The sequence below is a fragment of the Mauremys mutica genome, chromosome 3 (genome assembly GCF_020497125.1).
Source record: "Mauremys mutica isolate MM-2020 ecotype Southern chromosome 3, ASM2049712v1, whole genome shotgun sequence".
NCBI classification, from domain to species: domain Eukaryota; kingdom Metazoa; phylum Chordata; order Testudines; family Geoemydidae; genus Mauremys; species Mauremys mutica.
The window spans coordinates 208961559-209033647 of record NC_059074.1 but is presented as its reverse complement, the minus strand read 5'-3'; the positions used below and the strand labels follow the sequence as shown (position 1 = coordinate 209033647).

At 47.2% G+C, this 72089-nt stretch overlaps 1 long non-coding RNA gene across 1 annotated transcript; it reads left to right on the top strand.

The window, feature by feature from the left end:
- Positions 1-40097: 40097 nt before the first annotated feature.
- On the top strand, positions 40098-71714 carry LOC123366905. Its single transcript, XR_006578224.1, has 4 exons — positions 40098-40150; positions 48602-48799; positions 49471-49529; positions 71399-71714. It is a non-coding gene; the product is annotated as an uncharacterized LOC123366905 (long non-coding RNA).
- The last annotated feature ends 375 nt before the right edge of the window (positions 71715-72089 follow it).

The window sequence follows — 72089 nt, the reverse complement described above, 5'->3', positions numbered from 1 at the left end:
GGCACCGAAAGCCATTTCCTAGTGCCAACGTTACAAGGGCCGTCACACGAGCACCTGGTTAAAGAGCAATCTTTGGGGCTATTAAGCTGTAGGAAGATGAGAAACTCCTATGGGTCTTTCATCATTTTTTCATTTAGAACAGGCATTGAGTTTGACTTGAACACATAAGCACAATGAGCTTTTAAACCTGGGGAAAGGGTAAAATTTATGTTTCCTGTAAGGCACTTTTAACAAAGCATTTGTTTTAGATTGACACAGAGATGGGCTTGAGCCACAAGCTTGGATCTAGATCGGGGTGGGCAAACTAGGGCCCACGGGCCCGTCCTGCCCAGCCCCCAGGCTCCTGGCCCAGGAGGCTAGCCCAGGCCCCTCCCCCGCAGCCTCAGCTCGCTCGCTCCGCTGCCGGCGCAATGCTCTGGGCGGTGGGGCTGTGAGCTCCTGGGGCAGCACAGCTGCAGAGCAGCTCTGACCCGGGCTCTGAGCTGCACGGTGGCGGCAGCGGCATGGCCCGGCTCCAGCGCCACCAGCCACCGGGCAGAGGAGTTCGGGGTGGTGGTCAGGGGGCGGGGGTGTGGACAGGGGTCAGGGTGGAACGGGGTTGAATGGGGGCAGGAGTCCCAGGGGGCAGTCAGGAAGGAGGGGGGTTGGGTGGGGCGGTAGGGGAGCGGGGGCAGTCAGGGGACAGGGAGCAGAGGGGTGTAGATGGGGCAGGGGTCCCAGAGGGGCTGTCAGGGAACAGGGGGTGTTGGATGGGACAGGAGTCCCGGGGGGGGGCAGATAGGAGGTGGGGGCCGGGCCACGGCCCCCTCCCCTAACCGGCCCTCCATACAATTTACAAACCCCATGCGGCCCTCAGGCCAAAAAGTTTGCCCACCCCTGATCTAGATCCAAACTCCCCAACAGTTCAGGGCTGTTTGGCTCTGCATTTGGGGATCTGGCCCATTTCTGTTTTTCGTATGTTAGAGGATTATCTCTGTCCTCATCCAGCAACACGCCCCCGACCCCCAGTAGCTTTCTGGCTTCTCCTTCTGTGACTCTGCTAGAAATATGGGAGCTCTCTTCCCCTCGCTCTCTGGAGAGGGACACTTTACCTGTTTCAGAGTTTTCCCTTTTCCCCTGCACTTCACCTCTGACTCGGCTCTACAAGCCAACGACCAGAGGCGGAGGATGGCACATGATAGCAACCAGCGCAGTCGCCAGAGCTCATTTGGGTTTGAGGGTGAGAGAGAAAGAATGAGGTGAGCGTGGGGGAAGGACAGGAGCATGGGGAGAGGCAGAAGGTTCTGGAACAGGTGAGACGGGGGCCTGGGGAAGGAAGAGAGAGACTGGGCTGGAGGGGGAAGGAGGAGACATTGGAGTAGTTCATGGGAGGTAGAAGAGCCTAGGATAGTTAATCTGAAATCTGCTGCAGCACAGAAGTCAGTGAAAACAGCACCATACGTGAGAGACAGGAAAAGGCCAAATACGGTAGGGGGAGAAAGGAACTTGTATTGTAGCCTTTTAGGGGTCGGAGTGAGGGGTGGTCTCATGGTGTTGCAGAGACCACTCTGTCTCATTTACAGGTGAAATTTCTCTACAGGTTAGAGCAGCCTTCGAACTGCTCTAACTTACTCTCACCGTCCCCTGCGGGCCCTGGGAAGCAGAAGATAGACACAGGGCAGTCACCTCTGGCCACACTTACTCTGTCCCTGGCCCACTCCCAACACACGCCCTACACTAGGGGCTGGGAACAGGGCTGGCATGGAGCCTTCATCCTCATATTACACTGGCCTGGGGATGCTTTATCAGGGGGCAGTTTTTTCTCTCCATACAGCGCCCTTACTGTGCCAAAGCAGCGTGAAGGGGCCTTGGTGTAGCTGAGAATCAGGGTCGGTGAGTCTCACTGGAAATAGTTTCCAGCACGTGGCAGCAATGGGCAGAAATCTTGCTTTGACCCAGTTATTAACATTCTCTGCCTGTTCAGACACAAAAGTACCAGCATTTTGTTATAATTTTTGCAGTGTTCAGATTTTCCTGGGGCGCACACGAGCCATTAAAATGTGCTTCTGCTAAGGCGACATTCTAATCCTTTTTTCCTGCAAGCTGCTAAAACACTTATGGCCTTTATTCGTTCTGGTTTTGAAATTAACATTGGGCACTAAGACAGCTTTATCCCAAGCGATGGCAGGTCATGGGTGTGATGACAAATGTTTACAGATCCCTGCATGTGATGTTTGTCTAGCATGATGGTAAATCTCAAGAACTGTACAACACCATGGGGCTAACACAAAAGGAAGGGAGAAAAGTTGGAAATATTTCATTGTGATTTTCAGCTGTGAAAGCACAATAAATCTCACCGAATGAAAGGAAATAAAAGTACCAGGCCTTAATTTCGTTTCTAAACCTTTAACATGGCTCCATAAATATTGTATCCACAGCTGGAGAGAGACAGGGATGCTTCTCATCCCCGCTCTCTTCCCTGTTCAATGCTCAGGCGGCACAGATGGAGTGGAGATTCACTCAACATAACTACCCTGCTGTGGGTTCACCGGGCGGGGGAAGAGCTCACGGCTAACGGAGCTGGTGCCTATGCTACCTACATATCAGGGTAGGGAAGGAGAGTGGCTGGATATACTCTGGATGTCCATATGGGATCCTAGCCAGTTGCCATAGGTTAGAGCAGCCTCAAGTCTGCTCTAACCTGGGGCCAGAGCTAGACAGAAAGTCAGGAGACTGTAACCGGCTCCTTGGCAGTGCCCTCTCTCTGCTGCACCCAGCAGATGCCAGATACTACACGCAGTCTATTATAGATCACCAGATCCTCAAAATTAAAGTGTAGCTAATCTATACGCCACTGACTATTGTAGATACACAAAAGCCCTACACAGTTACATACATTTAGACAGCATTCCCTTTGCTAAAGGATATTAAAGATTCATACCCACACTCTCTTCACTAGTATGTAAAACAACCCAAAAACCTGGCATTGCAGATGTTGAGCACCCAAAACTCCCAATGACTTCAGGGAGAGTTGTGGGTGCTGAGCACTGCCCACGGTCAGCCAGGACTGAGAAAATCCAAAACATAACAGGCCAGATCGCCATCTGGTGCAAATACGCATAGCCCCATTGGAGTCAAAAGGACCAACTCCCTTGTGGTGTAAATATGCAGTTACTCAAGTTAGACATTTTTAAATCAGCAGGTCCAGATAACCTGCATCCAAGAGCTTTAGAAGAGCTGGCTGACGAGCGCACTGGACCATTACTGTTGATATTCAACTAGTCTTGGAACACTGGGGAAGTTCCAGAAGACAGCGAATGCTGTGCCAATTTTTAAAAAGGGTAAAGAGGATGACCCGGGAATTATTGGCCTGTCAGTCTGACATCAGTCCCAGGCAAGATAATGGAGAGGCTGATGTGGGACTCGACTAATAAAATATTAAAGGAGGGTAATATAATTAATGCCAGTCAAAATGGGTTTATGGAAAATAGATCCTGTCAAACCAACCTGATATCTTTTTTTTTTTTGTATGAGATTACAAGTTTGGCCGATAAAGGTAACAGTGTTGATGTAATATACTCTGACTTGGTACTGCATGACATTTTAATTAAAAAAAACTATATAAAATGAACGTGACACACATTAGGTGGATTAAAAACTGGCTAACTGATAGGTCTCAAAATGTAATTGCAATCTAGGAATCATTGAGTAGGTGTGTTTCCAGTGGGCTCTCACAGGGATTATTTTTTGGTCCTATGCTATTTAACATTTTTATCAATCTTCTGGAAGAAGGCATAAAATCATCACAGATAAAGTTTGCAGATGATGCAAGAATTGGGGGAGTGGTAAATAATGAAGAGGACAGGTCACTGAATTTCTTTGTTAGCTGGGCACAGGCAAACAATATGCATTTTAATATGGCTAAATATAAATGTATATGTGACGCCGGCAGACCAGGTGCCAGCTCATGCCAAGGCCCCCATGTCTCAGCTGAACACTGACAAAGGAACTAGATCAGTATTAGTGTTATTAAAACAGATATTACAAGTATAAGAATGTGTTTAGTGTCTAGACTTTATTGAAGGATTGTAAGTTGCTGCCGACATTAGTCTCACTTGTAACATTTGGATCCCATAGTGTAAGGGAATATTTGAGTGGTTGTCCTGTGTGCTTCTATGATTGTGTAAATCACCAGGCAGGAGAGAGACATTAATTAGTGTGAGGGTCTGATCTTCAACAGAAGGTGTTACCCCTCACCCCTGCCCAACAGGAAAGATCCATCGATACCGCGCAGACTACTGTGGGACGTTGCAACTGCAATTTCCCTGCATACCACCAGCTAGAGGACAAAAGATTTCTCTTGTTCTGCCTCCTGCCCATGAAAATGAGTCATTCAAGGGACTCCTCCCGTCAGCTGAGCTTTGCAGCCAAAAGCATGGGATACAAGAGAACAACAAAAAGGTACTGATTATCTCTATGCTGCTTTGATGCTGAGGGGGGCAGGACAAAGTATTTCTAAGCATAAGCAAGAGATCCCCAACTGCTTAGCCTGGGTGAGCCCTAAAGGACTATTACTATTCTATTATCTTTTGAAACTATTGCTTGCAACCCATTTGTGTATCTATCTGTTTTAACCTTGTAAATACCTCTTTGGGTTCCTTTCCCTATTTAATAAATATGTATATAGTTTATTATAGGATTGGCTACAAGCGTTGTCTTTGGCATAAAATCTAAGGTGCAATTGACCTGGGGTTGGTGACTGGTCCTTTGGGACTGGGAGTAATCTGAACATTGCTGTGATTCTTGGTGTAAGGGACCATCTGTCACATAGGTGGTAAAATAGATTGGAGTACCCAAGGGGACTATCTGTGACTACATGTTATAGCGCCTGAAGAGTTTACACTTGGTAATTGGTTCATGAACTAAGTATAAAGCACGCAGCCAGTTTGGGGTTTGTTCCCTGGTTCCTACCAGTCTGCCCTGAGGTTGGTACCCACGTTGCAGGCAGCATCAGAGTAGATATCTAGGAACAAAGACCAAAGGCCATACTTTCAGGATGCAGGCTCTTTCCTGGGAAGCAGTGACTCTGACAGAGACTTGGGGATCATGGTGGAGAATCAGCTGAACATTAGCTCCCAGTGGGATGTTGTGGCCAAAAGGACTAATGCCAGCCTGGGATGCATTAACAGGGACTCTTGAGGAGGAGGAGGAGATGATATTTTACCTCTGTGTTTGGCACTGCTGTGACTGCTGCTGGAATCCCATGTCCAGTTCTGGTGTCCACAATACAAGAAGGATGTTGGTGAACTGGAGAGATTCAGAGGAGAGCCACATGAATAACTAAGGGAGGAGAAAACATGCCGCTTAGTGATTGAGTTCCTTGAGTCTGTCTATTTAGCTTAAGAAAAAGAAAGTTAAGGGATGACTTGATGACAGTCTATAAGTACCTACACGGGGGACAAATATTTGATAATGGGCTCTTCAATCTAGCAGAGACAGGTGTGACACAATCCAATGGCTGGAATTTGAAGCTAGACAAAAATCCAACTTGAAATAAGGCGTCAATTGTTAACAGTGAAGGTAATTAACCCTTGGAACAATTTACCAAGGGTGATGATGGAATCTCCATCGCTGGCAATTTTTAAACCAAACTTGGATGTTTTCCTAACAGAACTGCTGTAGGGATCATTTGGGGGAGTTCTACAGCCAGTCAGACTAGATGATTATAACAGCTCCTCCTGGCCTTGGACTCTGAGTCAGTGGGCCAGATCCCCACCTGACCTATATCTGCGCAGCCCCATGGGAGTCAATTTAAACCAGCTAAGGATTTGGCCCAACAGATTCATTTAAACTAGGTGCGCGTGCACATTGTGAGGAGAAGCAAACCTTGGGTAAGCTGTTGCCTTTCCCTGTCCATTCTCAGGCCCTTTCATTGAAGGTGATGTAGCACCAGGACAGAGCAAAAGCTCAGTTCAGTTCACACTGTGAACTAAAGCTTAATGGCAACAAATGGATCAGGAACCACCACCAAACCGATCGTTCAGAATCTACCGACCCCACGGAATCCAACAACATCCCCACAAATACCTTGCACGTATGCGCTCAAGAAAGTTAAAATATAAAAAACTTAAAAATGAAAATGTGTCTGAAGATTTGCAGCTGCTTCGTACAGGCCTTTGCTCTGATAAAAACATTTCTCACATTGTTAAATGATGGGAGCTGCATGTGCATCAATCACATTTCAGCTTTGCATGCACTGCCCAGTACAGGGCCGCCCAGAGGATTCAGGGGGCCTTGGGCAAAGCAATTTTGGGGGCCCCTTCCATAAAAAAAAGTTGTAATACTATAGAATACTGTATTCTTGTGGGGGCCCCTGTGGGGCCCCTGTGGGGCCCACTTGCCCCCCATCCCCTCCCAAGCGCCCCTGGGTAAAAGAAACATTTAAAAACCTTCCGCATCTCGGCACAAACCCAGTTTTTAGAAAGCTTCTTTTCAAGTCACCTTTACAAGGTATCACTGGTTCTCAGCATCAGCTAGTGCTAAAAGGCACTAAAGCTCATTAAAAGGGTTGGACAAATATTTTCCATCAAAACTTTTTTTGGATCGAAAACTAGGAGTTTTTAAAAAGCAGAAAAAATCATGGACAATGTCTGCTTTCCTTCAAAATTTGTTGTGGTTTTTTTAATTGAAAAGCTGAAATTAGTCTGCCAAAACCTGAACATGGTTTGGGGTTTCAGAAGTGTGTGGCCAAATATTTGCTGCTTCCTGTGTTTGACTGTTTAAAGAAACAATAAAAAAATTCTGCTTAAAAAAAATCCAAAACTTTTGAACCACCTCAAATGCCTGAGCCCATCCAATCAGAGATTTTTCCAGGTTTCTGATACTCTGCTGGCTTCCTTGACTCATATCTGTCTCCATAACTTTGAGTTCATTTAGGTTAGAACATAAGAACATAAGAATGGCTGTACTGGGTCAGACCAAAGGTCCATCCAGCCCAATATCCTGTCTACCGACAGTGGCCAATGCCAAGTGCCCCAGAGGGAGTGAACCTAACAGGTAATGATCAAGTGATCTCTCTCCTGCCATCCATCTCTGACAAACAGAGGCTAGGGACACCATTCCTTACCCATCCTGGCTAATAGCTATTAATGGAATTAACCTCCATGAATTTATGTGTTTCCTAGAGACTGGCTCCATGGGGTCCCTCACAAACTGGAGACGGTTACTGTGGGTTAGTCTTTAGTATAACTTATGTACATACGCCATGAACTGAGCATTTGAGCTTGTTCCAAAATCTGGGATGAGCCTATGTTGTGAAAACTGAAATGCTCAAAATAGCACATGCATGTGAATGGACACAGGGTGCTAAAATTAAATTAACCCAGGGGTTCTCAAACTAGGGGTCGAGACCCCTCATGGCATCACGAGGTTATTACTGGGGGTCGCGAGCTGTCAGCCTCCACCTCAAACCCCGCTTTGCCTCCAGCATTTATAATAGTGTTAAATATATTAAAAAATGTTTTTAATTTATAAGGGGGGGTCGCACTCAGAGGTTGGCTATGTGAAAGGGGTCACCAGTACAAAAGTTTGAGAGCCACTGAATTAACCCCTCTGGAGCCTCAGGGAATGCAGCGTGGGGTCTCCCTTGGTAGGGTTGGGAAGGAGGTAGGAGGTGTAGGATATTGCTGTTCTCATGTGATCCCTCCCCCATGGTTCTCTTGGCTCTATCACTATTAATCTAAAGTGGCTAATTTTAATGAAGCTACCTTCCCCTGACATGACTCTCCCTATGGCACTGAAATTAAATGTAGACTATAATTTGGCATTTGAGAAGTGAAAGAGATGGTAGCCCTAAGGGAAAAGATAACAGCTTGGCTCTTTGTGTTAAATAGCTGTCCGCAAGCCTCAAACTGCTGAATGAGCTTTAGGGTAAGGAAGGCTGTGCCTCCCCAAACAGCCTGGGCCTGCCCTCTATCCTATCCCCACCCACTTCCTCCCTCCCAGCTGCCCCCCTCAGAATCCCCAACCCATCCTGCTCCTTGTCCACTCACCACCACCCCCGAGATGCCCCCCAACCACCACCCCGGGACCCCACCCCCCACCAATCCCCCCTGCTCCCTGTCCCCTGACTGCCCCAACCCCTATCCCCCCGTCTCCCGCCCCAAGTCCTGACAGACCCCCGGAATGCCCACAATCCAACCCCCTGTTCCCCACCCCCTGACCCCCCCCAGTACCTCTGCCCCCTCCCTGTCCCCGGGACTCCCTGCCCCTTATCCAACACCCCCAGCCCCAGCCCCCTTACCATGCCGCTTACCCCCACTTCCCCCCTCTCCCGGAGCCTCAGTGTGCCATGTCCAGGAGTGGCCCTGGACAGCGCTGCAGCGGTGTGGCTCCAGCGGGACCTGAGCTCCCGCCGCTCGGCCACAGCTCGCAGCCCCGCCCCCTTACCACACGGCTCTGAGCGGGAGGAGCTCAGGCCCCGCCCCCTTACCACGCGGCTCGGAGCGGGAGGAGCTCAGGCCCCGCCCCCTTACCACGCGGCTCAGAGCGGGAGGAGCTCAGGCCCCGCCCCCTTACCACGCGGCTCGGAGCGGGAGGAGCTCAGGCCCCGCCCCCTTACCACGCGGCTCTGAGCGGGAGGAGCTCAGGCCCCGCCCCCTTACCACGCGGCTCTGAGCGGGAGGAGCTCAGGCCCCACCCCCTTACCACGCGGCTCGGAGCGGGAGGAGCTCAGGCCCCACCCCCTTACCACGCGGCTCGGAGCGGGAGGAGCTCAGGCCCCACCCCCTTACCACACGGCTCGGAGTGGGAGGAGCTCAGGCCCCGGCCCCTTACCACGCGGCTCTGAGCGGGAGGAGCCGCTTTAGCTCTGTCCAGGGCCACTCCTGGACATGGCACACTGAGGCGCCGGGGGATGGGGGAAGGCAGGGGCAGGGCATGGGGGAGCCTCTGACATTCTCGTGGGGGCCTCTGTGGGGCCCAAGGCCCGGGGCAAATTGCCCCACTTGCCCCCCCCCGGGCAGCCCTGGCCCAGTATGATTGATCAGCTGCACATTTGAAGCCTTCTGATTTTCTTACTCATCTGATCTGATACCACCTCCGTATTCAGATTTACTCAATCAGATGTGTAGATAAGGGCAGACAGGGAGGTTCACAGTGTCACTGATAATTTTACCTTCTAATCTGCTGCACAAGCCATAAATGAAATTTTAAAAAACAGTTAAAGGTCACAAGTGAAGTGAGCACCGGGTGTGTGGGCTTAAGTCCCAGTGTTGAACAACGCAAATGATAAAAACACTCCCTGCTGGCACACACTCAACTCTTAACATCTCATAACAAAAGCTACATTGTCTGCGTTTGGGTGATTCTTCTCCATGCAGCTCCAGCGCGTGGTAGGTTATCTGCGCCTGCATTTTTTTGTTTCTCAAAAGTTCAAATAGCTGCTTGAAAGGTTACGAAAATACAAACCTGACAAATAAAAGCATGATGCCCCCTGGGTGGAATGTGTTTTCCTTTGTCTATGAGAGCCTGTGACACACTGTTCTACGTCAGGCGAGAGGGATCGCTGACATTATTATTGTTGTTTACACGGCCCTTGCACGTACAAGACGCTGGACAAAACATGGGCCATGCCCCCAAAAAGCTGACAGCCTCACCCAACCCGGTACAAGGCAGGAGGAAAGAAGACTGTGGACAACACTGATGAGAGACATGCCACAGAAGTCTTCAGGAAAACAGTGGATTTTGCTGTGCACTCAGGGAGGAGAGGGCACACGGCAGACCAGCCATGGCTCTGCCGCCAGGGTAATGGGCAGCATGAAAGAAGGCACGAGTGAGAAAAGGAGAAGAGGGAAGAGGCAGAGATTGGAGGACACAGGGAGGAAATGGGAGTGTGTGGAAAGACTGAGGGAGGATGTGTAGAGTGAGATGAGATGACGCCTAGCCTCAGGTGGGGGCAGGAAGCCACTTAAGGGGGATGTGACTACAGCAAGGAAACGGCAAGATCACTTTGGCGGTGGTATTTTGGAGAGAGATGAGGAGGAAGCCTGAGAGCAGGTCGTTAATGCAATCAAGGCCAGGGATCTCCAAGTACGGGGAAAGACCCTGGTTGTAGGGATGGATTTTCATGATATCTGTTGGATTGATTGAGTGGATATCTGTACTCAGCAGATGGGTCTAAAATACTTATTAAGGCAAAACACTCAGTGTAATGATCAGTTACTCACAAGTGGGAAACTTATCAGGACAATCACATCTGTCACCTCCAGAACCAAACAATACAACTTCAACTTCTCTTTGTTAAACAGCCTTATTGATAACTTTTTGTTATCTTTCCTTATATGTATGAATTAGTCTCATTTCCAGGTTAACTCTCCACCAGTACAGGCTTAGTACTAGTCTAATCTGGTCTTTTCTAGCTTTTCAGTTACTTTATCTTTCTTTGTTTTCACAAACCCGATTACTCTGCAATTTTCTGATGTGCACAACACTCAACGGGATTATTCTGCAATTTCTTACCATATGCAGTTCTACTTGCACTTATGCTGTCAAAAATTATCAGAACAGACTCTTAAAATCCATAGCAGGCTTCTGTTAGGCCTAAATATGCAATTGCTCCAAACAATATCCCGGAGTATAAAGGGACTGGATGTAACCAGAGCCACGGCATATAGCGGAGAGAAGGAGGAAAATGAGAGGCTAACGCAGCACTCAGCTGGTGAGCCGGGGCTGATAGGTGATCTGACGATGACAGAGAAAGAAGGAAGTAGAGAGGGGTAAGGAAGAAAGATGAGAAGTCCGGAGAGCCAGCCGGAGACGTGAGGCTGAATACAGGGGTGGAGGTCGGGGTATATTTGGGAGCCGTCAGCTCAGACGTGGCAGCTGAAACCATGAGAGCTGATGAAGTTGTGTAATGAGAAAGCAGAAGGATAAGATGTGGGGCATATGGCGAGAACACTGAGAGGAGAGGAGGGATGAAGAAAGGCCATCAGCACAGGAGGAAAGCCAGAGAGCACAATCACAATGTCTACACACTCTACATACTGAGCCAAGTTATCGTCCTGGCACTCCATGGCCTGGGCCAGGCAGGATACCTAAAAGAGCCTTAAGCTCCAGGCTGACAGCTCCACTCCTCTGGTGCAAGTGAGCTCGCTACAGTAAAGGCAAAAGCCGCATGTGCAGGAGCCAGCGCTTTCTCCGGGGCCAGTCCCAGGCTGCAGAACGAACTCCAGCCAGAACTCAGGGCCAGGCCAGCCCTCCCCACCTGCCAGGTGCACTTGGCCAGTGTGCCTTCTCGAACGGAAACACCCAGCAAGCCGTAGCTGAGCAGGAGGAGGGGAACCCAACCCAAACAAAGTACTCCATTGCTCACCCAAGTCTCCGCAAAGGAAAGCGCGACCCACATGTCACAGGTGTTAGTCTGCTCACTTCAGGCGGTTGTGGAAGCGGCTCGGGTACAACAGTGTTGAGCACAGTAAAATGAGCTACAGAGAACAGAATAGTCTCCGTAACAGAATTTTGGAAGGCCGTCTTCTCTCATTTTTGCAGAACAACGAGTGGTCCATGCACAAAAACCTGGCCTTGGATTTAAAAATTCTACTGACTCCATTATCAGGGCCTTCGTTGCCTCTAGATGGAGGGCACATCCCCTGGAGAGTAGTTCCACAGCACAACAAGCACACTTAGGCCCTTGGGGGACAATGCTATATGGAGCATTGAAGGGGTTAAGCAATGGCTGCCGGCTCTCTGTCAATGCTGGCAGGAGACCCTCGCTCTCCGTCCCCACTGTAAAACCTTTCAGCACTATCCCTCATTAGAAGTGACCCCACCACACTGAAGCCTCCACAAATCCCTCTAGTGCCGTTCTTAGCTCCGGCAGGCCAGCCGATGAGAACAGACGGAGCTCTGCAGTAGAAGTATGGAGAGCAGTTGACATAGCTTATGTTACTGTCTTAATATAATGTGAGGTGCTTAAGAGATCACAGTGTACAATGCTATTAATCCTAGGGTGCCTATGATCTGAGGCAGCATTCCTAACATGCTAAAAGCTTCAGCCTTCACATCCTGGCTAAGGGGTAGCAGGGCACATGGTTAAGTGAGTGTGTACGGGGGCCAGGTAACAGTCTGGGTCTTTGCATGCTAAGGTGAGGAAAATCAATCTGAAAATCCACAATTTATCCCCAGACAGAAGTACTGCTACACTCGCTCACGAAGTACAACAGTGACTCCCAGACACCGGAGTTTGCAAGAGAAATCTTAAGGAAAGAGACCGGGATGGAACCAGGATGGTTTGGAACAAGATCCTGGACTTCATCACTGTTCTGCTGTGAAAGTGACACAGAGAACTCCAGTGCAATAGAAAATGGGATTGGGTTGAACTGGCCACAATAAACATATTTCCACAGTTTAGAAAGACGTGGAAAAAAGCAGCCTTGCTTAGGTACTACTGACAGAAAGCACGTTTGTTCCTGTTGTCCAAGGACGATGGTTTTTGAAGGACAGACCCTAGTAAAAAATGTGACACTCCTAGCAGTGCCAGGTGGCAGTGGCAGCTTAAGGTGTCTGCCATGCCTGTGCCACTGACACAAGCCTGACAAGCAACAAACTCGTTTAACTTCTGGCCCAGACTTTCTAATTTTATTCACGGATCACCCTTTCTTCCAGGAGGTCCTTTCTAGAGCTGGGTGAACAAGTGGCCTTTCAGTCCACTGGCCAGTTCTGAAAAGTTGGAAGAAAACGTGGGCTGGGCCAAACCTATACCGAGAACTCCGAAAAATGTCAGCACATCATAAAAGGTCGATAAAATTTTCATTTGGGGGCAACGAAACATTTTCTTTGACCCAAAAAGAAATATTTTGTTTAGTTTCCAGGCATTTTTAAAATGGAAAGCAAAAATGCCTCCCGATAGCCTTTAGCTCATTGGCTATGGCACTGAGCCAGGTTCAAGTCCCTGTTCCAATGGCTATTTAATTATTTCTGCAAAGTGGAACAGCTTCCACAGGAGAAAGTCCTGCCCCAGAATAGCTAGTGGCCCACTGAATAGGCAGGGTGTGCTCCTGCAATGGGAGAGACTCAGGTTCAGTTCTCTTCTCCACATCAGTTAGAGGGAGAAACTGAACCCAGCTCTCCCATATCTAACCATTGGGATAACAGGTTACTTTGTGAATGGTACCTAACTTCCCTCGAGAATCTAGCTTGAAAAACATTTGGGCTGAAAATATTTAGCAAATTCAGGTTAAATTCACAGCTAGTTTCAAGTTGACCAGAACTGCATTTTTCAATGAACAAACTATTCACAAGAAAAATTTTGCCCAACTCGAGTCATGGCAACCAATTTTCCATGATTTTCATCTAGCTATTTTGAATGAGAAGGCTCTTGAAATACACTGGGCCTGGTCCACTCACTGTTTTTGTACCAGCATCATTATTTCAGTTAAGGGTGTGATTTTTGTACTGAAATAATTATAGTGGAACAACCCTAGTTTGGAGACAGCTATATCAGTATTAAGTTCCCTTGTACCAGTATTGTTATTCCACTAATATAAAGTACCTTTATACTGATGTAGCTGAATCCACGAGAGGGGGGTTGTACCGCTTTGAACCAGGATAATTAAAGCAGGACAGCTTGCGCTGTCCCCCTGCACAGGTGTGAATTTCACCACGACTGGATGATTCAGAAGCACCAGGAAGAATGGAAAAAATACTTCAAGCCAGGCAACCACACCAGTGCCCTGCTCCTAGCATGCGTCCTGGCTTGCAGTCTTGCTGGTAGAGTGTGTCGCAATGTTAAGTTTCATGTGCTTTAACTTCAAACCTATAGTTTGTCAGGAGCTTGTCCATTCACTGTGAAAACAGCTCATAATAGAAGCATGAATGAAAATAATAGAGGAAGGGTTATATGTACACACCTCTTCTTTACCGTTTTCAATAGCTTGAACTATTACATTTTTAAGAAATTGCTATTTAATACTGTCAAATGACATTTACTGAACAAGAAGCCATCAATACTTACCAATAAGAGATCAGTATTGAATAAAAAAGAGCAATTGCAGCTGAGCAGCAGGCAATCATTGCTAATTAGCAAGTTATCCCTGATTATTAACAATCTGATAATGAGTGATTGATACTTCACAATAAGTGATCAATAGATGCTAATGAGGAAATCCTATTTAATTATGACCAAACACAAGTTAATAATGAGCAATCAGTACTTAATGAGTAATTACCATAATGAATTCACAACTAATTAGTCCTGGTTGCTAGTTTTAGTTGTTATCACTAGATGAGCAACTGCTACCAATCAGTGCACGGCTACTAGCTAAGGGCTTGTTGCGGGTCAGTCAGTTGAAACAACCACCTTTGTATTGTAAAATTTAAAGGATGGATTCTGCTCCCAGTGGCATAGATGTGGACCAAAGAGTTGAATTAAGGAATTTGGGGTAATAGGGTGAGTTTCAGAAATGCCTGGAGAGTGAAAATGGTTGTTGGGAGGCCATGGCAAAGTGGGGAGGTACCAGGGATTTGAAGAGGAACAATGTAGCTTTGAATTTCAGACAAAGAAAGAAGGAAAACTGAGTGTAGGGTGAGCAGGCAGCAAATGTGAAAAATCAGGATGGGGGGGGGGGGGGGTAATAGGAGCCTATATAAGAAAAAGACCCAAAAATCGGGACTGTCCCTATAAAATTGGGACACATGGTCACCCTAACTGAGTGTGGCAATTACCATCCCCAAAGCCTAACCGCCATTCCAGCAGCAAATAAGGCAAGAACAGCAAATCACCCAGCCTATAAACTATAACCGAGCCAAGAGCAGTAAGTAGCAACCTCTGCTCAGTGCCTTCTCCCTCTGCAGCTTGCAGCCTGTGTGCCGCAGGGATTACAGGGGCTGAAGCAGTAGGGATCATGTGCAGAGAGTCCTGTGCTCTGCTAGCCCCCACCAAAACCTGGACTCCCCGTCCTGTGCCTCCTCCCACCACCATCTGCAGTGTATGTGCTGCAATGACTGTACTGCAGCAGCTGGGGCAACTCTAGCCCCGCCCTGAGGCCCCCAGTGGCAGTAGGTGGTACTGCACCATGCAGGACATCATCACACGACACACATGTGGCGTTTTTGTTGAGCCTCCCCGTTACTCCTCACGATCAGATCCCTGCTTCTCAGAAGCCTCTTGGAATTTCATAGCTCCCTGAAGATCACCCGGACACATAGTCATTGTTGTGTGATGTGACAAGGTGCCGGATTTTTTGTTACAATGTGCTGAAATCGGGTTATGCAAAACTTTGTTCTTCACAGGGGTGAAAGAGAGGACCCACACAAACCCTGTGCACCACTGAAGTCCCAGGGAAGCCCAATTAAAGTGCTATACAGGCCTTGTATAGATCCTCTCAACTGGGGTGAATTTCACGCTCAGTGCACATGCTTCATTCCCAGCAAGAAGGACAGCTCCATCGCTTTCTAGCTGCGCCTGTCTGAGCAAGCCGTCCACTTGGCCAACACGCCAGGGATTGAACCGGGGACCTCCAGAGCTTAAAACATGAGCTACTACAGCTTGAGCTAAAGCTTGTAAGTAAGAGCTGTAACAAACTAATATCCTCTGTGGATTGGCCCAGAAGGAGCCCGATAACCCACGCTCACCAGTGGGTTACACAAATGTTCTGAAAGACTCTTCGTACTCTGCTCTCGCTAACCAGTATGCTAAAATGCATTCCTTCAGCTCCATACAAAGTCAAAGTTACATTTATTACTTTAACAGGCACAGTTACTTTGCTCAACTTGCGGTTCATACTTTCTGTAACCTTTTTCCTGGTGACATGAAAGATTTATTGCCTTGATGGTTTGCACCACAAACTATACTGTAAATTTTTACAATATATTTTAAGCTTCATTAGTACTGAAAAGTAAGCAGTGTTCACATTTATGCAACCACATTTGAAGCCTAACACACACATTTTTTCTACCCAATAATCCCCCTTTTGAATCTAGCCCATAAGTATTCACAGCTTTACTGATCATTATATTCATAAACCCAATACCACTATTAAAAAGAAAACTGTGAACATGACATAAAACTATATCCAGCTGGAGAATATAAGGTTGTAACTCTATTGAGAATTTCTATCAACATCATCATCTATATGAATAAAGTTCAAATAGTTTGGATGTAGGCAGCCTCATGAACCTCTGGTTAATGCTACACACTCCAACACGACACAATCACAGTTGAACCCAAAGCCCTGTCTCTTGATCCGTTGCACCAAAAGGGGCTAGGAAAGTCTCATATAATTATTCTTCATAAGCGCCACCAATGCAGGAGCAGCATTAATGGGCTCCGAGTAGAACTGGGCAAATAAATGATTTTTCAGTGTGGCTACCAAACTGCAAAATCCATTGAAATGAAATAGTTTAGGTTTTTATTGCCAAAACAAACAAAAAAAATAATTTAGGGGTTGAAACATTTTGTTTGCTCTAAAATTTGACTTTTTGGGGTGTGTTTTTATGATTTTGTATTTTTATGCTAAATTGAGTGAAATTTTGAAACAAAATGCCATTTAAAAATGACAAGTAAAAATATTTCATTTAGAAAATGTCAAAACAAAACATTTAGACTTTCTTGGAAATCTGCCCATCTGCCTTTTTCTTCCAGCTGAAACTGTTTGCCAAATCATCCCGAATTGACAATCAGTTTTGGTCAATCCAAAATTGCATTTTTCAGGGAACAAATTATTTCCTAAACATTTTTTTGCCCAGCTCTACTCCAGGGATAGTCCCAAGCTGTCCATGGTGAGAAGCCATGTACACAGAAATGAGGATAATCTTTGACCCTTACTGGTGTCTCCACTAAGGGAAAAATAGACCACAATAATATGTCCATTCTGGATATTTTGTATTTTACATACAATTGGTTTCCACAAAACCAGGCAGCTAACATCAACATTTTACTCAAGAAATCATGTAACTTTCTACCTTTCTCAGAAAGCAGGCCAGACCTGCCTGTCCGTTCCTGTTGCTTTATGACACAAAGCATCAGCGGCCTTCTCAAGGCCAGGTTGTCACCAATCTAACTTCCCCAAACAGGATGTGGGAACCACTACAGAGAACCACCGCGCCTACCCCCATGAAGGTGGGCAGAGATCATGCAGAAAGGGGTGAGGAATGTACAACTGGCTCAGGGTATGTCCTTCCCGGAGCAGGGGAGAACAGCATGCAGGTTGTGACTGCGTCCCACCACGCTTCCTGGGCATTACACCAACACGCTTCTCCGTGCGCTGGTTGGATTGTGAAATGATACGCCCAACCTTCTGAATATCCCCTCGGTGTCCAGGAATCGCTGGCTGTAACAGCAGAGGGGCCCCACAGGGGTGGGAGCCTCGAGCCCGGAGAGGGATAAACGATACTCGAGTAGTGCTTTGCCTGTAGTTCTGAGTCCTATTGAGAGGCCAAGGGTGAAGCCCTAGGACCAGCTACCCTGGAAAGAAGAGTGTGATTTCATTATTCTGTGGTGACTTGGGCTTGCCTAAAGGATCTGGCCCACTCTGTTTATCTGCTCTCCCATTGAATCTGCTCCCCAGACAAAACAGCCAGGGTGGGTTCATTCTGAGACATTCCAGTTTTGTGTATTTTATTCAGCTGTGAATCCCAAAGGCCCATAGTGCTGGTGTACATGAAAGCATGCTCCTAGGTCGATGGTGGCCCCTAGACGACGTACTGCTATGCTTATGTACAGTGACGTTTTTATGTTTAGTTGTAGAACTCCATTCCCAGTAGAAGTGGTTTTGCTTTCTGATCGTCATTTCCCCACAGCGATACTGCATCAGAAGCAGCAACTTGTCGAAAATGGAATGGGACATGTGTTTTCTCGGGAAAAGGTTTTGTGGTCTGTTCTCTTGTCAATGGGCACCAGCCACAACAATAGCAATACCTGTGGATATGTGCATGCGTCTGTGGGAGATCACGAACTCTTTATCTACCAAGGGAAAAATCCCTTCAAACGCAGCTTGGAAGTGAGTCTCTTTCGGAGGAGAAGTCACTTTCAGTGCCTAGGGTAGGGCTTTCCAAAGTGCTGCTCCCAGCGAGGTCTGGTAAAACTCGCGTTATGGTTACAATAACGCCACGGGCCCCCGCCTGAGACTGGGCCCCCACTGGGCTAGATGCTGAACAATCCCAGAGCAGAAACCAGTCCTTGCTCTGAACAGCTTACGACGTAGACAGCCAAGAGTGGCAGGGTGGGAGGGGGGAAGCAAGGCATGAATGGGAGAGGTGGAAAACAGCATGTTAGTGCCACCCATCCTTTTGCTGATTTGTTTCTTTAATTGACGGGGGGGGGGGGGAGAATTGGCTGAACAGAGAACCGGAAAGAGAGGGGAACATCAGACAATCAGCACAGGAGAGAAAGCACCTGAAAAAGACATTGGATACTGATGACATGATCAGCAGCCAAAGACCCCTGCTGCAGCTGCTTCTCCCTGCTCTCTGGGGCCCTTCCTGCAACTTTCTTACCCAATCTTAGCTGGCTGGGGGTGCTACATGGACCCTGGCAGCACTGAGATGGGAAGGTTTCCCCTGCTTAGTTCCCTGAACCCCAGCTGTAAGACAACCTCTGCCATGGAGTGATGACCAGTGCCATAACACGGAGACACTTACGGTGTTTAGATTAGACTTATGCTCGTGAGGATGGTTTGGGTTAGGAATAGAATTTATTGCAAGCACTGTTAGATCATTGGCTTTATCTCTGTTATCTTGGTGAGAATATCTGTTTTGCATAATTTCAGCCTGGGTAGGAATACAGTTCTTATTTGTTTCAAGAAAATAAAACCACCTGAAAATTGCTTGCTGGCATGGAGTGTGGTTTTACTGTCTGATTAGGACAAAGATGAGAAATTAGTCACTTAACGGTGAATCAACACAAAGGGAGTCGTAAGCAGTGACTGTGACACTGGTGGACTATGTGCTAGCTCTTGCCAAGGCTGTAGGTGTCAGATGAGCACTGACAAACTCATAACTGGAAGCCAGGCCAGCTAACCTGTATGTTAGTATTGTTCAAGATGGGTGTTAGACTTGTAAGGATGTGTTTAGACTCTGTAAAATGCTTGTAAGTTGCTGCATGCATTAATCTTACCTGTGATGTCTATATCCCATGCTCTAAGTATAAGGTAATATGTACATTTTTCTTTAAAACCGTACAAATGCCTGCTCTGAACTTGTGAACCCAGGCAAGAGGAGTGGCTCCCACGCCTATCGAGAAAGACTATCAAAACTGAGCGAGCCATTGTGAAACAGCACAATACAAAGACTTGTCTAATGGCCCTCTCATGCCTGTGAAGGTGCTACGTGGAAGGAAGCTCATCCCATCAGCTTGAATCCTGGAAGAAGGAAATAAAGATAGCTGACATGACAATTCTTCATCTCTTTCACTGTTTGGACTCCCTCGGGGCTGGCGCTAGGAAACAAAAGCAGAGATACCCAGGGGCAGCCTGGGTTCTCCCTACAAAACATGCAGTGCTGACAAATTGCTACATCTCTGTCACCTTTTGGAACCATTGACTGTATATATGTTGCCTGCTTTAACCTGTCAATAACTCTCTCACTTCTTTTCCCCTAGGTAATCAATCCTTCGTCAGTTTACTATAGGATTGGCTAAAAGCATTGTCTTTGGTGTGAGATCTGATGTACAAATTGACCTGGGGTAAGTGACTGGTCTCTTGGGACTGGAAGCAACTTGAATATTTTGGGAACTTAGTGATAGTCTGGAATGCCCAAGAGGATTGTCTGTGACTACATGGCAAGACTGTAACAATGCTTCAGGCACTGACACTTGTTACCGGCTTGGGGAAATCTAATTATAGAACATACCCCCAGTTTGGGGTCTCTGCCCTGCTTTCTGACAGTCTGCCCTGAGGTTGGCACTCACGGTCGTTAACCACTCCAGACAGTGTGACAAGTGACTATTTTAGCAGCTGAAACCAGTCTTCTACAAATCCACTGTCTAAAAAGTGTATTTTGAGACCTCAAGTGGAGGATAACAGACATATCAGCCAATAGCGCAGTTTGAAAAGACATGATGGTGTATATAGTGTGGGTTTTATTTGGATTTTTTTTTCATTTTAAATATCTGTTACATGGTCAGAAACAACAGAAAAAAGACACATGGAAAATCTATTGAGCCCATGGAATTAAGGTCTTTCCAGGGTTTCATGCAGTTTCCCAGAATATGTTATCACTTAAAAAAAATGAGTTGAGCAAATTTCTAAACATGCAACATTCACTATGTATATACTAATATACTACCTCCCTCAAGAATTGACCCAAGATTCTATCTGCCAGAAACAACTGAGAAAGAAGATATGATTTAAAAAAAAATCTAGTCATAGCTTAAGCTGGGTGTCTTCAGGCATCGCGGTAATAAAGCATATTTCTTACATTATGCATCACACGATTGTACCATGTGCTAAAATGTATATTTTGGTTGATTAAAGTTGTATATATTACATATCCATAATTGGGAACATATTCCAATGGATTTCAGGACAGCCACTTTTCATCTCCACTGGGTTAAGAACTTTCCTCAAAGACGCAGACCTTCCTGCAGCTTGTCCATGTCGTAGTTGCTTCCAGACAGGTCACTGCTCCCAGCTCTCCCTGCAGCTACTCCTGGAAAGCACTTGAAAACTTCAGATAATCCAGAATGCACTGCCTGTGTACTGGGCGGGATTTCTTGCAGAGATGCCATTGTAGTTCTAGCTGTAAGCTGTGAGTTGGTTTTAATCTGTAAAGCCTTCTTCCTGGCTGTCTGGGGGAATACCCATGGCCTTGCATTCTTCTCCAGCAGACGAAAGCAGCTGAGCTGGCAGACCTGAGGTTTAAATGCCCAGGGGCTACTGGGGCAGTATTCTCAGCTAAGGGTCCTCAGCTCTGGAATCCATCCCCTTCCCAATGGGTGTGCCCCCTCAGGCCCATCGCCCTCCAGCCGGGCACCCTACAAGGTCCATTTACTTCCTTGCTCCTTTCATGAGAGGGCAAAGCTGGAGACTTTGGGGGGCTTTTATGTGTGGGGGATTATTCAAGTGGGATTCAGGAGAGGGCATTAGCCCCCACTCCACTATCAGCTCATGTCTCTGTTCATAATGGGCTTGGTCTGTGTGCTTAGGAAAGGCAAGAAGCTTGCTTTGAACATTGCCGAGAGCGGACACCTTTAACCTGCTGTGCACAAATCATCCCAGCTTTCCACTCCACACTTCACCCCAGCATCACGGACTGACGGGAACTGGCCCATCGTTAACAGTAAAGCAGTTTTATAGGCCACTTAGTGAACTGTGTTACCTTTGTCCTTGATCTCACCCATAACTCAGACAACTCTCCGGGCTCTAGCTGTCCTTGTCGAGTACCTTTCCTGGATCAAAACACTGTGATATTGTTTATACAGTGAATGAGAAAGAGATTTCATCTTACAATATAAAGCCAGCTCGGATAGTTCAGATACGAGCCATCTCTCACCATCTGAAAAATCTCATCTGCCAGCATCCCTACTGAGTCAAATGAGGGCACTTTGTCATTGTATCTCAGAGGCTGTCTGTCAGAAACTCAGCAATTTTCTCATCATCACATCCAAATACACCGCACAGAGAGGTGTTCGGTAAACTGTACATTTTCATATTACATCCTGCTCTGAAACACGCCCACTGTTAACATGAATAAGAATGAAAAGCCAACATTCTCTTAGACCATAAAATTACCCCTCCCTAAAAGAGAGCAGAAAGCCACCTTCCATTCTTGTGAATGGGAGTTACTCCAAAATGTGCTCTTCTCATACACATCTAGAGCACCTGTCATTGATCACTGCATACAGAAATCATTTCACCCACAACCAAAATGCATTCTCCTCCGGGATGGAATGTGGCACCTGTTTCTTAGAGAACAAAACCACTACATAACAATTCAGTACCTTGGCAATCGTGATCGTGACAGGACCTCAGACTAAGCCCACTGAGGTCAAGGGGAGTCTTTTCAGTGACTTCAAAGGGCTTCTCTGTGTCCATGTGCTCTCAGTGTGCTTCACATCTGTGTCTTGACACTGAAGACCAAAACACACCCGTACTGGACCAGACCCTCAGCTGACTTGACTTTACAGTCAGGAAGTTCTTTTAACGTAGTTTAATGTGCAATTTCCTACGTTTTTTAAAAAGCAAGCTGAAAAAACCAAATTATATCATGTGGCATCAGATTACCTCCCACCCCTGGATCAACAGCCTTGGAACCTTTAGATCCACTGCACAGACTCTGCTGCTTGAGCTAATGCTCAAAGTAGTAGCTTAGTTTCGTCTACGTGGACCAACAACTCAAGGACCGAGACACGCACTTTGCCGGAGAGTTTCACATCTCTTTGCTGATGGCAGAGGAATGATGAGAATCAGCATCCTGGAGTCTATTTCCATTTCTGGGGAGCAGTGGAGCTATAGGACCCTGAGAGGTGGGAGGAGCTGCAGCCCAAGCCAAACATCTACACCCCAATTAAACAGCCCCTTAGCCCAAGCCCCATAATCCCGCGTCAGTTGGCACAGACCTGCTGGAGGTGTCTAATTGCAGTGTAGACGTATCCTTTGAGTCTATTACTATAAAGCAGGTTTTCTAATACTTTAATCTTTCTCATGGCTCTTCGCTGACCCCTCTCCAATTTAGCAACATCCTTCCTGAATTGTGGACACCAGAACTAGACACAGTATTCCCACAGCAGTCACACCAGTGCAAAATACAGAGGTCAGATAACTATACTTCTGCTCGAGTTTCCCTGTTTATGCCTCCCAGGACCACATTAGTCCTTTTGGCCACAGCATCACATTGGGAGCTCACGTTCAGCTGATTAGCCACCACAACCCTCAAGTCTTTTTCAGAGTCACTGCTTCCCAGGATCAAGTCCCCCATCCTGTAAATATGGCCTACATTCTTTGTTCCTAGATGCATACATTTACATTTAGCCCTATTAAATGCATATTGTTTGCTTGTGCCCAGTTTACCAAGCAAACCAGATTGCTCTGTATCAATGACCTTGTAGTAAGAGGAGGCCCTAAGATATAAACCTTGGTATCAGAGGCCTGGTATGAGACCTGAGGCCTAAACTAAAGTAATGGTCAAGACTTTGCTAACATAAAGCAAAGTTAAGCTGTGAGCCAGAGGCAGGCCCTGCTCACAGAAGCTGGCAAGGAAAGGGCTGATGCTGCAAGAAGATACGTACCTAAAAGGTACTGAACACTAGATATCAGAACATTCACATACTTGCACATTCCACACAGATAACAGAGAACAGGCCAGCCCATCCCAATGACAAGGGCAAAAGGGTAATATGATGGATAGAGTTGTTTTGTTCAAACCAACATGTACAAGGTGAGAGGCGGCACCTTACTACGTAGAGGGGTTGTACCTTGCTACGTAGAAAGGTTGCACCTCAATACGTCAGGTGTGAGGTGTAACTTGTTTGTACCTGTGTATAAGAATGCATCCCTGGGGCGGTGTCTCTGTCCGGCCGAGGGGGCAGTGGAAAGTCCCGCCACTGACTGAGCTGAGTCCATTGCCCAGAGGCACTTTCTCGTAGTATGCCCTGAGTTAGGCTAAGAAACCTACAGGGAACTGCCATGGTGTCCAAGGTCGCAATACACCTAGTCGACCTGACTTTGCATTTTACTAGATTCTGTGGTTATTGGGGGTTCTCGTTGGGTCTGCTGTGTCAGCGATCTGCGCAGAGCTGGGGCAGCACACAGAGGGAACACACGCACGCAGCCGAGTGATATCAACATTGGAGAAAGCAGAGCACCACACCGGTACCACTCTAACAACAGACCTGTCCTCTTCATTATTTACCACTTTACCAATTTTTGTGTCACCCATAAACTTTATCGGTGATGACTTTATGTTTTTGTCCAGATCATTGATAACAATGTTAAATAGCACAGGGCCAAGAACCAAGATCCCCGCAGGACCCCTCTGAAAACATCCAGTTAATGATAATTATCTATTTACAGTTAGAACATAAGAACAGCCATTCTGGGTCAGACCAAAAGTCCATCTAGCCCAGTATCCTGTCTTCCAACAGTGGCCAGTGCCAGGTGCCCCAGAGGGAATGAACAGAACAGGCAATCACCAAGTGGCTCATTCCCAGCTTCTGGCAAACAGAGGCTAGGGACACCAGTTACATTTTGAGATCTATCAGTTAGCCAGTTTTTAATCCATTTAATGTGTGTCATTTTAATTTTATATTGTTCTAGGTTTTTAAGCAAAATGTTCTTCGGTACCAAATCAAATGTCTTACAGAAGTCTAAGTATATTACATCAACACTATTATCTTTATCAACCAAAGTTGTAATCTCACAAAAAAAATCAAGTTAGTCTGACAGGATCTGTTTTCCATAAACCGATGTTGCTTTTCATTAATTACAGTACCCTCCTTTAATTCTTTTTTTACCTGAGGCCTATATAAGCCACTCCATTATCTTGCCTGTGATCAATGTCTGGCTGATAGGTCTATAAATCTCTGGGTCATCTCATCTACCCTTTTAAAAAATTGGCACAGCATTAGCTGCCTTCCAGAACTTTTCCATGCACCAAGACTTATTGAAAATCAACATTAATGGCCACTTGAACTCCTCAGCCAGTTCTTTAAAAACTGTTGGATACAAATTTTCTGGATTTGCTAATATAAAAATGTCTAACTTTAGTGGCTTCTGTTTAACATCCTCCAGGATACTAGTGGAATGAAAAGAGTGTTATCCCCATATGATGAGATGACATCATCAGTTTTTCCCCAAATACCTAAAAATATTAATTGAACACTTCTGCTTCTTCTGCATTATTATTGATAATTCTACCATTTCCATCTAGTAATGGCCCAATACCATTGTCAGGATTCTTTTTGTTCCTAATATAGTTTTAAAACTCCTCTTAGTTTCCTTAACTCTGCTGACCATAGATTTCTCCTCATGTCACTTTGCTTCTCTTATCCATTTCCCACAATTCCCCACTTCTGATTTATATTAATTACTATCAACTTTCCCTTCCTTTCATTGCTTATATATATTTTATAGCTGCCTTCACTTTACCTCTAAACCAGGTAGGTTTTTAACCTGTACAGCCATCTTTCTTGAGCAGAGGATTGTTGCTTTTGGGGGGTATCAAGTAAGGTGTTCTTTAAAGATTCCCAATCATCATTTACATCTTAAAAGATCCCCAATTATCATGCTTTGTCACTCTGTGGGGATGGCACATGCACAGTCAGGTCAGTGCATCAGAATTGTGGCAGGAAGCAACATGCTCATTGGCTAAATTCTCCCAAGAGTTAGTCTGCAAACTCTAACAATCCTCAACTGACCTTGTGCAAACTGAGACTTTCAGAGGTTCATAACTCAGTCAAATTTGGGCAAATCTGATGTCCCAGATGGCAAAAGGCGCATCTCTGACGCCGGGTGATGCCCATGCCAAATGTCGAGTGCTTGCTCTAGCGCATAGAGGCACTAATGTTGCTCAAGGAAACAGATGTAAGAAAAAAATTTAACAAAGGCAAAGCAATGTATTTCCTCCTATCTTCATTCATGGAAATGGCTGAACCTTTTACCTGAAACTTAAAATCAGCCTGAAGTAAACACTCAGCATAGGACATTTCAGCCAGAATCCTTAAAGTCTGGCTAAGTTATGAGCAACTAAAACCAGCGTCTTATAATGGAGAGTGTCAAGCAACCTTAACTATATGCGCGGCTACCAACTCCTCCTACAATACTAAGGGTAAGTGTTAGGTTAGGGGGACCTGGGATACACTGGGCAAACCCTCGGGGATAGTTAGACACCTAACTCCCACTGATTGCAATAGGATTCCATTGTGTGGCAATCTAAATTCTTTTAGTACTTTTACTCTAATCTCACAGTTTTTGGAATTTCATTTACTTTCATGACGATAGCCCAGATTTTTAAAGGTATTGCTGCACTCAATGTTGCAACACCTAACTGATTTAAAGAGTCTAAAGATCATTTTCAAGGGGATTTTAGGCACGTAGGCATCATCGGATTTAGACTCCTAAGTGCCTAAACCCCTTTCGAAAATTAGATTTTGACTCCTAAATCAGTTAGGTGTCATGATGCAGCTCCTAAATACCTTTAAAAGTCTGGCCAGAGTGCTTAGCCACAAGACAAACCAGCTGCTAGCCACTAACTGTATTATCTGTTAAGCAGTGACAACACACTCTGACAAAACAGAAACAGATCCCAGCCTACTTGCAATACACAGCTAGACAAAGAAAGGGCAGGACACAATGGGAGACCCAGAGGTGTTAACTTAAATTGATGAGGTTTCTTCCTGGTGCTGTGTTTTACTCTCTCAGTGACTGTGAGCTCGGCAGAAGAACTGAGTCTGGTGGTATTATCATTTCTGACTTTCAAATACTCATATTAAAAAAAGCAACTTAGCCCACAAGGCTTTATCTGCTACTTGATCACACAGTAAAAATTGACAAAAGGATCCTGACTGTAACACCAATATTTCTCTGCTAGCGGAGCAGTGTCTCTAGAGTCAATTTACCCTATAATATAGTTCCCCCGTTGAGCTGGTTTTGTTGCTGCTTTGCTCTTCCCTTAGCACTGCATCCTTGCCATGTACAGCGGAGACAGAGCTAGCTGAACTGGGCACATTTGTTTTTCCAAAGAACAAAGGGAAGTTATTAATTCTTATCTGCTAGCATCCAGCCTCAAAAATCCTTACTCACTGATGCTGTTTGAAATTCCTGTCTTTAGCGCTCACGAATGAATATCTTCACTGCACTTCTGAGTAGATGAGCACCGGTCCAATTCACCCAAGACATCTCGGGTACAGGCAAACTCTTGTTTGCAGCTTTAACTGCAGAGAGACGCTCCCGGGTTTTATTTTAATTAAAAACATCATTTCTCTCTTTGCACACTTTGCAGGCTGTCATTTCCAGTTGTTACTAGCATCTTTTATTAGTTACGAGCCAAATGAGTGACCCAACCCTGCACAAGACAAGTCAATTGAAGCTTGGCCATTGATTTTAATGAGTTCAGGATCAGCCTCCAAGCAATAAATAATAAAGCAAGAACTTTGCAAAGAGCCCGTGACATCACACCCACATGGTGACTCAGTCTAGTTCCTAACTTTAAAGGAATGATCACTAGTATTTTGATTGAGGGGGAGGGAAGTAAATGTTCATTTATATTTTAACACTGTTTGTTTGTAGTCCCAAGTGCTGCTAACATAGGGTTACCCTATTTCAGGTTCCCAAAAGAAGACACTGCCAGAGGCAGGGTTGCTGGGGATGGGGGAGTACAGTTGGGGGTGCTGCAGGAGATACATGGGGGGTTCAGGAGGTGTGTGTGTGCACTGGGAGGGGTATTTGGGGGTACTTGAGGGGGTACCTGTGGTGAGGGTACTCACTGGAGGTGGGGGCAGTGTCGCTCCCTGTCATGGTGGCTGGACGACTGGTGCAAGTCCAAAATGCACGCCAGCCATCTGTCAGCACCTCTCCACAGGACCCCCTCCAGAGAGCTGGGAGCCGTGGCCTGGGTGGGTGGGATCCAGCAGCTGTGGCAGCAGGGAAATGGACCAATCAATTGTGGATGCAGGGGAGGGACCAATCAGGGCTCTTTCAGAGCGGCAACATCTGCTATGCAAAGTCCCGCACATTGCCTGTTATTTGAGAAATCCACCCAGACAGAAGGCGGAGGATCAAAATAGAGGTGATATCCATATACAGAGTAAGAAAACTAAATGCAGACGCTACGCTAATACCCTGAGCTCTGCGCAGCACGTGCACAAGGTAAAGGGCCAGATTCACAAAAGGGACCCAGACTCAGCATTGCAACAACTAACATGCGGTGCCCTGCCACCCACTGGAAGCCAGTTGGGTGCCCGGGCTCCCTACACAATGCATGGGGAGAGAGAGGTCCCTAAGAATGAGATTCACAAAAGCCAGCCAGCCAGCAGGGCGCCACCTGCACTTGCCAATAGGAGATGTCAAGGAGGGGAGTGTGGCCTAAGCCCCGCCCCTCAAAGGGAGTTCGATGCCTAAATCCAAGTCGAAGGGAGGGGCCTATCTCTGTTCAGGGCTCACAGCCTGAACCTTGTCCTGGAGCGAGGAGCCTAAGCCAGGTCAGGCCTTTCCCGCAGAAAAAACCCCAAGGCCATGGCAGTGCCTTCCTTATCCCCAATAGCCCAGTGGTTAGAGCACCCATTTGGGAGATGGGAGACCGGGGCTCTGATTCTCAATCTGCCTGATTCAGAGCAGGGCCTTAAGCCCAGATTTCCCACCTCCCAGAGAGTGCCCTAACCCCTGGGCTAGTGGGTGTTCTAGGGTGTCTCACTCTCTCTCTCTCCTATTAAACTTGCTTTACTTTTTAATAAAATCCTTAAGCACTCATTGGGCCAGAGAGAGCATGAGTTTGACTTGATAGCCTAGTGAGCAGGGCACTCACCTGGGAGACCCAGGTTTGAGTCCCTATCTGCTGGCTTTCTCCTCTGCTTTCTCCTGGCGTTGCGCCTCTCTCTCACACACACACAGCTGACAAACAATCCCCTAGTTCCCATGATTGCAACCAGGGAACCCCTCAGACCACACAGTTTATCTCTGATCAGGCTTTGCCATGCAGCCCAGTGCCTTGGGCAGTAGCCTCCTAAAGTTCCCAGCAATCACTACATAAAGGGGCATTTAATTGCCTGGTTTCACCCACGTAGCTGTTATTGGTGCATTGAGTGCACCGGATGAGGTACACCACATGTTGTGATAGGCATGGGTAGGATCCATCGGTGAAACCAGATGATCACCACGTTCTCAAATGAACTCACGCAAAAAAATGATAAAAGACATAAACACCACATCATCCGTGGGCGAACAACCTTTCACAAAACCATCGTCCTTATTGTTAAAGGAAACCTGCCCAACACCTTCAAAAGACAAGCCTGGAAACTTAAATTCATAGCTTTGCTAGATATTAGAAATCATGGTCTCAGTACAGACACTGGATTTATGGCTTATTACAACAATCTGTTACCAACTAACCCCCCTCCCCACCACCACTTTTTTGTTCTATGACTGCAGAGGTGTTAATTTTCCACTTCAACTTGAATGGTATTTCATAATATGTGTTAACTACTTATATACTAAACAATCAATTCCACCATGTAATTAGCTGCGTCACTCTGAATACCTTTCCCAGACCCAAATAAGAGCTTTGTGTAGCTCAAAAGCTTCTCTCTCTCACCAACAAAAGCAGGTCCAATAAAATATATTACCTCACCTACCTAGTGTCTCTAATATCCTGGGACCAATATGACTCCAACCACACTACAAACAACAGAATTATCAGACACATACGTGAACGTAATTTGTTGGGGAAGAGTCAACACAGCTTTTGTAAAGAGAAATCACGCCTCACCAATCTATTAGAATTCTTTGAGGGTGTCAACAAGCACAAGGACAAAGGTGATCCAGTGGATATAGTGGACTTGGACTTTCAGAAAGCCTTTGACAAGGTCCCTGACCAAAGGCTCTTAAGCAAAGTAAGGATTCACGGGATAAGAGAGAAAGGCCTCTCATGGATCAGTAACTGGTTAAAAGACAGGAAATAAAGGGTAGGAATAAATGGCCAGTTTTCAGAATAGAGAGAGGTAAATAGTGGTGTGTCCCAGGGTTCTGTAGTGGGACCAGTCCTATTCAACATATGCATAAATGATCTGGAAAAGGGGGTAAACGGTGAGGTAGAAAAGTTTACAGATGATACTAAATTACTCAAGATAGTTAAGTTGAAAGCTGACTGTGATGAGCTTAAGACTGCAAAGAGACTGTGAGATCCACATAACTGGGTGACAAAACAGCAGTTGAAATTTAATGTTGATAAATGCAAACTGCAGTTTTCCTTGCACATTGGGGGGAAAAAATCCTAAATATGCATATAAAATGATGGGGTCTAAATTGGTTGTTACCACTCAGGAAAGAGATCTTGGAGTCATTGTGTATAGTTCTCTGAAAACATCTGCTCAACGAGCAGTGGCAGTCAAGAAAGCGAACAGAATGTTAGGAACCATTGGGAAAGGGATAGAAAAGACAGAAAATATCATATTGCCACTATACAAATCTACGGTGTGCCCACACATTGAATGCTGCGTGCAGATTTGATCTCCCCATCTCAAATATATCTATATATTAGAATTGGAAAAGGTTCGGAGAAGGACAACAAAAACGATTACGGGTATGGAACAACTTCCATATGAGGAGAAGTTAAAAAGACTGGGACTGTTCAACTTGGAAAAGAGACGACTAAGGGGGAATAGGACAGAAGTCTATAAAATCATGACTGGTGTAAATAGGGAAGTGTTATTTATCCCTTCACATAACACAAGAACCAAGGGTCATCTAGTGCAATCAATAAGCAGCAGGTTTAAACAAACACAAGGAAGTATTTCATCACATAACGCACAGTCAACCGGTGGAACTCGTTGCCAGGGGATGTTGTGAAGGCCAAAACTATAACTGGGTTCAAAAAAGAATTAGATATGTTCTTGGAGGAGAGGTCCATCAATGGCTATTAGCCAAGTTGGTCAGGAACATGAGCCCCTGTTCTCAGTGTCCCTAAACCTCTGACTTTCAGAAGCTGGGAGTGGACAACAAGGGATGGATCACGGGATAATTGCCCTGTTCTATACATTCCCTCTGGGGCACCTGGCACGGGCTGCTGTCAGAAGACAGGACACTGGGCTAGATGGACCATTGGTCGAAGCCCCAGTATGGCAGTTCTTATGTTCTCTCCTAACCCACCATACATCAGCATGAGAGCCAGGCAGAATTGGACGCAGCATGTTTGCTGCCCTGAGGAATCCCAGCAGGGCTGGTAGTAAGTGGTCACAGAATGGAGTCACAAATGGATGACACCAAGGCCTGGTCTACACCTAAAACTTAGGTTGACCTGGCTACATTGTTCGTGGGTATGAAAGACATAGTTGAGCTGACCTAAGGGTATGTCTACACTTAAAACACTACAGTGTGTCACTGTAGCGCTTCAGTGTAGACACTACCTACACCAACAGGAGGGCTTCTCCTGCCTGCATAGGTAATCCCCCTCCCTGAGAGATGCTAGCTAAGTCAGTAGAACAATTCTTCCATCAACCTAGCACTGTCTACACCAGGGCTAGGTCAGTATAGCTACATCTCTCAGGGGTGTGGATTCTTCACACCCCTGAGAGATGTAGCTATACTACTGTAAATTCCTAGTGTAGACCAGGCCTGTGCTTTGGTATAGACACCGCTAGGCTGAGAGAAGAATTCTTCTGTCAACCTCGCTACTGCTTCTGACGGAGGTGGATTTACTACGGTGATGGAAACCCCCTTCTGTCTCTGTAGCCAAAGTCCATACTACAGCCTTACAATGGCAAAGCTAAAGTGCCGCAGCTGTAGCGCTCATAGTACGGATAGGGGCATCATCGGTGCAGGGGCAGGGCCTTGGGGAAGGGATGGTGCAGGGGTGGGACCAGGGTTCACGCACTGGTGGCCCCCTCCCCCACCTTTAGGGAGCATCCATCGCTCCTGAGTATGGACATACCCCAAGTAAAATGCTCTTCATGGCAGGTTCCTTAAACAAATGTCGGACGCAGAGCCCAGGGTAGCAAAGAGAAGCAGCAGAAGTCAATGCAAGCACAGGCTGGCTTCCCAGTCTATCAGTAAAGGACCAACATGTCCTCCTGAGACAGAGCCCAGAGGGAATCTGAACATTAACAGAAAGTGCCTCACCTTTCAGGTAAACTGGAGAAACACCCATAAGATCTGTGTTCAGGGTTGACAAAGGTAAGAGAATTATTACCGATGATATCCAAGTGTCTCCTTGTGTCCCACAGTCAGAGACAACCTAGAGACCTAGAATGGGAAGAGAAAAATACATGTTGGACACAGGATTGCAAAGCCCCTTGCAAACACACACATATAGTATTCATGGGAAAGTATAACAAGCAATGATGCATACGGCTCTTGTGTAACTACAACCAGGCAAAATTTTTGGACCACAACTTTTTTTCAGTCAAAAATATAGATTTGGATTGACAAAAACATTTCACAAATTGGCGTTGATTTTGCCAAATTGTTTCTGTCAGAAAAAAGCTAAAAAGAAAAATGCTTCAGTGGTGAATTAATCTCACCAATATAAAAGTTCATATTTAATACCAAAATGTTGACATTTACAGACAGATATAATTCCGTCCAACTAGTCATAGCTTAGCTGTTTAAAAAAATAGCTTCCTCCTCACCCCATGGAAAATTTTAACAAATAGGAAAAAATCTTTTTAGTCAACATTTTTTGGGGGGGAGGGAAAAAACTCAAAAACCAAAAAGTTTCAGCCAAAACCCAAGAACGTTTCCATTTTCAGGTGTTTGGTTTTTCAATGAAAACTCAAAATTTTCTGTGAAAAAAAGATATTTTTGTCAAAAAAATTCAATTTGTCAAAAACCCAATTTTCCTTTGAAAAATGGATTTTGCCAGTAACTTTTCAACCTGTCCTAATCATAAACAACAGTCAGTTAGCTGAGCCTTTGCCTAAGTCCAGAGACTATTTATAATGTAAGATGAGGACAGCTGTTCAAAGAAACAACGGACTCTGGCGAAGTTTAGAAACACTGTATTATTATTTGGTTTGAACTAAATTATACTCAAAAAGTACAAGGCAAAAATAAAAAACATATCTTCAGTTATGAAGTGTTTTTCACCATAATTTGGTGTCTAGTTTCATATTAAGATCAAAAGACCAGTTAAATGAGTCAAAAAGAAAAACACAGAAGACAGTAAACATCTCATAAATTTTAAAAAAATGACAAACTGCCAGAGAGTAATTTAGATCCTTTCTGAGCTGAACAAAACTGTGTAATACTCATGTAACACATTGGATGCTGGTAGTTTTTTGGAAGTGTCATTTTACATAATGTTAAGTTGTCAAAGCTATCATGATGCAAGCCTGCTCACTGTGCAGGAACCCTGTGCAAATGTAGAGTGACTCCTTGCCTTCCCTTGCCTGGCCAAAACAGGCTCTCTTATCAGTAGACAATTGCAACAATCGTCTACACATCTTGCAATTTGTTCCTGAGTGCACTTGCACTGCAAGCCTTTGCAAGAGACAGCTGGGTGAACACAACCATTGCAATGCCCATGTTATACTGTGTTATTCTTCTTTTGGTGTTCTTATAGTTGCAGGTTTTGTAACTGGAACTATACAGTATGCTGACACACTGATTTCTGGGCATAAAACAGATTTAAAATATAATGGCTCAGTGACTCATTCATGTGGGATGAACGATTAGATTGTGAGGGCAGAAACTCTTGTTTAAACACAACGCAGTAGCACATGAAGTGCTCAAACAAGTGCTTTCACGGCTGTGATGAGATTACACAGTTCAACTGTTGGATCAAACTCTTAAGAGAAAAGGAGTGTCTTTATGTGAGCACTGGGATCAGGTTTGGATTCCACCGTTTTGATAGGACAAGGCTGCCACACCCTTTGAGATGGGATGTACGGGGCTACTTACACATCTCCCATGGGACACCACTGGCATCATCACATCCTCCGACCAACAGACACTGAGATCTCTCACCTAACATTTCCCCCCAACCAGGACATTTGGTCTAGAGCTGGGCAAAGTTTTTCAACGAAAAATATTTTTTGGGTGTTGAAAAATGCAGATTTGGCAACTCCAAAACATGTAGCAAATTCATGTTGATTTCACCAAATTGCTTCTGTTGAAAAAAACCCCAAGCCCCCCAAAATATTTCATTTCTACATTTCTGAAGCAAGACTTTTCATTTGAAGTGACTTTTCATTTGGAAATTTCCTTTAATTTTTATTTTTAACATTTTGAAATGTTAAAAGAAATGTTCAAAATTAAAAAAAAGAAACCCAATAATGCAATTTTTTTGGAATTACCAACAATCCAAATAATGCGTTATTCACCCAGCTCTAATTTGGTTCCATCAGGGAGGGCAACAAACCAGGTCGATTTCCCTGGAAAGACTCTCTACAAAGAGGGAATGGGGGAAATCGTTCACGGTGAGAAGTGCCTGATTTTTGGATGACAAAATTTGCTGCGCTCTGGGTCCAATTCTGCAATTTTCAAGCAAAATTCTCAGTGATTTCAGAATCAGGCTTTAATTCTCTTTCCCTTACACAAAAACCCTCCCTGCACTCAGCAAAAATATCTTTTTTGAAACCCCACTATCTGTAGAAGAAACCCCGCAGCGTGAGGTGACACTGCATGGAACACCCTGTTTTACTGTTGCCCCAGTTCCTTCATGCTGGCCATCATAGTAAAAGGTGATGAGAAAACCATGGCTATAGGATCCACGCTGCCACCAAATACTTGCTGGGAGTCTAAACTCAAAGCCCCACATCCTTCCTCCCACATGACCCCAGCCTCCAGCTGGAGTAGGAGGAAGAATCTGTGCCCTCCCACCTGCAGATGCAGCAAATGTATTCAAGCAGTCGCCGCGCTCCATGGCCTTAGCATGCCCACTGCATAGGAGGCAGTGGCCAATTGCTCTGCACAGTTAGTAGATTCACCTGCCACTCTACACACACTGGCACATGCAGCTCCTGGCGAGCTGGGTTTCACAGCACACAGAAGTGGGAATGCCCTGCACTTTTTTTTCTCCTCCTCCTCCCCACAAGCCTGAACCAGAGAGATTTCACTGCATCTAGGGCACTGCACAGCTTGCAGGGGAGGGGACAGGATCTGCCCCCAAAGGAAGGATCGCGGACATGCCTCCATTTAACCATTAGGAGAAGAAGGCCTCATGCTTTACCATGAGATCCATTCGTTGACTGTAGTTTTCCTCTAAAAGTCCCAGGCTCTGATTCTCCATTGCCCTGCTGTGTGCAGTCAGCTGCACTAGTGCAAAGTGGGTGGCTCAGTCCAGAACCAGTGTAAAAGGCTACACCAGTCACAAGGCAATGGAGAACTGGGTGCTCAGTCTCTGATGTGGAGATCACAGGGACCTTGCACTTGCCGTAGCAGAAAACACCGGTTCTTAACCCTTGTGTCTGCTCAGATTATTGACACCCAAATCCGGCAGGCTCTCGAGTACTGTAGGTTCTCAGCTGGATTCATTGCTGTGCACTGTGTAACCGCTGCAATGGGTTGTTTGCAAAGGAAAGTCTGATTTTAATTTGCATTCTTCAAAGCAAAATGAAGGGCTCCATGCACCCTCACTCCTGCAGGGCCCGATTCAAGAGCCAGTAAAGTACGCGGGAATCTTACCATTGCTTTCAGTGGGAACCATCTCAGGACCACAGTCAGAGCCACTGGCTTATATCTACCAATCACCACTCCAAAGCCCTGTTCACACCTGGATACAAGGTTTACTTTGAGAACGTGTTAGCTGACACGTTCTAGTGAAGGTGATGTAAAAGCACTGTGTAAACAGGACAAGTTGTGTTGTGGCATGTGGTAGCTGGCTGGGCTGCAGCCTAGATCCCTTGCTAGCATTCCCGTGGCCCTGTCTACTGGCAGGGTTTTAAAACATCTTAGTTAAAATGTATTCACAAACAAGTCTGAAAAATGCATCTTTTATTCTGGTGTGAACAGGCCCCAAGGCACACACAGACCCCGATCCTGCAAACACTTGTGCATGTGCTTATGAGGAGTACTATTGGCCCTCAGTCTGGGCCTAAGTTAGTTTCAGCATTGACAGCAAATTCCAAATCTGAATGACCAAGTACTAACCTTACGCTGAGACAGAGAGTGCAACCAAACAAAACACTGGTGACATCAGTAAAGAAGGGAAAACTGAAGCGAAACAATCTTATTGGCCTCAAACTGTGACAGCTCACAAGCGATGGTTCGGCAGGAAGCACTGCGAAAAAGGAGAGCAATGTTTGCAATACCACCTGGTGAGGGGCACTCCTATAGTAAAGTCACTGTATTCGTGAGGCTTTATTATTGTTATTTATTTCACTGCATCTAGGGCACCCTGCAGAGCTTGAGGATCTGCCCCCACTGACATTCCTCCATTTAACCATTAGGAGAAGAGGGCCTCATGCTTTGGCATCTAGGAGCCCTAGCCACTGACTACGTCCTCACTGAATCGTAGATTATAAAGCCAGAAAGGACCATTGTGATCATCTAGCCCAGGGGTGGGCGAACTAGGGCCTGGGGGCCGCATCTTGCCCTTCAGATGTTTTAATCCAGCCCTTGAGCTCCTGCTGGGGAGCGTGGTTGGGAGCTTGCTCCGCATGGCTCCCAGAAGCAGCGGCACGTGCCCCCTCCAGCTCCTATGTGTAGGGGCAGCCAGGGGGTTCCACATGCCTCCCCCACCCCAGTGCCACCCCTGCAGCTCCCATTGGTCAGCAAACGGAGCCAATGGGAGCTGCAGAGGCGGCGCCTGCGGATAGGGCAGCACGCAGAGTTGCCTGGCAGCGCCTCCGCATAGGAGCTGGAGGGAAGACATACCACTGCTTCCAGGAGCTGCTTGAGGTAAGCACCGCCTGGAGCCTCCAACTCCTCAACCCCTCCCACGCCCCAACCCCCTGCCCCAGTCCTGATCCCCATCCCGCCCTCTGAACCCCTCTGTCCCTCCCTCCTGCACCCCAGAGCCCACATCCCCAGCCGGAGCCCTCACCCCCCCAGCACCCCTACCCCAGCCTGGAACCCCCTCCCGCACCCTGATTTGCTCCTCATTTATGGCCCTACCCCAGAACCCGCACCCCCAGCCAGAGCCCTTACCCCCACCCTAACCTCCAATATCATGAGCATTCATGGCCCACCATACAATTTCCATACCCAGATGTGGCCCTTGGGCCAAAAAGTTTGCCTGCCCCTGATCTAGCCTGACCTCTTGCATAACACAGGCCGTAGAACTTCCCTGAATAATTCCTGTTTGAACTAGGCTGTGCATTGGCACTGTGCAAACTCAGAATAAAAACCATTCCCCGCACCAAAGAGCTTACAATGTAAGCCTGAGACAACAGGTGGGTCTAAAGAGAAGGGGGAGAACAAGGAAACAATCAGACAGGAGTGGTCAGCACGGTCAGCAGTGAGATCAGCACACCAGCAGCCGACCCACTGTCAAGTTTTTCTAAGCATCAATCATTAATAATGTATTAATTGTTACATCTTCAAAAAGTAAAACAAAGAAAAGGTGGCAAGTGACTGTCTTCCCCGGCTAAGCTACTGTGACACTGAAACAGGTAAGTAAAAAGGCAGGTTTCCCAACATTGCGGGGTTGTGAAAATGTCAAGAAAGTCCAGTCAGTTCGAAAGAACATCTGGAAAACACATTTGTCTTGCTAATAAAAAGAAAGTGTTTCAGAATTCATGCCAATATACTTTGTTACTTTGGAGGGTTTTTTGTCTTTTCAGTTCCTGTTAAATGTGGGATCCCAGAGAGATGCATTTTCTCACTATTAGCAATCTCCGAAGGGACCCTGCCTGCCTTTTAGAGAGACCGCTGTCTGACAAGTACAGAAGACTGAAATGCAAAAATCAGTACAAATATAAACTAACTATGCCCCTGAGCACTGCGACCCAGAGACTTCGACTAGCCACACAGTATTGCCTTTCTTTGAGGTATGGTGCATTATTACACACATACCAGAAACACTTCCACATAATGAAGATTAAAACTGTTCTCAGGTCTTTTCAACTTAAATGAGAAACGTGATCTTTCAGAAGGCTCCCCGATTGCTTCATTGCATATTATTTTAAAATAACGCAGTTTTTCCACATTCTTCCACATTTGCAGCAGAAATCCTGACAACACTTTCATTGCCCCACCTTAACTTATGTCTGCTAGACAAAAGCAATAGGAGTTGTGCCCTGCTCAGTTTACCTTTCCCGTCACCTTGAGTTACTTATTACTTACTACTCTAGCTCTCAGGGCAGGGAGAGAGACTGACTAAGGCCACTCTTGAAAGAGATGTTAAATACCCCTCGTAAGAACATAAGAACGGCCACACTGGGTCAGACCAATGGTTCATCTAGCCCAGTATCCTGTCTTCTGACAGTGGCCAATGCCAGGTGCCCCAGAGGGAATGAACAGAACAGGGAATCAGCAAGTGATCCATCCCATCACCCATTCCCAGCTTCTGGCAAACAGAGGCTAGAGACACCATCCCTGCGCATCCTGGCTAATAGCCATTGATGGACCTATCCTCCATGAATTTATCTAGTTCTTTTTTAAACCCTGTTATAGTCTTGGCCTTCACAACATCCTCTGGCAAGGAGTTCCACAGGTTGACTGTGCGTTGTGTGAAGAAATACTTCCTTTTGTTTGTTTTAAACCTGCTGCCTATTAATTTCATTTGATGGCCCCTAGTTCTTGTGTTATGAGAAGGAGTAAATAACACTTCCTTATTTACTTTCTCCACACCCATCATGATTTTATAGACCTCTATCATATCCCCCCTTAGTCATCTCTTTTCCAAGATGAAAAGTCCCAGTCTTATTAATCTCTCCTCATACGGCAGCCATTCCACACCCATAATTTTTGTTGCCCTTTTCTGAACCTTTTCCAAGTCCAATATATCTTTTTTGAGATGGGGCGACCACATCTGCACACAGTATTCAAGATGTGGGTGTACCAGGGATTCAGATAGAGGCAATAGGATATTTTCTGTCTAATTATCTATCCCCTTCCTAATGGTGCCCAACATTCTGTTCACTTTTTAAACTGCTGTTGCACATTGAGCAGATGTTTTCAGAGAACTCTCCACAGTGACTCCAAGATCTTTCTTGAGTGGTAACAGCTAATTTAGACCCCCTCATTTTGTATGTATAGCTGGGATTATGTTTTCCAATGTGCATCACTTTGCATTTATCAACACTGAATTTCATCTGCCATTTTGTTGCCCAGTCACCCAGTTTTGAGAGATCCTTTTGTAGCTCTTCACCAGCTGCCTGGGACTTAACTATCTTGAGTAGTTTTGTATCATCTGAAAATTTTGCCACTTCACTGTTTACCCCTCTTTCAGACATTTATGAATACGTTATATAGGACTAGGCCCCGTCTAGACCCCTTCAGGCTGTACACCCTGTATTTAGCCACCAATCACATGCCGTGCCCTCTCCATAACAATAATAATTCATGTCTAGCACCAACATAGGCTCCAGTCCAGCAAAGCCCAAAGCCCATGCTTCAGCAGTCCCGTTGAAGTCAGAGCTTCAGAAGAGCTCTGAGTAGCTGGAAAGCTTGTCTTCTCTCACCCACAGAAGGTGGTCCAATAAAATATATTACTTCACCCACTGGGTCTCTCTAATATCCTGGGACTGACACAGCTACAGCTACCCTGCATACAAACTGCAAGAGAGACACTTTATCACTTCTGGATATGTCCCAAAACAACAGGCTTTGGAGACAGCTCTATGGTATTCCGGGAGTGCTGCTGGATAAACAAGCCCTCGGCTTCTTGGAATGGACACTGAAGGCCGCACTATGAAAAACAACCAACGTAAACAGAACACCCGTTTTCTTAGGGAAAGATCCTTTTCTGGATCAGTGACAATCTCCCAGCTCTGGCAGAACAGTTCTGGAGCTAAAAGCCTGATCCCAAACTCCCAGTGACTCCCTTGGGAGTCTTTCCATTGGACTCCATGGAAATCGGATCAGGCCCCATCTGAAGTTTAAGGCTGATGAAACGTACATCAGAACTGGACCACAGCAAAATGAATAAACAATCATAATAATCATGTGAAACTATGGGGACAGGACAGGTTTCTTTGGGGTGTCTTTCTCTGTGCTTGATGGAAGTGAAGTTACATGTGCTAATCAACAACTATAGACATCGCTGTAAGGTTGGTTCAAGTGTTAGTTGATTGTTAAGGTCAGTGATGATCTGTAACAGCAGGAGATATATGCTGACTTGTCTCATTAATCTGGGGAGTGACAACAAACGTATGACAGTTCGGTGAGACGCTGGATATCACCTAAACATACCAGGCACTGTTAAATTAAGGATCAGCCTGGTATGAAAACTGCATAGAAAGTGGCATGCTCAGAAGTTAGCATTCAACAGTTCTACACTCTAGAATCCTGGGCCCTTCAGAATGAGAACATTCCATGCAAATTAACTTAACAAAGAGAAGGTTAAGGGGTGATTTGATCACAGTCTATAGGTATCTACATGGGGAACAAATATTTAATACCGGGCTCTCCAGTCGTAGCAGAGAAAGGTATAGCACAATCCAATGGCTGGAAGCTGAAGCTAGAGACAAATTCAGACTATAAATAAGGCATCAATTTTTAACAGTGAGGGTAATTAACTGTTGGAACAATTTACCAACCGCTGTGGTGGATTCTCCATCACTGACAATTTTTCAATCAAGATTGGATGTTTTTCTGAAAGCTCTGCTCCAGGAGTTATTTGGGGGCAATTCTCTGGCCTGTGTTACGCAGGAGGTCTGACTAGGTGATCACAATGGTTCCTTTTGGCCTTGGAATCCATGAATCTAGGAAAACGTAACAGCTATAAATGGTTCCAGGCTGCAACATGTCCTGCCGCAGGCTGGGAGGAGAGGAGAGGTGAAAGGGCTGACGTGGCTAGGGAGAGTTAAGAGAGGACAGCATAGAGGACATCCTTATTGAGATTGCAGGAACAAACCATCCCAATGTGTAGGAAGAATAGTAAATATGGCAAGCGACCAGTTTGGCTTAACAGTGAAATCCTTGCTGAGCTTAAACACAAAAAAGAAGCTTACAAGAAGTGGAAGATTGGACAAATGACCAGGGAGGAGTATAAAAATATTGCTCAGGCATGCAGGAGTGAAATCAGGAAGGCCAAATCACACTTGGAGTTGCAGCTAGCGAGAGATGTTAATAGTAACAAGAAGGGTTTCTTCAGGTATGTTAGCAACAAGAAGAAGGTCAGGCAAAGTGTGGGCCCCTTACTGAATGAGGGAGGCAACCTAGTGACAGAGGATGTGGAAAAAGCTAATGTACTCAATGCTTTTTTTGCCTCTGTCTTCACAAACAAGGTCAGCTCCCAGACTGCTGCACTGGGCAGCACAGCATGGGGAGGAGATGACCAGCCCTCTGTGGAGAAAGAAGTGGTTCAGGACTATTTAGAAAAACTAGACAAGCACAAGTCCATGGGGCTGGATGCGCTGCATCCGAGGGTGCTAAAGGAGTTGGCGGATGTGGTTGCAGAGCCATTGGCCGTTATCTTTGAAAACTCATGGCGATCGGGGGAGGTCCCGGATGACTGGAAAAAGGCTAATGTAGTGCACATCTTTTAAAAAGGGAAGGAGGAGGATCCAGGGAACTACAGGCCAGTCAGCCTCACCTCAGTCCCTGGAAAAAATCATGGAGCAGGTCCTCAAGGAATCAATTCTGAAGCACTTAGAGGAGAGGAAAGTGATCAGGAACAGTCAGCATGGATTCACCAAGGGCAAGTCATGCCTGACTATAATAATAATAAGAGATATACCAATCTCCTAGAACTGGAAGGGACCTTGAAAGGTCATTGAGTCCAGCCCCCTGCCTTCACTAGCAAGACCAATTTTTGCCCCAGATCCCTAAGTGGCCCCCTCAAGGATTGAACTCACAACTCTGGGTTTAGCAGGCCAATGCTCAAACCACTGAGCTATCCCTCCCCCCAATTAACTAACCTAATTGCCTTCTATGAGGAAATAACTGGGTCTTTGGATGAGGGGAAAGCAGTGAATGTGTTATTCCTTGACTTTAGCAAAGCTTTTGATATGGTCTCCCACAGTATTCTTACCAGCAAGTTAAAGAAGTATGGGCTGGATGGACTATAAGGTGGATAAAAAGCTGGCTAGATCGTCGGGCTCAACAGGTAGTGATCAACGGCTCCATGTCTAGTTGGCAGCTGGTTTCAAGTGGAGTGACCCAAGGGTCAGTCCTGGGGCCGGTTTTGTTCAGTATCTTCATTAATGATCTGGATGATGGGATGGATTGCACCCTCAGCAAGTTTGCAGATGACACTAAAGTGGGAGGAGTGGTTGATATGCTTGAGGGTAGGGATAGGACACAGAGGGTCCTAGAAAAATTAGAAGATTGGGCCAAAAGAAATCTGATGAGGTTCAACAAGGACAAGTGCAAAGTCCTGCACTTAGGACAGAAGAATCCCATGGACTGCTACAGACTAGGGACCGAATGGCTAGGCAGCAGCTCTGCAGAAAAGGAGCTAGGGGTTACAGTGGATGAGAAGCTGGATATGAGTCGACAGTGTGCCCTTGTTGCCAAGAAGGCTAATGGCATTTGGGGCTGTATAAGTAGGGGCATTGCCAGCAGATCAAGGGATGTGATCATTCCCCTCTACTCAGCACTGGTGAGGCCTCATCTGGAGTACTGTATCCAGTTTTGGGCCCCACACTACAAGAAGGATGTGGAAAATTGGAAAGAGTCCAGCAGAGGGCAACAAAAATTATTAGGGGACTGGAGCACATGACTTATGAGGAGAGGCTGAGGGAACTGGGATTGTTTAGTCTGCAGAAGAGAAGAATGAGGGGGGATTTGATAGCTGCTTTCAACTACCTGAAGGGGGGTTCCAAAGAGGATGGATCTAGACTGTGCTCAGTGGTGGCAGATGACAGAACAGGGAGTAATGGTCTCAGGTTGCAGTGGGGGAGGTCTAGGTTGGATATGAGGAAACACAATTTCACTAGTAGGGTGGTGAAGCACTGGAATGGGTTACCTAGGGAGGTGGTGGAATCTCCATCCTTAGAGGTTTTTAAGGCCCGGCTTGACAAAGCCCTGACTGGGATGATTTAGTTGGGGTTGGTCCTGCTTTGAGCAGGGGGTGGGACTAGATACCTCCTGAGGTCCCTTCCAATCCTTATATTCTATGATTCTATAGAAGTGATTGCTGTAGCTGTGAGAGCGAAGGCGATGGCTCAGAGCTAGTGTGCAGAGGGAACTCAGGAGAGACACAAGGAGAGGGCCCTGCGGAGCCCCAGCTGAGAAGGGCAGAAGGCTGAGCAAGTAGAGCCCCCACAGGGAGCAGTCACAGAGCTCAGCACTATCGCTGCTACGTGATAGGGTGAAAGGGATTGGCTGCCAAGTGCTCTGAACGAACACGTCCTCTCGGATGAGGGCCTCGGACATGTCACCGCCCCGTAGGTCGAGGGAAGGCAACGCAGACGGTGCAGAACGGAGCTGGTAAGTTCTGCCACTTCTGCGAAGGGCTTCCCTGACAGAGGGCAGGAGCCCCAGGAAAGGAGCTGTCCCACTGCCCAGGGAAGAAGTGTTCTCTCTGCTGACATCACCACCACCTGCACTGCTAGACAAAGCCATGGAGGGAGCTGACCCTGGCTCCAGAGGCCACGTGCACTGCTGTGGACAGTGGTGGTGCTGACATGTGCCCACGCAGTCCCTGACACGGACAAATCCCAGCAGTAGCAGACAGGCTCCAGGGAGTGGATCCGGTCAGCTGCTGAGCCGGTTGCTGCGGAAGGATCAGTTATAAGAGTAAGAAGCAGCCCTGTGATCAGAGTGCCACAGAGGCTCAGTGACAGCAGTTACTGGCCAGTGTCCCAGTCACAGGCTGCCGGAGCCCGTGTGCCGCCTGGTAAAGCGAGTGAACTCCCCTTTCTCAGCAGCCCATTGATGCTCAGCCCAGACACCGCCAGGGCTTTGCAATTCCAAACGTAGAAAGGGAAGCTCTGGAAGTCTTCTAGAGCCTTTCCTCAAAGTGACCCTAAGTCTTCATTTATATCCTTGAAACGGAGTTAGAGCCCCATTTAATCTGGCTGCTGCAGGGAGTCAGGAAAACAGCTCTGCACCTTCACACAGGATCCGAAGTCCAAGCCCTGGGCAAAGATGGGCAGGGGGATTCTGAGCACTCTCTGGGAGGTTACTGAATAGAACACACATAGGGCTGACTTGCAAGTTTCCTTGTTTGGATAGAAAAGCTGCATCTCTGGTTTTTCTGTTGAAATGGAAGCAACACCAACCCAGTAAGCAGAGCAGATGTGACCTCCCCATCATAGTTCAGAGCAACTGCACCCACCTTCCCGCCGTGGTCCCCCGAGGGCACCCACTCTAGGTTCCCAGCAACTCAGCCATCAACTCTCTTGGGCAAAGACCCATGTCTCTCTCCCTCCTGACCTGGGGTTTTCCAGGCTGCAGCGTTCCCTGCCTACACTACAATACTATCAGCAAGCCAGACTGCCTAAAGCAAAGCACAGACGCTGGCCCTTTTCCCCCAGAGGGTATGAACCTTAATGGCTGCCAGTTATCAGTTACCCTCAGCTCTTTCTAAACAAGCACATTTATTTTTAAGGTGAAAGCACTACAGAGAAAACACATTAAAAATCAATAAAAGCACATATGTTCAGGGTAAAAAACTCACCAGAGATCACCCCAACCCTCAGGCTCTGGTAGGTGTCAGTCCTTCAAAACTCACAGCTGGGTTTTTCTCATGGTTGCCACTATCTCGGATTCAGAATCAGAGCCACCATGAATATTTCAGTCTCTCTTTTATACATCTTAGGCCTTTGACCTAGGCCTCATGTAACAGGTGATCAACAGACAATGGCTCCCTCCTCAGGGTGTAGTTTCAAAAGGCTGGGTTTTTGCATAACCGGAGGTGGGGAATTTGCATTCATTTAACCCTTTTTGTTCCAAAAGTCCATTCTGGTCTGGCACATTGTTCAATATAATCCTGTGAACGCCCAAGTCTCACATCTGTCACAGCTCCCCCCTCCAGAGGTTACATACAATCCCAGCCCACAACAAACCATTCATTTAACACAACGGACCCCAAAGATATTTCTACTTAATTCCATAAGGTTTCCTGAGGACCTGGCGGGAAATTGCCATATGCGGCACACCAACCACCATCACTGTGATTCTCTTAGCAGGTTCTCTCCCCTGCTTGTTGGGTTGGCCCGATGGCTGCCTTAGAACTGTCGCTCATATTTAACATGTCACCCAGCATTTTCTCAACCTTCCGCTTGTCTGCTGGGTTGTCCTCGGGTGATCTACCGCGCGCCCTGGTCGTAAAACAGTTTCACTGGTAACAGCACAATGAAAATAAAGGGAGGGCGACAGAAACGCTAACAAACACAAATGGATCTGTCCCGGGGCAGCTGCTCTTTGCAGGGAGCTAAGGCCCAGTCTGCCTGTCACTGCCTCAGGAAGGAGATAACTGACTCCCCGGGCGATGCGGGGGGCTGATTAGTAAAACGAGCATCTGGGCCTAATAGAGACTGCCCAAGCTCAGTAAGAGACTCTCCAAAGGGAGACCGGAAGCTCCAGAGCTCTCAAGAGAAGCCTGAGCCAGAGGACTGGAGAGGGAGCTGCGACATGGTCTCTCTGGGGAACCTACCAGCATGGGTTGTCTGTAAGAGGGACTCCTGAGAGGGCAGCCTCGTAGACAGGGGGCTTTACCACTCACCCCAGAAGCCCGGCCTGGCACGGATCACCCACTGTCCCTGGAGAAGAGTCGCAGTGGACAGACTCCCCGGACCCAAGACTCCAGAGACGGACGTTTCTCCGGTAGAGGCAAGAGGCCTAACCCCAGGGACAGAGACTGGAACCAAGTGACCCCTGGAGGAAGAGTCTGGGTCGAGGTGAACACAGGACTCTGGGGGGGACATGGATTAAGAATGAGCTAGTGGTCCCCCTGGGATGTTGGGGTGAAAGATTTGCTTATGTTCTGGGCTGGCTTTTCTGTTCATAAATGAGGCTTTCCACCAGGCAGTGCTTGTCAGCACTTAACGGGCTGTTCAGACTTGTTGACACTTGACCTTCCCCTCGCTCTGGGTAAGGGCTCATCCGCAGTGCAACGCCCACCTGCAAGGGGACGTGCTGAGTCAGACTGGAATGGTGACAGGATCTCACAGCCTGCTTCAAGCCACTTGCTGCGCCCCGGGCGGACACTGAGCATTCAAGTATGGAATAAAATTAAGAGGGAGGTAGACCCAAAAAGAGGCCCTGAACCAGCGGCGGCTGCTCTGAAACCCAGTAAGCACCATCCTTGCTGTTGCCAATACTCCTGAAGAGAATGATTGTGGCTCAAATTCAGGTGAAATCCAGGATTCAACTGTAGGAAACCCAGGACTATCTCCAAACTGTCATCTACCATGTTGCAGTATTACACATAGAGACTTGTTTCAAAACAAGAAACCATTTGCATCTATGGATCTGACTGGTGACAATGCAAGAGAGATTTTTTCAGTTGTGACTGGTGTGAGGATAGCTCATGGCTTGTGAGCTGCAAGAGAGGAAAGAAAGCCTTCTGCACCGTGTATTGATTTGCCACAGTTAAGAAGCTTAGCTTACGTAAACGTGGAGATGATGCATTTGTTTCAATTGGCATGAATCACTGGAAGGATGGTCCTGGAAAACCAGATATACATGAGAAAGGGAGTGACCAGAGGAATGGCATTTAGAAAGCGCATGCTTATACCAGCCAAGTGAATGTAGATGTTCAGCTACAACAAAACAAAGTTGAGCAAGCTACAAATTGCAGTTGGTTTTTGGGACAAACGTAAGTGCATTTAGTATCTTATGAAGCAAGAGCTGGCGGTATGGGGGCATACAGATGATGAAATCAATTTTCAAAAGCTATTTGAGCTTTCAACAAACACATCTGACAAACATCAAGGGGTAGCCGTGTTAGTCTGTCTCTGACAAAGAAATTAAGCAAAGGCTGAAAAAGGAATGTCAGTATGCCTGACTCGACATTACCAATGAACAAATTAGTGTACCATCAGGTGTTTCCAAAACTTACGCACAAAGTCAAGGAGTCAGAAATATTTTCTGTTGTTATTGAAACTAGGGGTGTAAGTGGTCATGAACGACTCCGTTTTGCTGCATGCTTGGATGATGATAATTATGAGTCACTGAATAGTTTGTTGGGCTGTATGGTTGCCCAATATCTCTGCTGATTAGACAGCCCTAACTCATTCAAACCCTGGTGTCAGACACGGCAAACAGCAACACTACCAGCTATCAAATCAATGCTGGACAAAGATCAAGCAATCCTCAACACACTGGAGGCTGTTGTCTTTGAAGATGGAGAAACTGAAGCAGTGACTAAAGCCCCAGGACCGATTTCTCTTATGGATACATTTAGAAAGTTTGCTTTAGTGTATTTTCAGCTTGGGACGGAGTAGCTCGAGTGTAACTGCTGAGGCTGCCCTGACTTTTGTATCCTGACCCTTCGCAAACATTTAAATAGTTTGCATTCAGGCATGTGCTTTACTGAATTTTATACAAGAGGTTTGGATGCTTCAAAGGATGTAACTAACCCTCCTTCACTGCCAAAACAGATTCAACAGCTACCACGATGCACCAATGATACAAGTGCACCAGGTGTGATACAACTCCTGAAGAATATTTTTGTAAACAATTCTTTCAACTGCTTAACATTTTGGGGGGCAAATGTGATTAATTGGGATTGGTACTCATATAGGGCACAGAAGAAGACAAAATCTGAATCATTTGTATATTGTATATGATTCCCATGAGTTCTACAATTATACATTGGTGACGAAGTTATGGAGGATTTTCCTACCTTCTGAAAAAACTGAAGACCACGTTGCTGAAACAGAACTCCCAATATTGCTTTTAAATACTACAACTAGTAATAATAATAACAACCCTAATCACTGAGGATGCAAATCACGATGCAAAGCAATATAGCCTATACTGATATTGTAATCTTATATGGGTGTATTTTGGAATGTTTTCTCATGTGGGTTTTGTTTCCAAGGAGGTGTAAAATAAACAACGGGAAGTTATTTGACATGGTAGCTGTGCCTAACACTGTAGCTTTGTGCAGTGATCACCAATTATTTCCATGTGACATGGCTGAAAGTATTTAGGTGTTTTATTCTTCCCCTTTCGGTGTTAAGCTATGTAGGAATAATTAAAAAGTAAACAGCCCCAATAAAACCATTTAAATGGATTGCATTGCGACTTTCTGCCTTTCCTTCACTTTCTTTTTAAGTTCTGGTCCATAATGACTAGAGCCATAAATGGTTTGAATATAGTTTTTTTAAAAAGCCACACTTTACCAGTGCTTATTATTTATCACAGTTTGAGATTGTGTTCATTTTGAGTGTCGTCTTTTCAGTGACCCCTGTCGTGAGCGATAGGCAGCCTCTTATGGAATTAGCAATCCAATGTTTATTTTGGCATTGCTTAAAGTACCAGACCTAGCCTTGCTTGGTAGGTGTTGGCGGTGTTTTGATTGCTTGGCCTTTTGCGGTCCTTCCAGTGCCCATGTGCCCTACCCTCCAGCCCAGGCACCCATTTGTGGGTGTACATGTTTGCTGGCTGCACTGGCGGGTGGTTGTTATTTTTGGCTGATGAGAATGCAAATGTATTTTTTGTTTGCGTCAAATAGGGAAGACGTAACTCTAGTCTCTGGAGTCCATGATATTCATGCCCTTGTCAGAGGACAAGGTACGGGCTTTGGAACCTGGCCCATGGTTAGTGACTGAGGCAAAGAAATAAACTTGTCTCTTAACAGCTGTGCAGTGCAGCTTTATCGTCCTTAGGAGAAATTGCCTAAGCCAGCTGTCCCTTACCAAAAATGCTGAAAGGTTTATGGTACAACAACCCACAATTATGCAATGCTTCTCCTGTCTGATAAAGACTGGAAATCTCGTTTGCTCTCAGTTATATTTAAAATGCTGTCTTCTTTTTTTCAGGAAGCCAAACAAAAAATGGTTTGGTGAGCACATGAATTGTTCTGAAGAGCAACAGCAGCCGTCCCGTAACTACCCTGCTTCATGCTGACACACAAAGCAACTGCTTTCTTGTTAAGTAAAAACAAGTCAACATTCACAGCAAAACCATGAAAGAAAAACCACAAGTGACCTAACACTTCTGAGTCATCCCCCCGCCTGGTACGTTGTAAGAGTCCTCTACAACGCTCTGCCACCTGTAGCCTGCCCAGAACTGCTGATCAGCAATTCTTTTGTCTGTTTTAAACACCAGCATCATTATACACATGAACACTGCCCAGATGTCGGCAGCCTTCCTCAGCACACATTTATCCCTAAGCCCTAATGACTAAGGCATGCTAGCAGAGACCCTCCCCTCAATCCAGGATTGTGGGAAACTTCTTGAAAAAAAATGTTTTGCAAGATAAACTGTGCACTGTCTCCATCGGCAAAGCATTAGAATAAGGGAGCCAGAGCCAGACCCTGAGCCCACTGAAGTCAGGGGAAAGACTCATGATTTCAATGGGCTTTGGATCAGACTCTTGTTGAACAAGAGGGTTCCTTCTGCAAAACCATGTGGAAGTGCTTTTCCCCCGGTATTTTCTCAGGATGCCAACACGAAGGACTTGATGCAAATGCCAAGAGGTTGCTAATGATCCTGAAACCCTTAACACTGTCTTATTGCTGTTTGTAATTTACAGTACGTGAATGTACAGATGTTTCACTATGGAAAGTATTTTCAAAAAGGTCACATTTGGCAGCAATCTGTTGGGAAGGAGAAGTCCTACAACAATTTTGCTGCACTTTAAGTTGAAGGCTTTTCTGCTTTGATTTCAATTTCTATTTATTGACAGGAGCTTCCTGAAAGAATAAACAGACCTGATTGGAACCCTCTGGCTTGTTCGTGCAAAAGGTCAGATTTGGGTGATTCAGAGGGGTCCCTTTCTATGAATCTATGAAACACTGGGAGAAGAAGTCTCCTCCCACAATAGTTTTTCTTCATCAATTGCTATGCCTGAAAACTATCCTTGTAGGTGGAAAGCGATGTGTGACCTTTTAAAGATGGGGAAACTGAGGCATGGGGCCAGATTTTCAGAAGAGCTCAGGTGCAGATTTTTAAGAGCTCAGCACCCTCACTTGGCCCACATTGGCTCCACCCCCACTGTGACACTCATGGACAGATTTTGTTTGTTTGGCTGCCACGCTTTTCCGAAACTCTTCTGACTTCCAGTCTTTTGCAAAGCCAGTAGCCAGTGCTCCCTTGGTGTCTCTGCCTTTGGGCTCAGCCCTCAGATCAACTCGTTAGTTGTGCTGCCCACGTCACAGGTTTTGCATTAGGAACAGAAATTAGATTGTTTTGACTTAGAGAAAAACCAAATACTCGATTTAAGGAAAGGCGGAAACGCTCTGGGGTAACGAGACGGGGCTGCGAGGCAGGACCCGCTGAGTTCTAATCATGGCTCTGCTACTAACTCACTGCGTAGCGTTGGGCAAGTTGCCACAACTCATCTTCTCCATCTGAAAAGTCAGTTAACGGACGCTCACTTGCCTGGGCCCAGGGGTGCTTGCGGGAATTTGAGTTTGCACAGTGTTTGGAGGGAGTTAAGCTCACTAATAATAATGCCTTGACATAAACAAACAAGGTGAGCAATATAGTTCTGGATATTTCTTTAGTGGAAAAGAAGGACTTCAAATGACAAAATCCCTGTTTAACTTGAATGGCAACCTGCAAATGGATTTCTCGGCCTTCGTTCAGTGGAATCTATACTTCTCCTCTTGCATACTGAGAGAGGCACCACTCCAAAGGCAGGGTGAGTCTTTTTCCTTTGAGCAAGGCAAGGGCCCCAAAAGGATGGTGAGATTGAGAGTGGAGGAGGCAGAGCTGCTCTGCGAATTCTACCCCCGAAGGTGGCATCAGCTGGTGTGAATCGTGCTGTGCGGGGCCAGACAGGATCTCTTCTCCACGGACCGTTCTCCCACCACATCTCAGAAGATGGACGTTCCCTAGCTGAATGAGCCTTATCCTCCAGGGGACAAACTGGCTCCTGAACGATCAGCCTCTAAGGGTACGTCTACACTATGGGATTATTCCGATTTTACATAAACCGGTTTAGCAAAACAGATTGTATAAAATCGAGTGCGCGCGGCCACACTAAACACATTAAATCGGTGGTGTGCGTCCACGGTCCGAGGCTAGCGTCGACTTCTGGTGCGTTGCACTGTGGGTAGCTATTCCGTAGCTGTCCCATAGTTCCCGCAGCCTCCCCCGCCCCTTGGAATTTCCGGGTTGAGATCCCAGTGCCTGATGGGGCAAAAATCATTGTCGCGGGTGGTTCTGGGTAAATGTCGTCAGTCACTCCTTCCGCTGGGAAAGCAACGGCAGACAAGCATTTCGTGGCTTTTTTCCCTGGATTGCCCTGGCAGATGCCATAGCATGGCAATCATGGAGCCTGTTTTGCCTTTTGTGACTGTCACCGTATGTGTACTAGATGCCGCTGACAGAGGCGATTCAGCAGCGCTACACAGCAGCATGCTTTTGCTTTTGCATGACAGCAGAGATGGTTACCAGCCATATTGCACCATCTACCATACCATAAATTGGTAATAAGATGATCGTGGCTACCAGTCCTTTTGCACTGCACCATTTGCTGCTGTCATAAGTGCCCCTAGCTGAGATCAGCCAGGGGCGCAAAAGCCAAAATTGGGAATGACTCCCTGAGTCAATCCTTCCTTTTTGGTATCTAAAAATAGAATCAGTCCTGCCTAGAATATGGGCAAGTGTACTAGAGAACCACTGTATCAGAGAGCACAGCTGCTCTGTGTCAGATCCTGCAGAAATTATGAGCTGTATGCTATTCACAGGGGGTGCTCCTGCAACAACCCCACCTGTTCATTCTGTTCTTCCCCCAGCCTTCCTGGGCTACCATAGCATTGTCCCCCGACTTGTGTGATGACACAGTGACTTGTTAGTGAGAAATGAGTGGAAGGCAGTCTCCAGCTGCTATGATAGTCCAGACAGGACATTAAGCAGTGTGTAGGAGAGGAGCCCAGCATCCCACTGCTAGTCCAGGGGCAACTGAATCTTTTCTTTACACATGAAGGGTGGGGGCTGATGGAGCTCAGCCCCCTGTTACTATGATGAAGATGGTTACCAGCCATATTGCACCATCTACCAGGAAAAATTAGGGGCAGGCACCCTTGATCGACCTAACGGATGCTAGTCTGCATGGTTACCAGTCCTTTTGCACTGCCCCATGTGCCAATAGGCTGATGATGACGATGGATATCAGTCTTACTGCACCATCAGCCACCCATGGCGGGGGGGGGAGCAAGGATGTTGGTGTTGAGTGCTGCAGCATCGCGTCTATCTGCAGCATTCAGTAAAGATAGGGCGACATGTAAAAGAGTCAAGAGAGGATTGTTTTCCCTTTCACTTCTGGGGGTGGGGGGGGGGGTGCGTAGATTGCCAAGCTATGCCCTGACCCACCGCGGACACTGTGTTTGACCCTAGAAGCATTTGGAGCTCAGCCAAGAATGCAAATACTTTTCGGAGGCTGCAGGAACTGTGGGATAGCTTGAGTCCTCCAGTCCATGAGCGTCCATTTGATTCTTTGGCTTTCTGTTACGCTTGTCACGCAGCAGTGCGCTGAGCCCCTGCTATGGCGTCTGTCTGGAGATTTTTTAAAAATTATTTTGAATTTCGTCTTCTGTAATGGAGCTCTGATAGAACAGATTTGCCTGCCCTTACTGCGATCACATCCGCATGGTCCATGCGGGAGCTCTTTCTTTATTTTGATTTTTAACTGCATCACCACACGTGCTGATCGGAGCTCCACGCTGGGCAAACAGGAAATATTCAAAAGTTCGCGGGGCTTTTCCTGTCTACCTGGCCACTGCATCCGAGTTCAGATTGCTGTCCAGAGCGGTCAGTGGTGCACTGTGGGATACCGCCCGGAGGCCAATACCGTCGATCTGCGGCCACACTAACCCTAATCCGATATGGTAATACCGATATTAGCGCTACTCCTCTCGTTAGGGAGGAGTACAGAAACCGGTTTAAAGTGCCCTTTATACCGATATAAATGGCCTCTCAGTGTGGACGGGTGTGGCGTTAAATCGGTTTTATGCTCCTAAAACCGGTTTAAACGCCTAGTGTAGACCAGGCTTAAGAGAAGACGTGGCATGCTTTGCTGGATACTGTGCTGTACTTCCAGAGGGCCAATTTATTGTCTCGTTTTACCTCTTCCACTTGCCTGATTTTTCCACCTGACTGACTGACCTTATCCAAGTTTACACCAAGCCTCTGGCCTTCATTGTCCTGACCCTCTCTATGCCATCTGCACCCATCTTCCATGCAGGAGTCCATCTGTCCCTTAGCATCCCCCTGCCCTTCCCTCCTCCTCGCTGTCACTCTCAGATATTCTCATTGAAACAAGATACAGCCAGGAGTTCCCCAGTTTAAAGCTATGGTAGGAAGCCGTTTTCACCTAGTGTAGATAATGGAGGTTTTTAACAGCCGGTTAGGCAAACACCTGTCAGGAACGGTCCAGTTAATACGCAGTCCTGCATTGAGTGCAGGGGAATGGACTAGATGACTTACCGAGGTCCCTTCCAGTCCTACACTTCCGTGAGTCTATGGTTTTCAAACACTTGTTTTAAATAAAAGTGCTCTCAGCTGACATTGGCCAGGGAAATTGTATTCAGCCTGTGCTAGCTGAAACCGTCCCAAACTCCTGTTTAAAGACAGTTGCCTAAAATAAGTAGATGCGAGTGCTGACAGGACCTGGAGTTGCATCATACAAACTCCATGAAGCCCTCTAGGGACTCACCTATTGCTATTGATTTTATATGGAAAGCACTGACATACTGCGGTCATGGGCAGCGGTATAAAACCCTCCTGACCGACAGACGCGCACACTCAGAGGTGAAATCCTGTCCTATTGAAGTCAGTAGGAGTTTTGCCATTGATTTCAATGGGGCCAGAATTTCATGCCAGGTTACCAAGACTAGCAGAGCAGCAAACCCACATCCCCGTCTGACTCCAGGCTTCTCTGAAAGCACCGATCAGATCCTAAGTCATTGCAAACCTGGGAAAACCCCATGGATACAATGGAATGACATAGCTAGAGAACTCAACTCAGGCATGAGAACAGACTGTTCCCTGAGAAGAGAGGGCTGATTTAGTCACTGTCCTAGAGAAACAGATTCCAGATAGTTCACAATTCTCGAGGGGAATAGCCTGTTTCCAGTCTGGGTCCCAACGAGAGCTGGGACCGGGACTTCCTAGTGTTGTCACTCACCCCACACACATCCATTCCCAGCAGGAGGAAGTAAGGAGAGGGCCTGACAGAGACTTGACGTTCTGCTTCGCTAGACCTGGGGCCCCAGCATCAACAAGCCTCGATCTCTGCTCCGTCTGACACGTCCTTCTCGACACAGCAGACATTGGTATTTTGGGCCTGCCAAGCTGTGATTCCAGCGGACTCCAACCCCCCGTATGCGTCTGGGAGTCGGGGGACCCCCCGAGTTTATCAAACACTGAGAGTCAGACCCAGGCAATCAGAGTGAACGCTCTCAGGTATAAATACCTGGTGCCATTCCCTGGGAGTCAATGGGGCCAGCTCCCCTGCTGGTGGAAATCAGCATCGCTCCATTGATTTTGACACCAACATCAGTGGAGCTGTGCAGGTTAACACCAGCTGAGGATCCGGCCCCTTATCCCTGGCAGTTCTGCGTTGGAGCCTCTCAGCAGGATGCCCATTGCTCAGCACAAACACACCCCACCAGAGTGCACTGGGCATTACTCCAACGTCCATCTGCCCTCACCTGGAGCTGACCCTCGGCTCTTCACAGCTGCACCGCCCTTCCAGGGAGCCACGGGCTGAATCCTGTCCAAGTGACTCATCTAGTTCCCAACCCACTAAATCAAGGACCAGGAAATCTCCCCCCAGCTTGAAGTGACATCAGGACTGGACAGTTTCTAGCACTAAGCCAGTCTCGGATGGGACAATGCCACTGGTTTAATGTTGTCTGACACAGATAGGGCTATATTTTCAAGACAGCTGAGGGCCAGATTTTGGGCTGCTCAGCACCCTGGAGACAGGTTCCCAAAGAGCTTAGATCCCAGCAGCCCCTGGGGACATTTCAGTCAAGATTTTTCTGGCCCTGACAGGGGTGCCGAGCCCTTTCGGAAATTCTGACCCGAGTGGTTGATTTGGCTTTTGCTAAAGGTCCCAGGTCCAGCCTTGATCTTGTACTTGGAGCAAATACTTTCTCAGGAGCTTCTGCTTCCAGTGCTGGTCCTCTCTTTTGGTCTGTGCTATTGGTTGGGTCTGTCAAGCCAAGAGACACCAAGGCAGGATTAGAAACTCAGGAGGATGCATCACCAAGAGGCACTAAAGACCTGACATTGAAAATCTATTTCAGGCCTTCCTGTGCCTGTGAATTGCTCATTTCACATTCTGTCCACATGTGCGCTGACCAGCCCACCTTCTGCCCATTCCCACCCGCACCCTACCCTCTCCGTCCCTCGCACGGGTGTCCCACAGTAGAGAGGCTTTTCAGCAAGCAGAGGGTTGCTTGGTGCATGTTCCCAAGTGACGTGCTTGTCACGGCTCAACGGAGCCGACTTGACTGTGATCATGATTGCTTGTATTTCACACCCCCATCCTCCCCATCACATGGGATGGATAGCACCACAATCCCAGCTGGCCAGTTCAACAACTGCTTTCCGTTATGGTATCGGCCATCCGGAACAGAGCTGAGACTCGCTGACTGGCAGCTGACCCATATTTGTACATTTCAGTAAATGCACTATGTAGCGTTTGCCTTGGTTTAGGAACAAATCCTGATCCACCAGAGAAGTGAGACATTCCAGCCAGTATATTTCTAGCTGATCACTGCACTTTCTGAAGAGGTGATAGTCACTAGGCTTTGAAACTCCTATTTTATAACATTTCTCCAGGCTTTTTATAATCCTCACACATGCCGGCCTGCTGTGACTTACTGCAACAACTCAGGGGCCAAAACCATTCATTCCTGTCATATTTTTCACCTTATGAATTTGCTTTTAGTCTTTAGAGGAGTAATCCGCTGCAATTCCAGCTCACTTCAAATGCAAAAGCCGTCCAGCTCCCAGACCTGGTCACAGGGAGCCTCACTCTCCAGAACATCTTTATTCCAGGCCTGTTCGAGTGAGAGCAGCATAGGGAGACGTCTCAGCAGGGGAGAAATCCTGGGAGTTTTACTTCAGTGGAGTCAGGATTTCACCTTTTTAAAATATATATATACGAAGATCAGCTTTCTTCATTCCTGGTTGGACTGGCAGGTCACTGGTGAAAAGGTCAACTGGCCTGCGTGCACTCAGATCACCCAGGAACAGCCAGACAAGGTTTGCTAACACTCAAACTGATTTCCTGAGGTGGTTTGCAATCAACTAACAGAAGAAGGACCATACTGGGTCAGATCAATGGTTCATCTAGCCCAGTATCCTCTCTGCCGACAGGGCCCATGCCAGATGCTTCAGAGGAAATGAACAGAACAGGACAATTATCAAGTGGTCCATTCCCTGTCGCCTATTCCCAGTATCTGGCAGTTTGAGGCTTAGGACACCCAGAGCATAGGGTTACATGCCTGACCGTCTTGGATAATAATCATTGATGGACCTATCCTCTGTGAACTTAGCTAATTCTTTTTTTTAACCCTGTTATGCTTTTGGTCTTCACAACATCCCCTGGCAATAAGTTCCACAGGTTGTCTGTGTGTTGCTCTGTGTGAAGAAGTACTTCCTTCTGTTTGCTTTAAACTTGCTGCGTATTAATTTCATTGGGTGAACCCTGGTTCTTGTGTGACGGGGTAAATAACACTTCCTTATTTACTTTCTTCACACCAGTCATGATTTTATAGACCTCTATCATATCCCCCCTTAGTCGTCTCTTTTCCAAGATGAAAAGTCAGTCTTTTTAATCTCTTCTCATACAGGAGCTGTTCCATACACCTCATCATTTTTGTTGCCCATCACAGTATTCAAGGTGTGGACATACCGTGGATTTAAATATAGAGGCAATATGATATTTTCTCTATTATTATCTATCCCTTTCCTAATGATTTCCAACATTCTGTTAGCGTTTTTGACTGCCACTGCCCACTGAGCAGATGTTTTCCGAGAACTATCCACAGTGACTCCAAGATCTCTTGAGTGGTCACAGCTAATTTAGACCCATCATTTTGTATGTATAGTGGGGATTATGTTTTCCAATGTGCATTGCTTTGCATTTATCAACACTGAATTTCATCTGCCGTTTTCTCACACAGTGACCCAGTTTTGTGAGATCCCTTTGTAGCTCTTCACAGTCTGCTTTGGATACTCTCTCGCACTGAGGTTGCCTCTCCGGGGGAGGGAACTCCAGTTTCTAGGAAAAGGCAGGTGTTAGTAATGGGAGATTCGATTATTAGAAATGTAGATAGCTGGGTCTGTGATGACCGGGAGAATTGTATGGTGACTTGCCTGCCTGGTGCGAAGGTTGCGGATCTCTCGAGGCATCTAGATAGACTTATGTGTAGTGCTGGGGAGGAGCCGGTGGTCGTGGTACATGTAGGTACCAATGACATAGGGAAGGGTAGGAGAGATGTCCTGGAAGCCAAATTTAGGCTGCTAGGGAAGAGACTGAAATCCAGGACCTCTATGGTGGCATTTTCAGAAATGCTCCCAGTTCCACGCGCAGGGCCAGGTAGGCAGGCAGAGCTTCAGAGTCTCAATGCGTGGATGAGACGATGGTGTAGAGAGGAGGGGTTCATGTTCATTAGGAACTGGGGAAACTTCTGGGATGGGAGGAGCCTATACAGGAGAGATGGGCTCCACCTAAACCAAAGTGGAACCAGACTGCTGGCACTAAATATTAAAAAGGTTGTAGAGCAGTTTTTAAACTAGGAGATGGGGGAAAGCCGACTGCTGCAGAGGAGCGTGTGGATCGGACACAGACTTCTCTTAGGGGAGAGTCTGATGATAGAGAATCTCCAGGTTATAGTCAGGAGCAGAGGAATGAGAAGTATAATGTAAGGGCCGGATCAGATGATAAACGGTCACATAAAAAAGAATCTGGCACATCAGAAAAAGGCAGGCTAATAAACAGGGACAAGTTTTTAAAGTGCTTGTACACAAATGCCAGAAGTCTAAATAATAAGATGGGTGAACTAGAGTGCCTTGTGATAAAGGAGGATATAGATATAATAGGCATCACAGAAACCTGGTGGACTGAGAGCAATCAATGGGACACAATCATTCCGGGGTACAAAATATATCGGAAGGACAGAACAGGCCGTGCAGGGGGAGGAGTGGCACTATATGTTAAAGAAAGTGTAGATTCAAATGAAGTAAAAATCTTAAGCGAATCCACAGGTTCCATAGAGTCTCTATGGATAGAAATTTCATGCTCTAGTAAAAATATAACAGTAGAGCTCTATTATCGACCACCTGACCAGGACAGTAATAGTGATGATGAAATGCTAAGGGAAATTAGAGAGGCTATCAAAATTAAGAACCCAATAATAGTGGGGGATTTCAATTATCCCCATATTGACTGGGAACATTTCACTTCAGGACGAAATGCAGAGATAAAATTTCTCGATACTTTAAATGACTGCTTCATGGAGCAGCTGGTACGGGAACCCACAAGGGGAGAGGCGACTCTAGATTTAATCCTGAGTGGAGCGCAGGAGCTAGTCCAAGAGGTAACTATAGCAGGACCGCTTGGAAATAGTGACCATAATACAATAGCATTCAACATCCCAGTGGTGGGAAGAACATCTCAACTGCCCAACACTGTGGCCTTTAATTTCAAAAGGGGGAACTATACAAAAATGAGGGGGTTAGTTAGACAAAAGTTAAAAGGTACAGTGACTAAAGTGAAATCCCTGCAAGTTGCGTGGGCCCTTTTTAAAGACACCATAATAGAGGCCCAACTTCAATGTATACCCCAAATTAAGAAAAACAGTAAAAGAACTAAAAAAGAGCCACCATGGCTTAACAACTATGTAAAAGAAGCAGTGAGAGATAAAAAGACTTCCTTTAAAAAGTGGAAGTCAAATCCTAGTGAGGCAAATAGAAAGGAGCACAAACACTGCCAACTTAAGTGCAAGAGTGTAATAAGAAAAGCCAAAGAGGAGTTTGAAGAACGGCTAGCCAAAAACTCCAAAGGTAATAACAAAATGTTTTTTAAGTACATCAGAAGCAGGAAGCCTGCTAAACAACCAGTGGGGCCCCTTGATGATCAAAATTCAAAAGGAGCGCTTAAAGATGATAAAGTCATTGCGGAGAAACTAAATGGATTCTTTGCTTCAGTCTTCACGGCTGAGGATGTTAGGGAGATTCCCAAACCTGAGCTGGCTTTTGTAGGTGACAAATCTGAGGAACTGTCACAGATTGAAGTGTCACTAGAGGAGGTTTTGGAATTAATTGATAAACTCAACATTAACAAGTCACCGGGACCAGATGGCATTCACCCAAGAGTTCTGAAAGAACTCAAATGTGAAGTTGCGGAACTATTAACTAGGGTTTGTAACCTGTCCTTTAAATCGGCTTCGGTACCCAATGACTGGAAGTTAGCTAATGTAACGCCAATATTTAAAAAGGGCTCTAGGGGTGATCCCGGCAATTACAGACCTGTAAGTCTAACGTCGGTACCGGGCAAATTAGTTGAAACAATACTAAAGAATAAAATTGTCAGACACATAGAAAAACAAACTCTTGAGCAATAGTCTACATGGTTTCTGTAAAGGGAAATCGTGTCTTACTAATCTATTAGAGTTCTTTAAAGGGGTCAACAAACATGTGGACAAGGGGGATCCGGTGGACATAGTGTACTTAGATTTCCAGAAAGCCTTTGACAAGGTCCCTCACCAAAGGCTCTTACGTAAATTAAGCTGTCATGGGATAAAAGGAAAGGTCCTTTCATGGATTGAGAACTGGTTAAAGGACAGGGAACAAAGGGTAGGAATTAATGGTAAATTCTCAGAATGGAGAGGGGTAACTAGTGGTGTTCCCCAAGGGTCAGTTCTAGGACCAATCCTATTCAATTTATTCATAAATGATCTGGAGAAAGGGGTAAACAGTGAGGTGGCAAAGTTTGCAGATGATACTAAACTACTCAAGATAGTTAAGACCAAAGCAGATTGTGAAGAACTTCAAAAAGATCTCACAAAACTAAGTGATTGGGCAACAAAATGGCAAATGAAATTTAATGTGGATAAATGTAAAGTAATGCACCTTGGAAAAAATAACCCCAACTATACATACAACATGATGGGGGCTAATTTAGCTACAACGAGTCAGGAAAAAGATCTTGGAGTTATCGTGGATAGTTCTCTAAAGATGTCCACGCAGTGTGCAGAGGCGGTCAAAAAAGCAAACAGGATGTTAGGAATCATTAAAAAGGGGATAGAGAATAAGACTGAGAATATATTATTGCCCTTATATAAATCCATGGTACGCCCACATCTCGAATACTGTGTACAGATGTGGTCTCCTCACCTCAAAAAAGATATTCTAGCACTAGAAAAGGTTCAGAAAAGAGCAACTAAAATGATTAGGGGTTTAGAGAGGGTCCCATATGAGGAAAGATTAAAGAGGCTAGGACTCTTCAGTTTGGAAAAGAGAAGACTAAGGGGGGACATGATAGAGGTATATAAAATCATGAGTGATGTTTAGAAAGTGGATAAGGAAAAGTTATTTACTTATTCCCATAATACAAGAACTAGGGGTCACCAAATGAAATTAATAGGCAGCAGGTTTAAAACAAATAAAAGGAAGTTCTTCTTCACGCAGCGCACAGTCAACTTGTGGAACTCCTTACCTGAGGAGGTTGTGAAGGCTAGGACTATAACAATGTTTAAAAGGGGACTGGATAAATTCATGGTGGCTAAGTCCATAAATGGCTATTAGCCAGGATGGGTAAGAATGGTGTCCCTAGCCTCTGTTTGTCAGAGGGTGGGGATGGATGGCAGGAGTGAGATCACTTGATCATTACCTGTTAGGTTCACTCCCTCTGGGGCACCTGGCATTGGCCACTGTCGGTAGACAGATACTGGGCTAGATGGACCTTTGGTCTGACCCGGTACGGCCATTCTTATGTTCTTATGTTCTTATGATAGGGTGACCGGATGAGATGAAGAAAATATCGGGATACATGGGGGGCAGAGTCTGCCGGAGGAGCAAAAAAAAATGTCGGGACAAATTGCATCCTGACCAAAGATCAGTCGGGACATGGGACAACCACCCAAATATTGGGACGGTCCTGATTTTATCGGGACGTCTGGTGACCCTAGCCTTGGATTTAACTAAATAGGATAAGTCGGGGATATGGAACTTAAGCAGGGTCTGAATGAGCTCTCCCCTGACATCTAGTGATGAACAGGCGGAAAAGACCTCAGCAGCAGACCGTATTTGCATAGACACACCTACTCTGCCTAGGTGAGCCGCAGACAGGCCTACTTTGCCAAAGTGATCAGTTTTGGCTGTTTGGGGTTAAAGTTCACTTAGGAATTCAACATGCCGTGAAGTGCTCATCTGAGGAATGCGATCCGAAGCCCTGGCTGCTGTGGGTGCCGTTAGAGATTCAGATACACACACAGCTGTACATTCAAAGGCCAGCCCGCTTCTTCGTCAGCCCATAAAGCTTCAAATGCACTGCAGAGCTTTGGTTTGTGATAGCCCCTGCCACAGCTTTCTCATTCAATTTCTCCCCAGTGCACCACCCATGCCAGGGAGAGAAATCCCCTTCCCTGTACAAAATAAAAGAGGAGACGAGGGCAGGCCACAGGACTGGGCTCCAGGAGAACAAGGTTCAATTCCTGACTTTGCCACATAGTCCCAGTGTAGCCTCCAGCAAGCCCTGCTCTCTTCACCTTCCTCATCTGTAAATGCGTATTCACCCCCACAGGAGTGTTCAGAGGCAGATAGGCCCAAACCCTCAAAGCTACTGAGGGGCATAAATAACACCACTGGGAGTCAGTCCCTCCATGTCTTTGAGGATCTGGCCATAATGCTCCATTCACTGTTTGCCAAGGACTTGAAAATCTGTAGATGGAAGATGTCCTAGCACAGAGCCATATTATTGATAGTCAGGGAGGACATATGCCACTGTTTAACCCTGAAATATTGGTTTAAGGTTCAGTTTTGTGAGAAAAAAACACCTCCTGGCCTCTTGCCTGCAAGATTTTTTTTAATTGTGAAAATACTGCTTGCTCATTTGAAACCTGAACACTCACAGAAAGTGCTATTGGAATTACTCAGCGTTGTAACATTTCTATTGACGTGAGTCAGAGAGGTTAACTGCAAGGGTCTTAAATTAAATCCCCAAGAGGATTTTCAATTTTTAGCTTGCCCTCAGAAGAACTTTCGGTAATTTTACTACGGTTCTGATCAGAACTGGCAGCTGTTCTTTAGCATATGTGTTTACCAAAATACCAGTAGCTATGGTGGACACTTTTCCCCGTGTTTATTCATCGCAGTAGTGTCTGCTTTGGACTTAAAATACAGCTTCCTCACACTATGACAATATGAAAAACCCAGAGTACAACACATGCCAGCAGTGGTGTGCGACTAGCGCCCCCTGGTGTTCAATGGCACCATCCCTTAGACCGATAATTGGCCAATATCACTTCAAACGGAAGTTTTGCTCCATAAGAACTGCAGAATTTGGCCTAGGCTCTTGACTTTCTCTTGACTAGTACAGAGATAACTGGAGGAAGGAGGCATGAAGATCATTTTCACTAAATTCTTTAAATTCTTTACTCTTGCTTCCTGGTGAACTTATTCAGACGTCCCCAGTCATAAATAACCACCTGCCCCTCAGGCAGTACTGCTCTTGCCAGGCGGTGGTTTATATTCACCACCTTCTCCTCCCCGCAGTTCTTGCTGTTGGCTGGAATCACACATGTGTCGCCTGGCCAGGGCACTCACTCTCAAACTGCTGTTCATCTGATTCTTTGGATCAGCCACTCAGGACCAGAGAATCTACCACCCTAGTGGCCAAGAACTGAGCCTCCACCAGCCCCGGACTCGTATTGAGCCAGGAAAGCAGGAGGACACACTAACGTTAGTCTCAGAAACCCGTTCGCATGGCAAATCACTGCACTCCCATCAGGCTGACGCCACTTTTTCCACCGATACGAAAACAACAAGAACTGTCCCCAGACGGTGTGTGCCATGAGGAACACAAGCACCCCTTAAATGCTACCGAAATTGTACATTTTTTAAAAATAATTGGCATAAAGGGTTAATCATTACAGAGGGTCTGTTCTTGGGCTGTTTCCTCATTGCGCCTGGGGAGTGCTCCCTGGAGTCACTCCACTTTAGGCAGGGCCCTGTCTCCTGGGGAGAAGCACAGGGCCTCACACACAGCAAAGACAGAACGGTGTGTTGAGGGCTCTGCACTTGGGAGATAGGAGGCTAAGCTCAAGTAAGCAGTGATCTCACTTCTCCTCATTGGCTCCTTTGCAAGACCAGAGCATTAGGCCAATAGGTAGTTTGGTGCAGGATGAGAATAAAAATTGTCAAACCCTTGTGTCCACACAAATAGCACTTGTCCGTTTGCTTAGGCCTACAGGCCAAAGAGGCCGGTATAGGCCACAAAGTCTTCACCAGCTCTAACGGTGCCTAATTTATCAGGAAGGCTGCTCTCCCTGGGATGAAAGCCTCAAGAATGGCTAAGAGCTTGTGAGTCTTTTCCTGCCCAACTCTGCCTGAATGCCCAAAGATGGAGCCGTTCTTCTTAGCAGCTCCTAATGAGATTTAAGGTCATCTGGAACCGAGAAGACATGGCCAGGGTTACTGAGGCATCCAGAGAGGAGGAGGCAAAGTTACCAGGAACTGATGGATCCTGCAGCGGTGAAACTCTCCCCTCAGGCGATAGCTCCTGCTGATGCACAGACTTCTTTGGAAGAACAAAACACTAAACAAAACATGCTCTCTGTTTCCAAAACATGAGCCTTCAGTAGCTTGGTCACTGAGCTCTGGAGATCTCCTGCCAGCAGAGACCAATGACCATGAACTGGGAGAATGAGAGACACCCTAGTGTTTCGAATATGGTCAGCAGGGGAAAGCATAGGGCACAGAGGTTGCTGTGATAATTGTGCCTACAAATGTACCCTAATTGTGCACGTAAACAAGAAAGGTGTGGGACCGGAAATCAAGGGTCCAAAATTGGTGTGCCAGAAACAAGACCTAACTGATGGACAAAATAACACGGGGATGGAACTATTCCACTCACTGCTCTCCTTTTTCCTTCTGTCTAAGGAGAGTTTGGCACGGCCAGACAGGACTGTATATTTTGCAACACTGCTGTATGCCTGTGACCAGAAAGAGGCAGCTAATTGCAATGCCTTAAACAGTCCAACACTACACAAGTTTGCCAGGTCTCAGAGCGGCTGATCTGACTGTGTGCTGTGCCTGTGTTTATCCAGCAGCGAGGCTGCAAAAGAAAGTCCACACCAGAGACAGAAGCTGAATTTTCTAGCTTTGCTGCTCTTCTGTCTTCCCTCCTGTGTCTGTTTGCCTTGTTTTGTCTCCTAGGAAACGGGACTGGACTTTAACAACAGCTGTAGCCCAGAAAAAGACGGTTACTCACCTTTGTAACTGTTGTTCTTCGAGATGTGTTGCTCATATCCATTCCACTTAGGTGTGCGCGCGCCACGTGCACGTTCGTCGGAAGATTTTTACCCTAGCAACACTCGGTGGGTCGGCTGGGCGCCCCCTGGAGTGGCGCTGCTATGGCACCGGATATATACCCCTGCCGACCCAACGGCCCCTCAGTTCCTTCTTGCTGGCTACTCCGTCAGAGGGGAAGGAGGGCGGGTTTGGAATGGATATGAGCAACACATCTCGAAGAACAACAGTTACAAAGGTGAGTAACCGTCTTTTCTTCTTCGAGTGATTGCTCATATCGATTCCAGTTAGGTGATTCCCAAGCCTTACCTAGGCGGTGGGGTCGGAGTGAGATGTTGCAGAGTGCAAAACTGCTGAGCCAAAGGCTGCATCATCTCTGGACTGCTGGACCAGTGCATAATGTGAGGCAAAGGTGTGGACCGAGGACCAGGTAGCTGCGCGACATATCTCCTGGATGGGAACGTGAGCCAGGAAGGCAGCGGAAGAAGCCTGAGCCCTGGTGGAATGTGCAGTGAGGTGGCTCGATGGAACATGGGCCAAGTCATAGCAGGTGCGGATGCACAACGTCACCAAAGATGAAATCCTCTGGGAGGAGATGGGTAGGCCCTTCGTTCGGTCTGCCACTGCGACGAAGGGTTGGGGCGTTTTACGAAAGGGCTTTGTCCGCTCGATATAAAATGCGAGCGCCCTACAGACGTCTAGGGAGTGCAATTGTTGCTCCCTTCGCGATGAGTGTGGCTTCGGAAAGAAGACCAGAAGGAAGATATCCTGGTAGATATGAAAGGCCGATACCACCTTAGGGAGGAAGGCCGGATGTGGTCGCAACTGCACCTTGTCCTTGTGAAACGCAGTATACGGTGGGTCCACCGTGAGAGCCCGAAGCTCGGAGACTCGTCTGGCTGATGTAATGGCTACGAGGAAAACTGTCTTCCAGGACAGGTATAGCAGCGAGCAGGTTGCCAGTGGCTCGAATGGGGCAGTCATAACTCTGGTTAGAACCAGGTTGAAGTCCCAGGTTTGGGCGGGGCAGTGAACTTGGGGGTATAAGCGCTCCAAGCCCTTGAGGAACCTAGAAACCATAGGGTGCGAGAATACGGAGCGGCCACTCTCCCCTGGATGGAAGGTAGAGATGGCTGCCAAGCGTACCCTCAATGATGACACCGCCAGGCCCTGCTGTTTGAGAGACCAGAGGTAGTCCAAGATGGAATGGATCGGGACCTCGGTGGGAGTAACATTGTGCGTTTCGCACCAGCAGGAGAAACGCTTCCACTTGGCCAGATATGTTAACCGAGTGGAAGGTTTCCTACTACCCAGGAGAACCTGTTGTACCGAGGCAGAACAACGTAGCTCGGATCGGTTTAGCCACGCAGCAGCCATGCTGTGAGGTGCAGGGATTGCAGGGCTGGGTGGTGAAGTCTGCCGTGATCCTGCGTTATGAGGTCTGGGCGAAGAGGCAGGGGAATCGGGTTGGCTATCGACAGGTCTAGCAACATGGTGTACCAGTGCTGCCTGGGCCACGCTGGAGCGATCATGATCAGGTGCGCTCTGTCCCTGCGGAGTTTCAGCAGGACCCTGTGAACCAGCGGGAACGGCGGGAAAGCGTACAGCAGATGGCTCGTCCACGGCATCAGAAAAGCATCCGAGATCGAGCCCGGGGAGAGGCATTGGAAGGAGCAGAACATCTGGCACTTCCTGTTCTCGTGAGAAGCGAAGAGGTCTATGCGGGGAAAGCCCCACTTCCAGAAAACGGAATGGATAACGTCCGGACGAATCGACCACTCGTGAGACAGGAAGGATCTGCTGAGGCGATCCGCCAGAGTGTTCTGGACCCCTGGGAGAAAGGACACTACCAGGTCTATCGATTGGGCTATGCAGAAGTCCCAGAGCTGGATGGCTTCCTGACAAAGAGGGGAGGACCATGCTTCTCCCTGCTTGTTTATGTAATACGTGGCAGTTGTGTTGTCTATGAACACTGAGACCCAACGGCCTTGTAGCTGCTGCTGAACACCTGGCACACAAGGCGGACTGCTCTCAGCTCTCGGACATTGATGTGCAAGGCCAGCTCTTGAGCTGACCAAAGGCCCTGAGTGCGAAACTGACCAAGGTGAGCACCCCAGCCGAGAGATGAGGCGTCCGTTGTCAGGGACACCGAGGGGTGAGGTGGGTGGAATGGCATCCCTGCAAACACCAGGGAGGGCATCGACCACCAGTCGAGGGAGCCTAGGATGCTCGGAGGGATCGTGACGATCATGTCTATGCTGTCTCTGCTCGGGTGGTACACCGAGGTGAGCCACGATTGGAGTGGACGGAGACGAAGCCTGGCATGTTTGGTTACGAATGTGCAGGCAGCCATGTGACCCAGGAGACCTAGGCAAGTGCGAGCCGAAGTTGTCAGGAAGTTCCGTAGACCTTGTATAATTGTTGCCATCGCCTGAAATCAAGGCTGAGGTAAGCAGGCTCTGGCAAGACTGGAGTCCAGGATGGCCCCAATGAATTCTATTCTCTGTGTGGGAATCAGAGTGGATTTCTCTATATTGATCATCAGGCCTAGACGCAGGAATAGGTCCTTGACGATGCCCACATGATGGGTAACTTGGGCCTCGGAGGTCCCTCGAATTAGCCAATTGTCTAGATACGGAAAAACGTGTATCCAACGGCGGCGGAGGGAGGCGGTGACTACAGCCATGCACTTTGAACACTCTTGGGGCTGTAGAGAGGCCAAACGGAAGGACCGTAAACTGGAAATGATGACGGTTGGCCACAAACCGGAGGTACCTTCTGTGTGGAGGATAAATGGCGACGTGAAAATACGTGTCCTTCATATCGAGGGCGGCATACCAGTCTCCGGGATCCAAGGATGGGATGATGGCCCCCAGGGATACCATGCGGAACTTCAGCTTTATCATAAACTTGTTGAGTTCCCGCAGGTCTAGGATAGGTCTGAGACCTCCCTTCGCCTTGGGGATTAGGAAATAGCGGGAGTAGAACCCCTTGCCCCTTTCGTCCTTTGGTACCTCTCCTCTATAGCTCCGATGGCGAGGAGCATCCACACCTCTTGCAAGAGGAATTGCTCGTGAGAGGGGTCCCTGAAGAGGGACGAGGACGGAGGGTGGGAGGTGGGGGGTGAAATAAACTGGAGGCGGTACCCAAGTTCCACCATGCGTAGGACCCAACAATCTGAGGTTAGATGGGACCATGCAGGGAGGAGAAAGGAGAGGCGGTTGTAAAAGGGAGGGAACGGATCCTGGGTAATAACTGGTACGCCATCCTCGGGCATGCCTTCAAAAGTTTGGCTTTGGCCCCGCTGGTGGTTTAGAGGGACCCTGATTTTGGCCCCCTTGGGGCCCTGACTGACGCCTACGACTGCCTCGGCCACGCCTGCTGGCAAAGTCCTGTCTTTGTCTAGGCACAGGGTTAGGGCGGTGAGGCTGGGGACGGAAAGCCGGCGCTGAGTCACCGGCGTGTGCATGCCAAGAGAGCGCATAGTGACCCTGCTGTCCTTTAGGCTTTGCAGCCTAGGGTCAGTTTTTTCAGAGAACAGGCCTTTGCCATCGAAGGGCAAGTCCTGTATAGTATGCTGCAGCTCCGGGGGAAGGCCCGACACCTGGAGCCATGAAATGCGCCTCATGGCAACACCCGAAGCCAGAGTCCTGGCAGCGGAGTCAGCTGCATCCAACGAGGCCTGGAGGGAAGTTCTCGCCACTTTCTTCCCTTCTTCCAGGAGGGCAGCAAACTCCTGACGGGAGTCCTGAGGAAGCAACTCCGTAAATTTGCCCACCGCCGCCCAGGTGTTGTAATTGTAGCGGCTAAGCTGGGCTTGCTGGTTTGCTACGCGGAGTTGCAGGGCCCCTGCCGAGTACACCTTACGGCCCAGTAAGTCCATTCGCCTAGCCTCCTTCGATTTAGGGGCTGGTGCCTGCTGGCCATGGCGTTCCCTCTCATTGACGGACTGGACGACAAGGGAGCAAGGGGGAGGATGTACATATAGGTACTCGTACCCCCTGGAGGGTACCGTGTACTTGCGTTCGACTCCCCTGGCCGCAGGCAGGATAGAGGCCGGAGACTGCCAGATGGTATCCGCATTGGCCTGGATCATCCGGATAAACAGTAGGGCCACTCTAGTGGGGGCGTCAGCCGACAGAACGTCTACGACCGGATCCTCTATCTCCGAGACTTCCTCCACTTGGAGGTTCATATTGAGTGCCACCCGTCTCAGGAGGTCCTGATGGGCCCTCAAGTCGATTGGAGGAGGGCCCGAGGAGGATGTTCCTGCCACCGCCTCATCTGGGGAGGAGGAAGAAGAAAGGCCGGGGACAAGCGGGTCCTGCGTGGGCTTGTGCTCCTGGACGACCTCCTGTTCCAGTGGGATCTGGGAGTCCGGAGGCTGAACTGGGGCTTCCTCCGTACCGGTCGGAGGGGGACAGCTAACTGTCGCCTCTGGCACCCAGTGCTCTGACGAAACAGAGCGAGATGGGATCACAGGTACGCCTTGGGCCTGGTGGTATGCCCAAGGTGTCCAGAATGACCACTGATGGGGGGCAGGGTCCTGGGCCTGGGGCTCCTGGAAGACTCTGGTGGGCACATCTGAATCACGGCCCTGTGCGTATAAACTGCCTGCATGGGACGACACTGGTGCATGTCTGGATGGCCATGAAGGAGCTGAAAAGCCCTGGGCAGAGTCTCCCTCTCTAGCACCGGGGATCGGTACCGGGAGGCATACCGGTACCGGGAGCGAGGTCGGGACCAGCGACCGGAGCGGTGCCAGAAGGTCGACCGAGATCTCGAGGCTCGACGTCGGGAGTGGCTACGAGAGTCACGGTGCCTGGAGCGGTGCCGGGAGCTGGATCGGTGCCGAATGTACCAGGCCGGCGAACGGGACGCTGACTGATGCTGCGAGTACGACCGGTACCGAAATGGAGAACGGTGCCGGGACTGCGAGCGGCGTCAGGACCTGGATCGGCAACGGGACCGAGAACGTCTGCGGGACCGCGATCGTGAACGGTGCCGCTCTGCGGTGCCGATGGAGGGTGGTCTGATCAAGGCAGGCTTGCCGATCGACTGTATAACCCGCACCGGCGGTGCTGGGGGGTTGAGGCAGCGCAGACTCCATCATTGCAATGAACTCCCTCGCCGTGGAAAATGTCTCCGGAGTGGAGGGAATAGTGAGCTCAACCATAGCTTGCACCAGGGAGCTTTCAGGCACCGGACTCGACGGCTCTTGCGTGTCTGGAATCGACGGTGCCGATGTTGTCAGTGCACGGCAGGTGTCGGTGCCGGGTGGTCCGACTTAGTAGAGCGCTCGGGCTGCGGAGCAGGCGGCGCGGACGCAGCAGGATTCTTGTGCCTCTTCGCCCTCAGGGAGAGGGATCGGTGCCGAGCGGACGTCGGTGCCGGCGACGGCTGGTGCCGAGAGGCCTTAGCGGTACCGGCGCGATCCAGTGCCGAGGGAGCGCTTCTTGAAGACTGTCCAGCGCTCGGTGCCGAGGGCAGAGGAGTAAGAGCTGCCTCCATCAGGAGCTGCTTGAGACGAAAGTCCTGCTCCTTTTTTGTTCTCGGCTTAAAGGCCTTACAAATGTGGCACTTATCTGTTAGGTGAGATTCCCCGAGGCACTTAAGACAGGAGTCGTGGGGATCTCCCATCGGCATCGGCTTGTGGCAGGCCGAGCACGGTTTGAAACCCGGTGAACCGGGCATAGGCCCCGGCACCGGGTGCGGGGAAGGGGATAATCCCTGAACCCCCTCTGAACTATATACACTAACTATAGTACCAACAAATAAAGTTAACTACAACTATATAAATCTGAACTATATACACAAGAATAACGACAGAACTACGAGTAGCTAGGGAAGTGGAGGTCAGCTAAGCCGCGCTCCACTGTTCCAATGACCGACACGGACGGTAAGAAGGAACTTAAGGGCCGTTGGGTCGGCAGGGGTATATATCCGGCACCATGGTGGCGTACTCCAGGGGGTGCCCAGCCGACCCACCGAGTGTTGCTAGGGTAAAAATCTTCCGACGAACGTGCACGCAGCGCGCGCACACCTAATTGGAATCGATATGAGCAAGCACTCGAAGAAGGAGGACAGGTATTCCCATCTTTAGTACCATCGGAAAGGTTGTTTGCAGCGTTGCTGTAGCCGTGTTGGTCCCAGGATATTTGAGAAACCAGTTGGTGAGATAATATTTTTATTGGACCAACTTCTATTGGTGAGAGAGACCAGCTTTCGAGCTACACAGAGCAAGAGCTCTGGAGAGCTTAAAAGCTTGGCTCTTTCACCAACAGAGGTTGGCCCAATAAAAGATATTGCCTGAAAGATTGTCAGACAAGTCCAGCAGGTTTTTCTTTTAAAAGCTCTCTACAGCTAAAGGGAACTCTTACCTAATACTTCACATTTCAAATGTTTTAACTGTTTTTCCTCCTTTTCTGTCTCTTCAATAAAAGGTCAAAAGAATGTTTAATGGTGTCTCTGCCAGGATACTAAGCAAGCTGAGGGCTCTGTACACCCAGACCTTATTTAAAACTGTTTAATGTTGAGCAATGACTAGGTTGTGACCTTTGATTCTTTGGTACGGTGACCAGATGTCCCGATTTTATAGGGACAGTCCCGATTTTGGGGTCTTTTTCTTATATAGGCTCCTATTACCCCCCACCCCCACCCCCTGTCCCGATTTTTCACATTTGCTGCCTGGTCACCCTATTCTTTGGGCCCATATATTTCATCTAAATTAACACAACACAGGCCAAGAGGAAAGTCAGCCATAGGGATCTATCCCTGCTGTCATATTATCTATCTTGTTCTTGGGACTGAGAGGCTCTTCCTGGAGGTAGCTTGGAAGACCTCCTAGAATGCCTCTGTGACGCTGGCAGACCAGGTGCCAGCTCTTGCCAAGACTTTAGGCCTCAGCCAAGGCCTGACAAATTCATGGCTGGAAACCAGTCTGTTTCCACTGTGTGTTCAGTTGAGATGAATACGGGGCTTATAGCAACGTGTTTAGACTTTATGAAATGCTTGTAAGTTGCTGCATGTATTAATGTCACTTATAAGTTCTTTATCACGTGCTAAAAGGTAATATTTACGTTTTTGCTTTGTAACTGTGAAAACTGTTTGCTCTGAAACAGTGAACCCAGTCACGAGGGATCGGCTCCTGCCCATCAAGAAGGCCTATCACAACTAAACGGGACACTGTGTGACATCACAATACGAAGGACTTTGCTAATTGCCCCCTTATGCCAATGAAGAGGCTACCTGCAGAAGGGCTCATCCCAGCAGCCTGAATTCTGAAAGAAGGAGCCGACGAGGAAGCTTTTCATCTTTTGCTGTTTGGACTCTCGGAGGGCCGTAGCTACAGAACAGAAGCAGAGATCCCCCAGGTCAACCTGGATTAGCTCTAAAAGACATTTAGAGCTAACAGATTACTACAACTCTGTCACTTTTTAGAACCACTGCCTGTAACTCATTTTTGTAGATATGTTTGTCTGCTTTAACCTTGCAATAGCTCGTTTCTTTTTTTAGTTAATAAATGCTTAGATTGTTACTATAGGACTGGCTGCAGGCGTTGTCTTTGGTGTGAGAACTAAGGTATGAGCTGACCTGAGGTGAGTGACTGGTCCTTCGGGGCTGGGAATAACCTGAATATTTTGGGATCTTTGGTGTATAGCAACCAACTATCACTAAGTCCAGCTTGCCGGGGTGGCAAGTGTCCCGGGGGGCAGGGGCACTGGAACAATTTTTATAGTGGGGGTGCTGAGAGCCACAGAACCAAACTGTAAACACAGTCTATGATGGAAACCACTTTAAGTCAGGGCATGT